Here is a 72,089-nt window from a genome sequence, read left to right as displayed (position 1 = left end):
CTACCCTAAGATTTTTTGACTCTACTCTCCATTCCTCTCTCCTATCTGATAGCCTTTTCATTGTGACGTTTTTCTTGTATTTTACATCCTTTATTACCCGTTCAAGGCTAGTCATTCGGAGCCGTCCTTTGCCTTTTATCCCTTCCACTTGTCCTTCAACGATTTTTTTCGTCAGACCAGTGGTAGAGGTTACGTTTGGGGAGGTGTTGGGGCAGCTGTTAAACTATCTTAGCCGATCATCAGGGTAACGTTTGGCCTGTTTTAAACACCATTGAGTACCTAAGTCTAAAAGACAGGTCTCATGCGTTATTCTTCCTAGGAATGCTTTGTGCATCATTCGCTCTTCGAATTATTATCAGGGATTACAAAGATGTGCCTTGATTAGTAAAATTGATAGCGCCACTCGCTTGAATGATTCGTTGCCTGTTTAACTTTTTGCGTTGCAATAACATTTCAAAATTAATTATTAACCTTTGACCTGTTTTTTTCTCTATGCATAATTGAACGATGTATTACAAACTACAAAATCCAAAAGATATGGATAAATTATCATCATTAGTAAAGTACCCTAAGATTTTTCTGACTCTGCTCTTAAGTCAGCATAAACCTAGCCCATAGCCAACTTTGTTTTTACTACCTATTTATGCCTAATCAGGTGGTATCAAGTAACCTATTGTTTTCACTGTCTTTTTGGTAAATGGATGGAAATAATTATCTACTGTTATGCTCACGGTGAATATGCATCACTCTTTATTTTAGTTAGGATTATTTGTGGATATTAAAACGAGACCCTGTGCCATTCTACAGAATTCAACCATCGAACCTCATTTCCTCCCCAAGAATAAAATCTTTGTGTTTTTGGTATGTTGGTTATGAGTCTTTGGGTTTCACACCACCTCGGTCATTTATTCCAAGTGTACCCTATAAATTTCGGAAATTCACGAAATACCCTAATCACCATTAGCTTGATTGACTTTCGTGGAGTTTGCTAAATGAAAACGGGAATAAAAATCTCACGGGGAGCTTGCTATTCAGCTCCAAAGAGTCTGCATGAAAGACGGTCGCAGTATGAAATACCCTTTTCATACCCTGGGACCCTTTCCCGCGTGAAAAGTTGCGAGCTTTCCGGCCCGTACATTTTACCCTCAAGGTAATTAAGAAATCCATTCAACCCTTTTATGCCACCTCCCCCGAAGAAAAAATTATTCAAAAGAGGTACAGTTTTTAAAGCAGCGTTGCTGAATGAGGTCCCCCTTCTCTTTCCCATCAACATTAGAGCCCGTGATTTAATTCGGAAATCGTACATAAAGGCAAGATTTTTTCAGATCTGGATATGGAGGAAATTCATAATATTTTTTCATATTTCATCCCATGTTGGTATAATTATCATCAAGATGTTACGTAATAACCTGCTTTCATTTATTTGGATCCAATATTACGGTAATTTCATAAATGTTCTATTGCCACTATTTCGCTTCGAATTTCTTAGTATTTCCAGAGCTCTATTGCTTAAGTAAAATTGGAATAAAAGTGAGTGAAATTGCATGTAAAGTGATTGAGATCACATACAACTTGTTGTTTCTTTATTTTTACCTGACTTATGGTGCAAAAATCACTAACACTAAGAAATCTCCATAACTTTACGTACAAGTAACTATTTATAGGCCTTACCCTTTTTTTCCAGAAAATATTAAGTTATCCCTCAATATTTAAACCACTATTCCTGTAGAAAAATATACCTATGTGCAAATATAATCTAATGAATTTAGCATTCCCATTCTAATTTAAAGCAATAAAACTCGGGAAATACTAAGAAATTCAAAGCGAAATAGTGGCAATAAAACATTTATTTAGTGACCGCGATATTGGATCCAAATAAATGAAATCAGGTTATTACGTAACATTTTGATGATGAAAAATATACCTCTATGTAAATTGTTCCAGGAAGATAATCTTTCCTAAGTAAATAAAGCCTAAATTTCCAAATTAAAGTGTCATTGGAAAGCAACTCTGGAAGGAAGTGTTTATGTTATAATAAATGCGGTTAGGAATTTCATAAAGAAGATAAGTTAAATTTTAAATATTTAATCGTGTTGACGAAATTTGGAAAATGAACTTTAATGACTGAAGAAGAATATTTGCATCACGTGCGTCAAAATACCGAGCCAAGGGATTTCATTTTGATATGGATAAAATGAAAACCAAACAGTTAATGGAATTTGATAAATCTTATAAGCTAGCTTGCTTAGTAGAGGATGACCGGGAAGAGTGCCTGAAGGTGGCTGAGGACTTCTTCTCGAATAAGCTGAGGGTTAAAGTCAACCCACTCCTTCTTGGGCGAGCACACAGGATTGGCCCACACCGTGCCTCGAACGATTCCTCGAGGCCCATTATAGTGAGATTCCTTTCATACCAGGAGAGAGATAAAGTGTGGAGAGTGAAGAGGAATCTCAAGGCGACGGGCTTCCTAATTACGGATTCTCTCGCTGCTACCCGCAAGAAGATTCTTCATGAAGCGAAGAACTGGGTGGGGACCCGTATTGTTTGGATCAAATATGGAAAAGTAGTCATCTTGCGAGAAAACGGGTCGAGGGCTTTCATATCTTCAACGAGGGACCTTCAATGGGAAAAGGGGAGGTTAAACTGAATCATCAACCGATGACGGATCTTTTCGCTATGTTGTGAGAGTTGAGCAAACAGGCAAGAGAAAGGGAAGCTTCTTGATTCTCGTTTCTGGTAGCCCATCTTAGACAAAACGAGGCTCTGCCTTCCGCTTTTTTAAGAAAACTATGCCTCTCAATGCATTTCAAAGGTATAAAAACTTGAGAAACAGGACGAAACAGCTTATAAGAAATGCGAAGATCAAATTCTTTCACTCAGTTACTAAATCTAATCACTCTTTAGGTAAATTATGGAACAAACTTTAATCACTTGGTATAGGTAAAAATAAAGTCTTCAAACGCCCTCCTGACTTGTGTCTGAACTCCTTAAATGATAAGTTTTCCCAGCCCCCGAACCGTATTCATGCCGAGATCAAAGATAAAACTCTAAAACTGTACGCCGCAAAAGACACATGCATATTAAACAGTGACCAAAAATGTGTGTTTATCCCTATTACCCTAATACAAGTTGAATCGTGTTTCAAGAAAATAAAGTCTGAAGCACAAGGCTCCAATGGTATACCACTGGTTTTCATGAAAAGCTATTTCCTGTTATTATCCCATACATCACCAATATTTTCAACCCCTTCCTATTTCTAAAGCACTTCTCAAGTCAATGGAAGCGAGAATTAATCAGATCTATTCCAAAAAAGAATAATTCCCAATGGGAAAAAGAATTCCGTCCAGTATCCTTTCTTCCCATTTTGTCCAAAGTTCTTGAAAAACTTGTATATGATCAGGTAACACATTTCTAAAGTTCAACAATATTCTCGATAAATTTCAGTCCGGCTTCCGACGCGTTCACAGCACATCTACCGCATTAGCTAAAATCACCGATGACTTGAGACGCTCCATGGATCAAAAAATAGTTTCAGTACAGGTTTTGATTGATTTTTCGAAAGCTTTTGATTCCTTAGACAAAGATATCCTAACAGCAAAAATGTGATATCATAATTATCAGGGCGGCATCAGCGAGTAATTACAAATGATTTCTGTTCACGGTGCATCGAAACAGCAAGAGGTGCGCCCCAAGGCTCTATTCTAGGACCTCTGCTATTTTCCCTGTACATTAATGATTGCCCTTCAGTGATAATTCATTCTAAATATCATCTTTATGCTGAAGATCTCCAAGTATACCTCAACTCAAATTTTAAAAGTCTGTTCAATGGAATATTTAATTTAAATAATGACCTAGAAAATATCAACAATTGTAGCAAATCCAACTTCCTAAGCATAAACACTAGTAAGTCGCAAGCTGTTATAATAGGAGGGAACACTCAACATTAAAAATTGGTTTTCGTTATTAAAAAACAAAAAGATATAAATGAAAAACACACACGCCAAATTTTAGAGCTCATATTCGATTTTTAACCGAGTTAAGTAGCTTTGAAAGTCCGCTTGGAGCTTCGGCCACGCCCACGGCGCGAAACGTAATTCTATTGGCTGACGCCGCGTGACGCATGAACCTCATGAATGTCGCGAGAGTAATGCTTGAAGAAGCCGTAAACACATTGCGTTCGTGGAAATAGTGGCCAAAAGTTTATCATCCTGGTGAAACACAATGTTAATTTTGTTCTGTCAGATACCAGAAATGTTCTGACATTATTAACAGGGACTCTGGACAATTTTTTGTCTCAAAAAGAATCATTTCATTGAAATGAAACTTCTTAAGATGAAATGTTTACACTTTTGAAAGAGACAGTAATCACAGCAATTATCGTGGATGTTTTAATTCGTGGAATAACCATCATAAAATCCTTTACTTATTACTGGTTTTTGAGTTTCCGGATGTAAATTGTGAAATAAATGAACAAATGTGCTATATCTACAGCTGTTTTTTGCCCTCTGAAGGGAGGAAATTCGGGGTTCTCTCCGTTTCTTTTAGGATCAGCATTCAAATTTCGTTGAAACAGCATTTTATAAAGCAGAGGTTTCGCTTTGGTCCACTTATGTTCGTGATAAATGTTTAAGTCAGTTTCGTACCATGAAAAATGGTAAATAATTGTCATCAAAATGAAAGAGTAACTCAGAGATGGGGATTTTTACATGAAAATATCCGTAAGTTCACTTATATTTACATCAGAGTTACACGTAAAGTCCTTTTCAAAAGTTTTTGGACAAAGTTTGTGGCACCACTTCTGCTTCTCAAGGACATTTAGTATCCTATACTCCTTTCGCAGTTATCTGGTGCGCTACGCTGACATTCCGCTTGCGATTATATACATGCACACAAAGGGATAAATTATTTTATACGGCAAATTTATCATTCCGTTTCTATTTATGAAGGGTGTAATAATTATTTCGTGAACATTTACTGCATACTTGCACCGGTTTTTACCCTTAGTGGTTAAAGTAATTGTTATTGTGATTTTTGTCATGTGATGGGTCGCCGTGGCGGAGGCCTAGTGAGCAACGCTTTGAGCTCGGGTAGTGAAGATTGAGGGGTTGGGACTGTCTCTCATAATTTTTTCAGCTCCTTTTCCTACTTATTAACAGGTTTTCTTTATAATCTTAATTTCACTGTATTTGATATTAAGATTTTATTGTTGCCGATGCGAATTTTTAAAATTAAGAGAATAATTGTGGATAAAATCCTGGCGTTAGCATTAACGTACAGTTTGAAGTCTGGCGAAAGGAGTCACACATTATAATTTATCTTATTATTATATTATATACAATTATTCTTTTTCGATTAATGATAGTTCAAACTATTAGCTAGTATTTATTCAGTAAGTATTTGCCTCCGGTTTCTCTGTTTTGTTGTAAGATTCGAAAAGTCATCCGTGCTTATCATTTACTATTTGTTCTTCTACTTATAGACCTGGCATCACCGGGATTCAAATGTGCTTATTTCTGTTTATTGTGAGTAATTCGATATCGTTGTGCTCCTGGAGTAAAAATTTGAGATTATCATATATTAGTTTGTACAATTTGACACATCACCAGGGGTTAGCGTCGAAGACCCTTTCCGTTGCAGTGGTTGGCTTTTAATGCGCAAGATAGAAACAAAGAGTGAACGCCAGGGCAAATATGCAGTAGATGCACACGAAATAATCATTATACACATCATTAATTGAAGTAGAATGATATATATTTGCAATTAAAAAGTAAAATTTCCCGTTGAGTGCGGAGATATTTAAGCACATACGAAATGTTTGCAATGTGTGGTCAAAGATAGCAAAAGGAGTAATGGAAACTAAATATCTTTGAGAAGCAGAAGATTTTTACATTAAAATGGCCCTCACACATTCTATAACAGCCTATTTCTGAAGGAATATGCAGTCTCCATGCAGCGTTGCACCACCGCCTTCCCCGGTCTGGGTCGTTTGGCACCACAAAAAATCTTTTCTGGCGTTTAACGAGAGGCAAATTCACATCTCGGCACACAACAATATACATAAGGTTTCCTCCCACTCATTTAAAATTCTCCGTTTTATCTAGTATTTACTTATACTCGAAATAACGTATACGACAATGCACTCCTTATGCAAGCAATGCAGATATCATGAGGTTCACACGTCATCAACATGGCGTCGCCCGAGAAATACGTTTTTGGCTAACATTGTGAACTCTTGTCTAGACAAGAACAAGCATGTAATTGTTTCTTTCATAGATTACAAAAAAGCATTCGATACTGTAAATCATGAGATCCTATCACAAGATCTTAAAGAATTTGGCATAAGAGGACATGTCTTAGATTGGTTTAAAAGGTATTTGTCAAATATAAAAATAGCAGTCAAGATTAATAATGTTCAGAGTAATTTCATGATTACTCAATATGGAGTACCTCAGGGATCAATACTGGGACCTATATTGTTTAACATTTATGAGAATGGAATATTTAAAGCCATTAAGTACGGTAAAATTTTACTTTATGCAGATGATGTGGTTCTAATAACAAACCATAAAGATTACACTCAGGCAGTAAAGTACATGCAAGAAGATCTGCAAAACATAGCTGTATGGTCTCACGATAATGACCTAACAATAAACCCTAATAAAACAAAAGTAATGCAAATTATTAATAAAGGATTTAAGATTACTCCCATTAAACTCTACATGCATGACCATAAATGTCTACATAAAAAGGGCTTTTCTAGCACTTGTAACTGCACTCCTCTGGAACAAGTTACACATTACAAATACTTGGGTATAACCATTGATCAGTATTTGAAATTTGATCGACACATATTTAAAATGAACAGTAAACTAAGGAAAATTAATTATCAGATGTATCAAATTTATACCCAAGTCCCAACAAAAACAAAGATTATGATATATAACGCACTGGTTGAATCAATATTACGCTACGGAATTACCATTTGGGGAAGTACTGCACAATACTATCAGGACACTGTTAAAAACTCAAAAAAAAAATTCTCAAATTAATTCACGCAGGGATTGAATCAACAACAAATCATAAGAATGCAGGAATATCCCTCAAGGGTTCTCCTGAACATAATAAATCTTTGTAGGAAGAACTCGGTATACTAAAGGTTACTGACCTGTACATTTATGTGTTAGTAATTAATAATTATTTCAACAATACATTAAAGATTCACAAAGATTACAACCACTCCATGGAAATGAGAAATCTTACTCATTACTATGTACCGAGATATAATAACAACTATGGTAAAGGTGTAATGAATATTAAAATCCCAATGGCAATAAACGAGTTACCAGATAACTTGAAGAGAATTAGGCAATTAAAAAGTAAACTAAAAAAGCACCTACTGGAGATATTGTAAAACTGATGTCTTATAATTTCTTAGATATGTTTTGAGTGTTTTGAGTAATACTCCTATGTGGCTAGGGAATTTAGGAATACTTTAATGCTCATATGTAAGTTGGGGTATATGTATATTGCCTGTGTGTAAAAACTTAATAAATGTTTTGTAAGAGTAAAGATAATAATGGAACCTGCTGATAAGCTTAATGCTTAGCAGGACCATTAAAATGCAAAAATAATGTAGTCTTTATTCAATTGTAAATATTTAGCGAACTTAAATGTTTCATTGGAAGATATACTTAACTGAATGAATTATATAATGACAATATCATATTTTCCAGATAATATTTTATATATTGTAACATTTTAAAAATTTTGTAATATGCTATGCAATGTGACTACTTATTTGAATGGATGTTAACGAATGGTTAATATTTTATAGATATGGAACTATTGTTTGAAAAAAAATTTAACTATCAAATGTATTATTTAAACAATTTATCTTTGTAATAAATATATTATTATTAAAAAAATTATTATTATTATTATTTTCCTTTTTCCCCCTTGCTATCTTACAAGGATTGTTCACAGTGGACGGACCAAGTCAAGTTCAACTGTGTTTTGTTATTACTTCCGTTATTATTCTATTGAAAGGAACCGTCGGGCAATATTACAGGTGTCCAGGATGACTGATTTTTGTATTTTTGGTAGAGTTTTCTCCAAGTTTAGCTTTTTTAGCTGGTGTAGAACTTCGCACGGTGTGATTCCTGTTGTTGTTATCACTATTGGGCATATATCTACTGACTGCATCTTCCACAAGGCTTTGATCTCTGCTGCAAGTTCTGCATATTTGTTTATTTTGGTGGATTGTGCTTTCTGTACATTATGGTTTAAGGGAATTGTCACGTCTATGAGGGTAGTGTGCCGTTTTATTTTGTCTATTATAACTATGACCGGTCTATTGTCTTTAATTGCTCGGTCAGTTTTTATTTCTGCATTCCAGTATGATTTGCACTCATCATTTTCCATAACATCAGGTGGATGGTATTTGTAGTATGGTTCATCGGTGTCCAGGATTCTATTTTTTCTTGTCAGTTCTTGATGCATGATTTATTATTATTATCTTAATTATTATATTAATATCTTATTATTATTATACTTAAATGAGAGATATTTGGCTAGTTGTAAAGGAAAATATTATTTTGCTTATTAACTGGGTGTTAATTCCACATAAATGGTTGTGTTTCTTTTTGTTTATTTTTTTTGCCTGTTGACGCACTCAATATGTATTCTTATGGATAATTTTATGTTTACTGTCTAAAGCCACCTTAATTACTCTAATACGGCACCTGCTGACAAGCCTTTATTGGCTTAGCAGGACCGTGTGGATGTATTGCTGCTGATAATGTTAGTTTTTTTTGTTATATTGTTTAAAGCTATTGTTTTAAACTATTGTTATTATCAACATTATATATTCATTTTTTTATTATGTAAACTCCCTGGCAATAAAGCTATTATTATTTTAAAAAATCATTATTATTATTCTCATTATTATTATTATTAAAAAAATAAGACATTTCCTGCAAAAGTAAGTTTTTTTTGCGTCTCGAACTATTGAACTAAAATAATGCTTGGAATGAGTTTGGTGCTCGAAGAAGGTAAATGAAAAATGCAACCCAAGGCAATATTTTTGGTGAGCCGTTTTATTCTAATCTAAACTGACCGAATATTCTTAGTATTCTGTCCTATAAAAACTTTGAGGATGTAGGATTATAGAGACAGCATATAAGGGGGATATTGAAATTCCATGAAAAAGAATGAATTTTTGCTCTCGTGATTTCAGCTGCTATGGTGACTCTTATTACTGGTCGTAAGACTTCACTGAATAAGCATTTCCTGCACGTGTATGCTCCGGTCCGATATTCAGAGTCCACCGAGACAAGTCCAATTACTCGGAAAAAAAACTCTTCAGGAGGGTGTATTGAAAATGGTACTCCGGCTGAGATTAGAAGCGAGTTATGAAGCCAGTTTTTCTCCTTGCAAAAGGATTTGAATTTTTTTGTAAAAATAATGTCAATCCTTTTTAATTTCGCTGGCCTAAAAATAACCGTATTCTAAGAAATTGCTTCTCGTACTGGCAATGCGTTCTTCGATAAACTTGACCAATTTCTTCTTTCTTCTTAATTTTAATCCATTAATTGTTTGTATATTCTCTCCATATGAACAGCAATTTTGCCTTTTCCATCAGATATTCGTAAAACATAAAACGATGGAGGTCATGGATTACAATTTGATTGGACATGGATTGAAATGTCATTCATTATGTGTTCTGTGACAGATTCTTCTAGGTCCGGATAATATTAAAAATTATGTGTAAATACATTTAATGGAATTTGAAATTTACTTTTGCCTTGTGTTAAACTCTGATTCCAGAATAAATTATCAAATGTTCGATGTATTATGAAACATTTTTGGCTGCAATGGCCAATATATACATATCCACTGTTAGGAAGATGAATTCTAAAGCAACCGTAGGTACTCATATAGAATTGAAATTGGAGATCACCTGGGTATCCCGGCTTTACCGAAAAATTATCCGAAAATGCATTGTTTCACTCAACTTGTGCTTGCTTTATTGTTCGGCTATCATCCAGAGTGTAATTGAAAATTAGCATTGCGTATTCAATATCATCCAAAATTCGACGAAGCAAGAATTTATTGACGGTATTTATATGATTCTTTATAAAATATGTTCTTCAATATTTTAATTCTATTTGGGTAGTGCTCTTACACTGATACATTTAACTATCAGTTTATTAAAAGAAAAGTGAAAGATTGGTTAATAAGTGGTATTGTAAACTTGTAATTTCTTTATTTTAATGTGAAATGTACAAAATATATAAAATTATCATAGTTTTGTTTAAAAGCCCATAAAGTTGAAGATGAAACTTGTAATATAAATGCTATGCTCTCAATGTGCCACATGCTGTATTGAATAACTGGAACCTTCTGACAAGCCATATGACTTAGAAGGACCAAGTTTGTGTATGCAAATAAAGGCAATTAAATGTCAAAAAAGAGAAAAAACATGTACTTATCATGCATGCGACTGTTACGTATGATATAAATCAATAGTAATATTTATATAGGCAGCTGGCCATTGAACTCAATAGTGATCTAGAGATGATACCCCCTTCCGGATTTGGGAAAAGAAGTTGCTCATCTGTCCATTTTAATAGATACCTTGACCCCTGCGCTTCAGTTTGAGAAAACTCTAAGCATTTATTAATTTATAATGTGTGTTCTAGGTAAAATAATCATAAATAATGAGCACTATCCCACAATTCAATATGTTAGGTAAGGCTAGCATTGAAATATAAGTGTTACATGACTGGTGCGGAGTCACCCAGTGTCCATTCTTTCTAGTGTAAATTCGTTACCCAAGGAAGGTAGCCCCCCTAGCCCTTCCATTGATATGCGACTGGATAGTAACATGCCAAAAGCGCGTAAAATAGGCCGTACGTTTAAAGCTTATTTGTATTTCATTCATTAAAGTAGGTAAATATATAGGAAATATAAATAAATACTTTTGTACAAAGAAGCAAACCCCAAAAATTTCTATTTTTTCTAGTGAGTGTTTCGACCCCAAATACGCCATTTACCACACGTACTACCTGCATGAATATTTACACTCCATTCTTATAATTTTATGCATTTTTACTTAAACGTGAGTGCTAATGATTGGTCACTCTAGCATAACTCCCTAGTGGTTGTTTGCAGGGTATCATGTAGATATAAATGACGTAGCGAAGGAGACGTTCATGGGTTGTGCTTCACAAAAATTGGCTGAAAAACCAACTCTTTAACACTAGAAATACCGGACTTGACACCCCTCCTAGAACTACCAAATGGAGTCATTTTGACTCCTACCTTATAATTGTTTATTTTTCCAGTTTATCTCTGTTTTTATTCATACATTGCTTTAGTTTATCGATTTTGTTTATTATTGCAATATTTCAGACGTGGTTTTAACAAAAAATTATATATTTTTTTTTAAATTCGAGATTCGACAGTATTGCTTTGAAATTCTTTTTCCTACATGCTATGTTGTTTTAATAGGATTTTCTCAGAGGAATTGGATTAAACAGCAAACATAGACATTTCAACACATTATAATCATGTTTGAATGATTAAAAATATTACCTAGGCTTAATGGAAGTTGGGAAGATAATTAAATACAGTAAAAATTGCATTTGATAAGCCACGCATTTGGCTAAGATGTTTTACAGTTCAAGAACTGTCGTTCATTTTAATTGCTCACACAAAGATTTTTGGCAGGTCATACAATTCACAACAGATCGATTCTTTTTGCTCCTTGGTTTTGCCTGGAAATATTTTTTTTGCAGAATCCCGTTAGAAGAATATGCAGCATTGGACATGCCACGCTTTTGTCGAGATCTAATATGAGTATTAGCCAACTCTGTATCGAGCTTTTTCAAAAGCGTCTTGCGCGAAATGTTTTTGGAACCTAGTCTCCTTGTACACTATCCATGAATACCTACTAAGTCGGAAGTATTTTCCAACGAGTGGATAGGCCATCGTTGAGTATATGCTCTTGTGGTATATTTGTGATTTCATTTCTTTTGGTACTTCTCTTCTATTTATTTACCTCTCCCACAACACTAGTACCCTAGCTTTTTTGCTGTTCAGCGAGTTTGACTAAGGTAATGTAATTATCTACAGTAAAATTTTCCATTTTTTCAGAAACGGTTGCATTATTTTCAGTATTACTAAACGGCAATCTGCATGAAGTGAATTATCTTTTCCATCATAAGGGAATGCATTTCCAAGAAATTTGCTATCCTTGTCAACAGCTAGCCAATATTCATGGCCGTATATGTCCGGCATAGGAGGAATGTAATGAGTGAAATACACCTGATTTTACTGGGGAAAATTTGTTCAACAACCGTGATGTACGTATCAGGTTTGTAACAATCAATGTAATTATCTGTGAATCTATCCTACACTATTGAAAAGACGGCAAACTTGACAGCTTTGAGCTGCTGGAATCGATTTGATTTCTCATCAAATCTTAGATAGTGCAAAATTTTTACAAACCGGTTCCCAGTCGTTCATTTTAGAAAATGGTATTCCCCAGTCATTTGACCAAATACTTGCAATAGAGAGATATATAAAATATGGCTATTCAATGAATAGTATTCATACATCTAGCTCCCCATCGGAAAGAGTAAAGTCTTCATAATTTTGCTTGCGTACTTCCACAATTTTACATCGCATAAATAATAATAAATAATCGTATATAATATCTTTGTTTTGTAACTCCTTATGAAAGGGAAAGTAAATGTAAATTACTGCATATCCTTCGCACGTGTTTTGTCTGAATCTTCAGACTAGCTAGAAACGTTTTGAGGGATAAAATCTTCGACTTCGTCAGAGACGAAATGTTCTTCCTTTTCGCATTCCGATTCACCTTCCGGTATAGAATGCAGCATAGAAAGGACTTATTCACGCTTTAGCCTACTTCTTCTGGTCATACTGCCAGTCAGAAAAAATGGAAGCCTTACTTCACAACAGTTCTACAGTCCACTCGAGAGTTCACTGGATTCACTAATGCAAAGGACAGCGCACGGATTTCCTGTACGACGCGCGACAGCCAGCGCTGTCAGAGCCGACAATGCTAGGACAGTAACTTTATTTCATTCTACTGATTTATTTCCCTGGTTCATCATAATGTCAATGGAAGGATACAAAGGTACTTTTTCAGGTTTGAAAATCAACTTCCACGTAGTCAAGGCTGAAATAAAAGCACTGCAGCACAATACGGTGTATACAGTATTGTGCTGTGCGAGTCTTACAGGTGGGGAGAAGGGAGGGGTAAGGGAGGATGGGCAGACACGACGGCTTCTTAACCCATGAATTTGAAAATACTCAATATGAATGGCATATTCACCACTTTATCGCAAGATAAAATGATATGAGGACATTCATATGGTTTGTAGTTCCAAAGACGGACCCGTAAAATTAGAAATGCCTTCAAAGTCTCGCAAATATTGGCCTAAAAGCGAAATAATTATATATTTAAGCCATCGATAGATTTGAATTAATTATTTACATAAGAAGAAATAAACTCTTGAACAAATATTACTATTTGGCGAAAAGACAAGCAAAATACATTAGGGAGTCAAAATGACTCCGTTTGGTAGTTAAAGGTAAATTTTGAAAAATGTGTACTATTTTACTTTCTAGAACTATTTTGATCGCAAAGCCTTATTTTGTGTCAAAAATGAATAAAAGTCACGGAATCGCAGGCCGGAATTCGGAAAATTATAGTCAGGGGAGAGAAATAAAAATCGCGAGGAGTCAAAATGACTCCATCGGTAGTTCTAGTGTTAACTTGTGCATACCCAGTCACTCAGTCGTCATTACTTTTGAGAAAGAAGAGCTACAGCTCTTTTGCCTTTTCATTCTCCGCTTGTAAGGACATTCTTTTTTTTTCTTCCGGACCGCCGACTGTCAGTAAAAGGCATTCAATCGTCGGGGTCTTGTACCTATGACTTCGAATGGAGATGCGCAAAGAGAGCAAGCAGTTCTGCCCTTTGTTTCTTTGCCTCAAAACCATTTCGGCTCCTATTCGTCCGAGAGACCCACATATTAATGAGTCGTTCGTTGAAGTTTTTTTCCGTTCCTAACCCGCCCACCGCTGAGACCTTTTCTTGCTTGCGACCCGTGCAATTTTGTTTCAAACAGACCACCCTGTTGCCTTCTGGGACCTCTACTAACGATGAAGAAATGTACTATTCACCAGTAATGTATGTTATGGAAAAAGAAAGGCGAATAAAGGGATTGGATATAGTGATGGAAAATTTGATTTCAAGTTGATGGAAAATCAACTTTTAGTAATCAAAGATTGAGAAAATTGAGATCTATCCATGATTTTCGAATTTCAATCCAAACTCGGTTTTTCAACTTTAATCTAGACCATCTTCATCTCAGCAGCATCACTACCGGCCTATGATGAAGTCATTAGTTCCGCGTGAAATACTTCTCTGTTAAGTAGGTAAAATTGAAAAGGCATGCCTTCGGTCATCAAGAAAGCATCTTCGCCAGCTGATTTTTGTTAAACATTTCAGTGAAGCCGAATAGTTCCAAGCGTTAATGTGCTTGCATTTTCAAATTTTTACAACTTATAATTCAAGCATGTATTCTAAATAGATTTTTGGGGATTTACGGAAGGTGTACATTGAGTGTTTTTCGAATTTATAATACACACGTTTCTGTATAAACCATATCTAAGGAATATAATCGTCGATTCTTTTCGATTAATCGATGTTTTCGGTTAAAATTTCTAGTTTTGTTGAAAAGTCAAACATTTCTTTTCAATTTTAAATCAATTTTGTCCGACATCTTTCCAGGATATTAGAAAAACCTGAAAATGTGTGGAGGCTATGGAATCAGTTGCAGGAAGTCAATGAGAAAGGGGAAAAATGGAATAGGAATAATATGAAGTTGTGTTTATTTGTAGAATATATTGAAAAAAGCCTGAATAATATCCAGTCCCTAAATCATAATTCATTCATAGTATTAAGAAGTAGGATTGGTATTCAGCAGCCTTTTTTCTCCGTTTATCTAGGTAATTTATTCATTTCAGTGGTGTTTTTCTGTGTTGTTTCTTTCTCCTCTCCTTCTCAGGGGCATTTTATTCCTATGTTTCTCTCTATCATAGCCCTCTAATAATTACTGTTACTTAGCTAACTAACAAGGTCATTTCTCTTTTTATGTGTTTCATAAAAGGTTTTTATTAATTCACAAAGATAGGACACCGGATTCTTTTTTTCGTTCTATTACTATTTTATGGCTCAGATATGAATAGGGATGATTGCATCCATGCTGAAAAGTTACTCGAGCAAATCAAGCATAGACTTGCATTTTAACCATCTTGTCAGTGTTATGTGAACTTGTTTAGCTAAATATAATTCATGCCCACTATGTGTAAGTATGTACGTAAGTTGGGTGGCTTGCAAAGTAAGTACGTTCATGCATATTATGCTCTCAAATCCCGTGGTACTACTTTCGTTTACGTCCAACGAGTCCTTTGCGTCGTTTTCCCAATAATGTATGTTACGTCACTTCATACTTCTTATCCATTACAACATCCTGCCCGGTAGGCACATATCTTGTCACTTTTAAAGAGAAAGCGTAAAAATACATCATGAAATTCAAGGTCCAAGTTCCTACTTTTCTGGTACTATCCTTCCCGAGCAACGTTGGGTGGCTTGCTAGTTTCTAATAAATCTAATCAGCGCTCACGCTTAATTCTCCGAGTGAAGAAAACCTTATGTTTTACTTTCTAGCGAATATTGTTCTGTTTTTGGAAAAAAGTGTTTTCTAAACATGATGTAGTACTCACTGTAGATTCAGCGGTAGATTACATTAAAATCATGAGCTTTCCTCGGTAGCTCCCAATTCCCGTGTTTTCGCGAGTTTTTGGACTCTTGAGTGAAAAGGCAAGAATGGAGGGAAGGAAAGGGAGGAGGAGGAAAGAAGGAAAGGAAGTCTGTGGTGGTAGGTATGGGTTCCCTCCTGCCGCTGAAGTAGGGGCAGAGGGGCTCCACGCGAAGTTGCCCCGAAATCTGCATAATCTCCTTTGCCTTGGCCATTAAGGCCTTGTCCCCACCCCCCTCTACTTTGCCTCCCCTTTCCCGCCCTCCATTCTCCCCGCTAGAGAGCTTGGGATGGTTCGGTTCTGCTTATGTAAATGGTGGTGACGTAGGTACGGTTTGTGTTGGGTTTTCAACCCCACCTATCGGGAGATGATGGAAGTGGGATGGGAGCAGTTTTCTTTTCTGTCCCGTCTCCTGCGGATGGGAAAGGGATAGGTGAATGGTGGAAGAATTGAGGGTCCGGAGTTTTGCCAAAGAGATGGAAAGAGCTAGGTTTTTTTTCAGCAAAGTAGAAGGAAGGGGTACTGGAAGGGTCTTCGAGTAGGGTGGGGGAGATGAAATGAGTTTGTTGGATAGGAATAGGAGGATAGTTGATAGGAAGGAAAGGGTCTTCCTCGTTGATGCAAAAATACGCGACTGGAAATACTGGAATGGACGGCTAGGAAGCGTGGAATGAAAGACTGTGTTGACAATAGTTGAGTTATTCCACGCTCATATTAAAGAATTCCTTATGGGTTCGTTGACACTCTTTTAATATATGATAACCATAGCTGTAACAATTTGTGTCACTGGTAATAATAGTATACATTTATTATCGTGGACTCATAGATCCTTTAGACATTGATAAATGAACAGCCTAAATAATACATTTGCATGAAATTTAAATAATAAAATTAAGGACAGATTATAGCTCGCGTTAAATTTATTTTTTCTATACCTTTTTTTTAGATTGCGTAGAATTGCATGTGAGAGAGATGTATAAGAATGAAACGCAGAACAGTACTTGATTTTGAAGAAATTAATTTAGCAAAACAATTGAAACTTCAAGTGAAACAATTACTTGATTACTATGTAGACAATCACAATGAATTGGTGTAATAATGTATGCCAATTATTTACCAATATCATTTTGGAATGGGGAAGATATATTATGATGGCACCATTAACTAGATATTGCCAATGGTGATTTTGGCTGAGGGAAAACTTCATTTGGTGTATTACTGATTATCACCAGGAGAAGCGAGGGACTCCATTTTAAATTATTTGTGCTGCATGCATTTTGGTTCAACAGGCTGGTTGGAGGTATCTAATCATGCAATTGAACAAAAAACGTGGAGTCATTTTGTGCTACAATTACCAATGCCGGTTTTACGAAGTACGTGTGACTGTTTTTTTTTGTATTCTCTATTCTAAGAGGGAATGAAAAAAATACAAAATAAGAAATTATGTTCTTTCATCAATCAAATGGCTATATTTAAAATCCATTATCTAAGTATTCGATTTAACATTCCAGTCATGTCCTCACGAAATTGAAAATATATTTTATCTTTAGGCATACATTAAGCGTAATAAGTGAACCTCTCCGCTTCTTGTGCCAGAGAAAATTATTTCTCATTTTATGTCTTTGCTCTGTGACTTCTTTTCCAATGGTCAAAGAAACAGGTGTCTTCACAAAAGCTGTCATAAAAATTACCGCATGGTAATGTGAATAAAATTTTCATGGTGCTGATGATATTTTTCATACTACGCCATCTCAATCTCGTAAATAGCTTCTTAATGCCATCTATACTTCTATCTATCTATATATTTATCCTCGGGTAAATTATAGCCTAATTACCTCAGGGTATTCAATTGCCTTCCATTTTAGCCTGAACTTTTGACTCATTTCGCTTTAACTGCCCTGTTTTTTCATGATTTTTTGTTGTTTCTTGTAACTTTTCGTGATTTTAAAGTTGATTTGAGAGCCTCAAAGGACGTGAAAACTTTAGTGAAGATTGTGAAGTGTTATTCTACATTGATAAGTTTAGGCCGCATGGAAAGACAGCCCCTGAACTACGTCTAGGTGAGCACAAAAAGAGAAAAAAACTACGTGTGTGGGAATGGCTACTTGTCCTTTATAAAGGCCTTTAAGCTGGTGAATATTTTCTTTTCTTCTGTAGAAGTACAATAACTTATACAGGTATTCACTAATTCCCAATTTAATGGACGGCACTTTCAATATAGGTTTCTAATGCATTTTAACCTTTGTCCCGTCAGTTTGTTTTCATCGGTTTGCTATCGGATTGCTACATATTCTATTGAATAATTTATTACCAAACCGCATGATTAGATGGAACCAAGGTGTATAAATTCATCCTGGGTGTTTGATTAATAAGTAATTTTTAACTACACGAATTATGACGTTTGTGCTGTCTTAGGCAGTCACTGTCAATTTTTGCCGAAACTATCGATTCTAAGTTTTCAGACGCAACCATAAGACTGAAAGGTAGACATTCCGGAGTGAATGGTGTTGGGCCAGGTTGGCCTCGAGAGCAAGTGAGATGGAAAGGGAGAAGAGAAAGAACAAGCTATTCAGAGCAAAGGAATATGAAGGAGATGAAATAAACAGGGTTGGAAGGTAGGAAAGCAAGGGTCTGATGAGAAGGAACAGAAAGCGAATGAGGGGTGGATAGGGCAGAGATAGGGGGAAGATAAGTCCATACAAAGCATTCTGACCCTTTCACCTTGGGATATCTGGGTGACTCTTGATTTTGAAGATACTGCGGCCCTCTTCCGAGAATTTTTCAAGGCAATTAGTCGGATCGCACAGGGTTGCGACGTTCATGGAAATAATTTCCTCGGATCTACGATCCCTGTGCAATGCGGGGAATGTTTGGCGGACTTAATCACAAAGTTCCATAATTCCGCTCAGTCTGAAGTACCGACTAACGGTATTTAATGGTGCTCTTCATTGAAAATGCAATTATTTTCATTTATACGAGGTGATGTCATATTTTAAAGCATCTTCTTGAAATTATCAGAGTATAATCTATGTAAACTATAATGCAGAATGCCCAGGTGAGAATGTTTGGATGTTCAAAACGTTCAGTGACAAGTAGGCGTTGTTCTTGTCTTTTATTGTGTCTGAATGTGATTAATACAATCTATAGAAATGCATATGAAGTCATTTACTTGATATGGAATTTACCGCAAGAAAATCATTTGTATTAGCTGGTTTTCAAATACAGGGTTCAAAATTCCTGGTCAGGTATGCTCAGTAAAAATATTTTCACTATTCCTCTCTCATATGCACTATACCAAGAAAGCAAATTATGGATCCCGGTCAAGTTAGATGATTTTATGATTGGAAGGTTTCATTCCTAATATAAATAACTTGGCAATGGTGTGCGTGACTATAAAAAAGTTTGGTGCTTTTATTTCAGAATCGGTGTGTTTTTCATGAGTTATGACGACTGTAGAATATTTTTAAGCTGCAGAGACTTTACTTAGGAGTGAAAGTTTATTGAGCGTTTATGTTTGAAATAATGCATATTCCTCATCTTACACTAGTCCCAAAATGTGCTTTCAGCAGTGATTCAGTCCTCAGTGTAGCTCAATGCAATATTTAAAATGCGTGATAATGTTAATAATCGGTAAAAAGACGTCATGACTTTCGCTGTACAGGAAAAAGGATTTGAAAATTTTGGTTTATCCTGAAAATATTTCGTCTCATATTCAGTCGTGTTCATGGAAGAATTAGAATTAAACTTTAAGTCTTCTGTGTACTTTTAAAAAGAATGCGTAAGGAATTGGAGTGGAAAGGGAGACGAAGTAAATCTCGAGATAGTTGCGTGAGAAATTCATTAACCATCAAGCCACGCTTAAGGAGACCGCAGAATACTCGACGTTGGAGGCAAGCTAAAGCCCTCATGCCTTCTCCTCCTATTAATCAACCCACCCACGTGTCTCCTTTTGCAGAAGAGAAATGGCGGGAGAGGTGACGCAATGGGCTGGCGCGAGTGTCGCGCTCTCTCGCGGGCAGACTCGGAAGTAGGAGTGAGGGTCGCGGAAAACCCTCAGGAGACAGAGGTGGGCTTGAAGGTGATTTCTCAATGGGATTTGAGAAGGCAGGAGACATTCATTTATTTCGTAGGCGTACACGCAACTTTGATGATAATACAGTACTGACATAAACGGTACAATCATCCCTTGGAATGGGTTGATATAAATTATAATTAACTTTGCATATGCAATTGGATAACTACGTGCTGCATTCTTTTGCTATTTTGTTTATATTATTTGGCTAACCTTGATGGCAATTCTTAAATGCTTACTAGCACTTTTTATATTTGATAAGTGCTTTAAACATTCTCATTTCACGAATTAAAAAACACTATGTGCTCAAAATCATTTTAGGAATTCCCGTTATGTGGCGAAGGCTTTTGAAGTAATTAGCATACTTTTGAGGTATGACTCCCCAATTATCGTCAGAGTTCTGCCTAATAGGTCCTTCCTCGTTATATCATACTCAGGGTTATTTTCGCCATTTTTCTTTGGCAATTTCCGCAATGTGTAATCAAATACTTCTTTTGTGATCTGGCATTAGTTGCCTTCTTTATGACCCTATGCCGCATGATTTTGGCTCGTTGGAAAGATAGGACTTTGTTGAACTAAGTTCAGGTTCAAACTAAAATTCGCCTGCATAAAACATGAATGATTTACACAAAGTGGCAGCTTATATAATGCCTAGTTCATCTGACAGGAGGTACAAATTTGGGATTACTTTCGTTGAGCTCGTTCATCTTCAAATTATGGACCAAATGTTTATCACATCGTTTCCTGTTCCCAATTTCAAATTTTCAACCAGGCTATCATTAGTTCATATGGTTAGTTAAAGAAATGATTTTGTTGGTGAAGTTTGGATCTATTTTTTTACCTTTTAATAATATCCTTTAATAGGCTAGTACTAAGTTGCTCAATCCTTATTAAATGACCTGTATTCAAGCCACTACAACATGGAAATCACTGATGGTGTAGTAGATATTCGAATTTTGCCTATCAGCAATATTTTTTCACCATTATTGCAAGAGAGATCCTTCGAGATCCAGAGCTGTGAGATACGTACATCTAGAATATATGAAATCATTGCCTCTCGTTTGTGACGTCAGCTATTTCCATCTTCCTGCTGCCTGCATCAAGCGGTCCTCCCTGATTCCAACCTGGGGGACACGATGGTCTAATGCGCCAACTTGGTGATTGGTAGGGAGATAATTCCAGTAAAATGGGACCCCAGCAGAACGGAAATAAGGTTTCGCGGACTGGGCATGGCTTCAAAACCATTTCAGTCCTTCTCTCTCCTCTCGCAGTTAAACCTCTCCCTTATCCTTTCACTCCACTTCCTCCTCTTCTCTATATTGCCTCATCCGGTCCCCTTCATTGGAGAAAGCCCCGAGAATAAAAACCCCCGCGCCATCATGACCGCGCGGCAACATTCGCTATTAAAATCTACCCCTCTGCTCCAATTCCCTCAACGGTGGCTCCTCCCCGTGGCTTTTCTTAAAGTCCCCTTCTTACTCCATCTAGGTGTCAAGAGTACTGCATGAAGGATGCCCTATTCCATTACATAGAAGGCAGATTTCTGTTGCCATCTTGGTTTTCAAAATTGTCCACGGTTTGGTGATGAGAAGATTGTGATCCACTTTTTTTCCAATATTTTGCAGCATAATGTTTTTAATTGCGAAGAATAGCATCGAAAAGTTATGCATTTGATAGATCACGCCTTCATGCATATTAATTTCTGTTAAAATCCCCAATTCTACCCCATTTTGTCGGTGAAACCCGGAGCATTCTGTCCGTCAGCGACGTTATTGTGGACTTTGGATAACACATTTAAATGCGCAGTGACACATTTAGAGGCAGACTTCAGGACCCTCTTTTGTAATATTCTTGCTGCATGTTCTAAAAAGCATTGTGGCCCCCCAGACCTCCGCTACACTTTTCTGGTGGTACCATCCCCAATTAATATCATTGCTGGCCACTATCAGCAACTCGTCGCTAGGGCTAAGGTTACTGGCTTTGGGATCAGAACGTAGATTATTTAGCAAGGCAGTAAGCCTCTTGGAGGGTGGAAGGCTGGGGTTGGAGAAATTGTAAAGGGCGATTAGTCTAGTTTTTATTTGGTTACACGAATTTTCTATGTATGATCCATTTAGCACTTAATTTTTTGTCATAGTTAGGAAGTAAAAAACTAGATTCCCTGTTATCCGAAGAATTAAAATTAGCTTATCCGTTCTCTCAGGTATACAGATGCCAGAGATTGCTATGCATAGAACACATCTATGGAATCATAGCCTCTTGTTTGTGACGTCAACTCTTTCCATCAGAGTGTGACACATGGAATATATGGAATCATAGACTCTTGTTTGTGACGTCAACTATTTCCTCCTGTTGGCTTCATCAAGCCCAATAATGGAAAGCCCGCGCCGTCATGATCGCGTGGATACGAACAAAACTAGTACCTGTCTCTATCTGATTTCAACTCTCTCTCCTAGTTTGCATGTGTTTTTACAATTCTTCTACTCATGAACCTTTCAGTGCTTATATTTCTTGTAATAAGTTAGGGATTAGAAAGTAAAATTCCCTTATTAGCCGAAGAATTACAATTAGCTGGTATTGCTCTCTCCGAAACGCGGAATTCAGAAATTGCGATTTATAGAACACATAATATATGGAATCATAGCCTCTTGCTTGTGACGTCAACTATTTACATCATAGTGGGATACATGGAATATATAAGATCATAGCCTTTTGTTTGTGACATCACCTATTTTCATCTTCCTGTTGGCTTTGCAAAACCCGAAAATAGAAAGCCTGCGCTATCATGATCGCGCGGCCACGTTCGCCACTAAAATCTCCCTCTCTCTCTTTCTCTCTGATTCAAAACCCCTCGACAGTGTCTCCTCCACGCGGCCACTCTTCAACTCTCCCCCTCATCCTACCTAGATGTCCTCAAAAGCAACTCGGCCACCCAAAACCTCTGCCACACTTCTCTGGCGGTCATATCCCCAATTAATATCATTGCCGGCCACTATTAGCAACTCGTCGCTAGGGCTACGGTAATGGCTTGGGGATGGGGACGTAGATTATTAAGAGGTTGGGGGGATTGGTCCTTTTGTGAAGTGATATGAACGGGTGACGTTGGGAGGAAATGGTAAGGGAGTGGGGGTGCATGGAAACCCTAGGGTGTCTGTGTGTGTAGGGTGGACCAATGAGGGTTTCACAAGTGGGGAGGAATATGTGGTGGGGACGCAGAGTTGAGATTTTGGATGTTGAATGTTGAAGTGGGCGGGAGAGGGGATTATATAGGGATGGATCGGTTGGGAGGGTGGAAGGTTTTGGAGCATGGAAGGAAATAATGGGGTTTCAGATGTTATAAGGCCTCACTCTCGAAATTCTCTATGGAGCCACTTTTGTCGTGGCGTTGTGAGGGGGGAGGTTGGCCAAGCCAGAACGAGGGTGGTGAGGTTGCGTGTGGGAAGGTAAAAGCATTGCTCACAACGACTTAACTTAACTTAGCTAGGTTTCACAAAGGAATTATAACCCAATAAGTTTATCTTAGGGATCACAACAAGTTAAAGAGGCTTTATCGACAGAGTACCATTTGTTCGAGAGAAGCTCTAATTTTTCTATATGTTAAACAGTAGGAATATAAATTATGTATTTCCGTTAATTTTTATCTGAAGCTTGTAATGTATTTTACCCTTTCCTTAATTATTCATAATTAATCCACACCTTACGATTTTAGCATTAGTATTTAAGCTGAATAGATGAATACGTGGGGGACATAAATGTTTTTTCTTGATCAAATCCAATCGTAATATGTTCATCTTTTCGTTCACAACAACTTAAAACTGGCGCAGTCGACTAGCAGTATACTTTGTTCGAACTCTAATATCTCCTGTTTTTAAATTGTAAGAATTTAAATAGTGCATTTTTGATATTTTTATCTGGCGTTTGTCATGTATTTTACCTTTTGCCCAGTTATTCTTAATTAATCCGGCCGCTTATCATTCTTTACATTAGTATAAAAGGTGAATAGATTAAAATACGAGGGACATTAATTGTTTTCTGGAGTACAATGACTTAACTTAGGCAAGCTTACTTTTACAAAGGTATTTAAAATCAAGATGTCAATATTCTGGTTCATAGCAGCTTCAAAGTGTCCTAATCGACTAATAGTCTCTTTTGCTCGAGAGAAGCTCTAATTTCTCATGGTTTTAACCTGTGGAAATATGGATAGAGTTTTTTAAACTTTTATTTAGCCTTGGTCATTAATTTTAATCTTAGATTGATTAGACGAAGCTCTTCACTCAATTATACCATTAGCTAATCTTTTCACACCTACATAATTCTTCTATTTTATATCCTTTACGTTTATAAATATGCTTACGTTAATATTGGCGTTCGTATTATGGTGGCAAATCCATTATTTTAGATAAAATTTAATTAATTAAAAAAATATGTATCAGGTAAAATCATTCTAAGGAATTTAAGAGGCGTTTATGCCATGGTTTCACACAATATAATTATTATTTTGTATTATATTGCGTAAAGTCACTCTAAGTTAAGTTGTTGTAATCGAGGCTTACGTGCAAAGGTTTGGGGATGCTAAAGAGGAATAGGATGGGGGCAAGTTCGTCGCGCTGGCTTTGGGGAGAATAACCTCATTTGAGGGTCCCATGCGAGGAAAGAGGAGTGGGGGGTGGGAGTGATGCTTGGGGGTTGGTTGCTCTATCTTTTGCGTCCAACTCCGCCTCTCCCGCCCCCAGCCTCTCTTCCCGCCCCACCCACTCCATCTACCGCCTCTCAGGAGAACTCCTCCTAACCCATCCATACCAGTTTATCTCCTCAATAATGACACTTTGACTCTCTGATCTTGCGCTAAGGAGTCTTCTCCGGCCCCTTCAAGGCAGTAATTTCTCAACGGAGGAAAATAGGGATAAAGAGATTGGTAGTGATGTAGTATACAGTTGATTCGATGACTTAAAACGCAACAAAATGTGTAAAAACCGCTAAAGCTACCATAGGACGCTTGGTTACTATATAAGTATATCGATTAAGTGTACCTTTTGAATTATTACTGAGTATATTGGAGCATAATTAAGGTGAGAGAAATTGGTGTTTGTTGATGGATAACATTCAGTTGGAAAAATGGTTGGTTGAAATGTCGACATTTTCACTGTCGAAAACGAAAGAAACTACGTGCTTATGTCTCATATTTCTTTACCGTTATTTTCCTCGATTAAAAAAATCCGTAAGTAAAAATTCCAACATTATCATTGCCAAAAATGAATTGAATTGCGTGCTTAAGTCGAAATTACCTGAATGAGCTCAATTAGACAAAATACTATTAGTATTTTTACTAGCAGCGGAGTGAGTTGATGACATTATAGATTATTTATTTCATTGAATAATTTCAATTTATTTAGATATTTCCCTACTTCCGATACTGCAGTGTTATTTTTGTTTTGCTTGGATGGTATTTCCCATCACGCAGGTTTATACTACTTAAATTCAAAAATAATTGGTGGCGATGGCTAGCATATTGGTGCTCATCAGTGCTATATGTTTGAATACCTATTCAGATTATCAAATATTTCCAATGAAAATATTCTCTTTTTATTTATTTACCACTTTGTAAGTAATTACTTTCTGATGGTAAAATACTATAACTCTTGTTCAGTTATTTCATCCAGTTTCAAACATTACTATTTTGAAATAGTTATTATCACTACCTTATTTAGCTGACTGATGCTTTTCGGTCACAGTTACGCATTCGCTAAAGCGGTAATTCGGTAAAAATAAGCTTCCCTGAATATCATTACATCCGCTGAATCACTTAAATTAATTTATAGTTGCAAGTCGTTTGACGCAATGGTTTTATCAAAATCTTATTTTTACAAAATCAATGGACATAAGGATTCGTTTTGTTGCAAATTTTCGTTGGCATAACTTTACCCCTGAAATTACTTGATGATAATTAAATCAGTGTACTGTAACCTGCAGGTTTCTTTGACACCACTTCCAAATGTTCGCTCATCCATGGTTACAAACGCCCCCTGAAATATATATTTCCAGCATTGTTACAATTGTTGCGTGCTCGCAGGATACCATGTTCGACGCTAGGAGGAGGTTCAGGATGATTGAGTGCATCGATCTTAAGTGTACTTTTTGATACATTGAAATCCTGTTTGAAAGTATCCAATGATATTTACGATATAGAAAATGAAATAAATAAACGACGCCCTCTTGAGTTTTCGAGCTCTAGCTTACTATTCGCAGTACAATGTATAAGGGCGGTTTTTTTTCGACCTCCGATCGCTCAGCAAAAATACCATACTGAGATGATACTGGTTGGATAGGATAACTGCACATCCTCCTCATCACACGCTCAATTTATTTCTCATCGTAAGTTATTAGCTTAAGTTTAGTAGTAATCTCATTAACTACTCTGTCTCAATTGATTCTCTCGCCAAGTGTGCACTTCGGAGCGACAGCTAGAAAACTCGCGCATTGGCTACAACATTGGCATGTCTTGGCTTCAACCTTTATGACCTTTATGCCGATAAAAGAGAATATTTTTAATGAACCGTGGATAGAGCGTGAAACAGTTCAAAATATTACGCCCATTCCCATTCAATTCAAAAGAGGAGACGTGCTGACTTTTGGAAGTATTCTGATCAGTGATAACGCCCGTCATCTCAGCACCAACCGTTCCTTCCGCAATTTCAATGGGGCATTTTTGATCTCCCACCGTTCAATTGCAGCCTAGTGCTATGTGACTTTAATCTTTACGCTGAAAAGAAGATGTAGCATGGAGGAAAGCGTATTCAAACGAACGATGATCTTCAGGACTAAAACTAAATTCATTGGAAATCATTGGCGACAACAGTCTATGAAAGAGGTACATGTTCAAAGGCACGACCAATTCATTCAACGAGGTCGTGATGTCGAAAGGGTACCACAAATGTGCTCAATATGTGGCAATAAAATAATGTTTGATCAATCACTTCGTCTTCTTTTGTTGACCTATCGCAGGTTGAAAAGACAAAAAACCACCCTCGTGTGATAGCTATGAAATTTCATCAAATCCCGCAAGGTATTGAAAAAATCTCACCCAAACAACGTGCTTATTATTGTTGATATTAAAAGTAATTCAAAGACAGAATTTAAGACAGAAAGTTGCCTAAGAGTGAGAAAGTGTTTAAATTTTATTTAACCCTTTTTTTACTTGATGAATACTTTGGGGAACGGTTTTTAACACATTTTCTGTTGAATTCAATTTTTGAGCTGTTTAGGGTAAAATAAGCACGCTGATTTCAAAACTGTAGCTATTGTAACTGTAGTTTTCTTCTTCCACGTCAAGTTTTTTTTCCCTACACCTTGTGTTATTGTGACCACACTATGCCTGATTGAGAGTTGATCACAAGAGGCATCATTGCTCTCCAATTGGCAGACTTAATAGCACATAAAAACGCAGAAGTAATAACTTTACTTCGTGCGGAGATTCAATGTTGAGCGGGACGGATTCACCTATATTTCTTTGTAAATTCAGGCGCATCGGTAAACCATTAATGCATCGGTAATCATTCTTTATTATCAGTATTTAAGGTAAAGTATCCCTTTAAATTCATTCAAATGCAAAGTTTGCATTAAATATGAACAAATGGAGGATATCATGTAATTTAAACAGTCAGCGTGATGGATAAAAATAGGTTGTTTTCTTATCTAGATTTCAAAGAAGTCAAAAACAGTCTTACATCTAAGTAAATAAAATGGCTGCTACCCAGTGTTATCAATTGCTAATATTTGGTTTTCTTTATACTGGGGAATGACGGGCAACATGATGATTGGCATGCTTTATTACTAATTTAACCATATCATTCTCTAGTTTAGTAATAACCTCATTAAAATATTTCTTTTCCTTTTCAGGAGGAATGGTTTTTTATTCCGTAGCTGAAGCTGGTACAAAACAGCCTGTGGTGAAGTAAAGTGCAGTTTTTCTTAGTGCATGGTGTTTTTCGGGATTTTTACCGCCAAGTTGACTGTGCGGCGGTTGACAGAGTTAATAACAAAAATTCGACTGTGCTCGACTGAGTTGAAGTGCTGTGGTTTAGCGCTTACATTGACAAATTTAGCTATCAGTAGGATAGAAAAGTCTCTTTGCCGCTGCGTTCCTAGATGTTCAAGACCTGTCATGATGATAATTCTTCACGCATGGATTTGGTAAGTAAAATTAAAATTTTTATTTTTGATATTTGAATTTAGATTTTTTACTGCTATTTTAATTTTTTATGGTCTTGAATAGCTACATTATCTATATTATTTGTCCCACGATTTTCCGTTCAAAAATTGATGAGTTACTGGGAAAAATTGGCAAATTACTAGGCAAACTACCCATGTTATTCTCCATAGTTTTTTTCCTATACAATTTTTCTCCAATCGGCAAGGTGTCATTTTAACGGCATTGCATTCTGTCAGAGCGCTTGTAATTCCCTATTTATTCCATATAATTGAAATTCTTTGATGATTTCTGGAGTAAATAGCATGTTTACGTTGGAAATACCAAACAGCGACTCTTAGTAGCGTCGTAAGCATCACATGTCCTGGTGTGCTATCCTTGATGCACGAAAAATAAACGTTTAACGCAGTTTAGGAAGGTTAAAACGGCTACTTGCGCTATTGCGGTAATTACCGTGCCATTGGCGTAACAACGTCATCTCCTTTCCTTTTGTCAACACTCGTCTTAATTACCACTTTTTGACTTTCCTGCAGGCTTGATTGCATTTTTTCATCGCTCCCGCATTCATTTATTTTATCCAGATTCTAAAACCGTTTTATTCCTTTTTCCTTGGAACCATTTAATCGCTCTTCCTGTATTCCCCGCACTTTTACCCAATTTACCACCCCAACCACCATTTCTTTTCCCCTTGCCATGCGATCGTCATCCTTCCGTAGATTCTTAGCCATCGTAACGACTTGGAGCATAAACCCTAACCCTACCAAACACCCTCCGTTCCACTTGCCACCCACTCGCTTTGTTTGCGAGAGTCCTCTATTTTCTTATCCCCACTTCAGTGACGTAGCCAACGGGGGTTTCTAGGGGTTACAATCCCCACCTTGAGACTTTATGACTTTAATTTTTTTATATTAAATATTTATTTCAATAGAAACTTGTACAAAATAACAGTTTTTGAGTCCTTAAATTCACGTTTTCAACATTAAAAATCCCAAAATTTTCCCCGGAACCCCATATGCCCTCTGGCATTTCTTAAGAATGAACAACATGTGAAATTAAGCATTTTATACCCAATACATAAACAGACCCTTTGAAATAACTTTTCAATGTTTTCAAAAGTTACTATTTATTTTTTTATCCTTAAGCATTTACCCTAACAAATACTTTCTTTAATTGCATTCGATGTATATCGAACAATTTTGGTCCCTTATACAAGAAAGTAATTTTATATAATGATATATTAATTTTAAATCTCCTTTCCTTTGTCCACACTCGCATTAATTACCACTTTTTGACTTACATGCTACCCCCCAACTGCTACAATTGGCCCCACTTTATATCTTTTTTCCGTCTAAACTTTGATAAGTTACAGGGAAAAATTGGGAATTAACTACGCAAACTACCCACTCTACACTCTGTAATATCTTTTGCTGTACAATTTGTCTCCTATACGACGTGGTGTTCTCTAGAGGGATACGTACGTCGGTAAAACGAAATTGGGGCTCTTAGTAGCGTAGTAAGCATCACATATCCTTGCATTCTATCCTCAAGGCGTGAAAAAGAATTGTAACGTAATGATAGAGGGAGTGAGGAAAAAATGCAATCAATAAAAAATTTAATTTAATCGTGATAGTCAAAATGTGGTAATTCAGGCGAGTGTTGGCAGTTTAAAGGTGATTTAGCATTCATGTAACATCAAATAAAATGAGTGTCTTATATACAGGACCAACATTGTTTAACATTTTACCCAATGCAATAAAAGAAACTATTTGTTAGAATAAATACTTATGGTCAATAAAGAAATGGAAAATAACTTTTGAAAATATTGAAAAGTTACTGTAGAGCTTCTGTTTATTAATTTTGCATAGTAAGCTTAATTTTATGTGTTGCTTACTCCGCATATTTCATCATTTTACTGTACCACAAACATTGAATTTAGAAACATTGAATACCAATTGTTTTCTTCAGGTAATGTGTATTTTTTTATTATATTTTTTTCATTTTAGCATTTAAGAATTATTGAAGTTATTCTAAATACTGGACATATGATGCCTTACTTCCATAAATTAAAATTATTTAATTTATGTACATGAGTATGGAAGAAAATATATATATTTGATTTTTGGATAGCGCCGTTTCGCTGAGGAATTGGTAATTATCGCAATGGTGCAAGCGGCCTTTTTATCCTTCCTAAGTGTCCACTCCGTTACTTTATTCTTTTTCGTGCATAGAGGATAGTCTTTCCTCTCGGAGAAGAAGAGTTAAAGAAATATCCCAACCGCCCCTCTCCCTTTCAAAAACCCTATACACATCCCTAGATTCACAAGAATCTGTCTTGTTCCTTTTTTTTCGCATTTTCACCTCTCATTTCTTTCCTTCGCGTTCTTATTTTTTTTCGGACGAGTGTCTTCCTCTTCCCAGACGCCATCTAAAACTTCTCACGCGTCACATTGCTGGCAGGGTGCTATCCGTTTTTGGAGGTTTTATTTTGTTTTTTTTTATCATCTTTTTCTTTTAAACCTGCCTCACTCTCTTGCTTCCTGTTGCCCCATCATCATCATTTCTTACCTCCTCCCTTCTCCTCTTTGTATCATCCTCTCTATCCATCTCCTCCGTCCAGAGAGTCGCCGGGATTTCTTTATCAGTCTCGCCAGCCTTGGTGGCTCACTTGCGGAAGGAGACACTAAGATGGCCGACGTTAATGGAGATAATTTTTCTCGGCTCCCGAGGACGGAACATTGGATGGAGAAGAAAAAAAAAGTTTCTCCTTGCCCTTCTTACTCTATGCTCTTGTTCTTTTTTATTAGTCTTGAGTTTTTAACTGCGCGTCCTTTTTAAGCGATGGCAAATCCCTCTTTATGAATGTTTTTCTCTTTTAAGTTTCACGTTAAATCCTTGTTCCGTATTTTTTCCCATCAGGAGATATTCGTAATTTCTACAAAAAAAGCCCAGGGACAAGCTTTCTCCTGCAGAAGCCTTCGTCAATGATTCATTTTTGAGATGGATGCTGGAAATTTTTTATCGTGCATAACACGAATGACTTGGTGGGAAAGTATTTGTGTAAGAATGGAACGCTATGTTTCGTAGTGAATTTTCAAAGATTTTGAGGGGACACAGATATTTCCGATTCAGTAGCCTTGTATTCTCACATCACAGAATCCTGAAGATATCAACGGAGGTGATAAAAGTAAAACATAGGTTTACTACTTTACACATTAACGTAATAGTATTGCTTAACTTAATATAACTTGTTGTAAGTTAATATAACCCGCTTGTCTGATTGGACATCCTTCTCTGAGAACAATCGTAACTAAATTGCTTTTCTAGTTGATAAAATATTGAGTGACATCTCAAGCAGAGTGTTTAGTGTTCAGTACTGTCCGACAAAACTTTTATTCGCTCTACAGGTAGAGAAGGAGTGGAATTTTTATTCTAAAAACACATGGTTTATTTGGGATGTCAATTCTTTAAAGTTGCAGATACTTCGAAAAGCCATCTAAAGCTCGTCATGTTCACAGTGAGCGACTCCTAATTTACAGGTCACAGAAAGGGAAAAATTGCTATGAAAGAACCACGTTGCTTATTTTTTTAAATCCCTACGTGGCAATACTCTCACCCTTTTATTTTATAAAAATGTGAAGAATCGTGAATATTATTTTAAGTAAATGGTATATTGTCTCAAGTTTAACCATCTAATCTCATTTCTGAAACATTGACAGTGTATCTCACCCACCTAAGAACCTGTTCTCGCTATCACAAACTATGAGGGGAATAGTTCGGTTGCTCCATATATCCTAATTTAAAAGGTTTGCCAGGCACAATTATAAACAAAGTGAAAGCTTTGCCGATAGGTTAGTGGCCCAATTTTGTGAAAGATAATAATAATAATAATAAATTAATAAATTTATTGTTCTAGGACCTTGTCCTATAGAGCACATCATATTTTACAAATAAGTCTCAGCACTGAACAACAAAGCAAAAGTAAAAATACAATTTTACAGTATTAATGATACATAGTATCACAGTATTTTAATTTAAATTATGTTTTCCAAGTAAATATGCAAAGATTTTCATTTTGAATTGATTTACAGTGTTGCAGTTAACAATGTCGTCCGGTATTTCATTCCATATTCTTATGGCAGAGTTTAAGGTTGACAATTAGTACACAAAGTACTAAGGTTGACAATAAGTTCGGCAATTTGGAATTTTAAACCGTGTTCTAGCTCTTACTATTCTACAAGTTTCACTCTGGTGGCATATAATCAATTTATAAAGATAATCAGGTGTTTTGGATGACAAGCTTTTATATACTAACTCAGATAGCAGGAATTTAGTTTTCTGTTGGGGTTTCAACCACTGCAACATTGTGTAATAAGGAGTGACATGCTCCCGGATACATAGTACGTGGGCAGTAGTTAAATATAGTATTTTGCCCATGGAGTCAATTTATTTTAAATGGACTGACTACTGGGGCCCTTTTGGTCATGAGGGAGAGGTACAAAAATTAATGGTACAAAAACCTTCTCCTGGAAAAATACATGCACTATGATTGGTGCAGCGGTGTGGGGGTCTATCGATCTCGGACGAACAGAATGAAAGTTATACGGGCTTTAAAAACACAAATAATGAAATAATAATGGAATATTTCTCTCCTTGGACATTTGCAAGTATAATTTCAACAAATTACTTCTTCCTTTACAACGTAACCACCATGAAAGACATTTCTTTCCTCATCAAGTTTCCTAGAAAAAAATTATCATCTCGATTGTATATATTTTTGAACTATTACCAATCGTAGTTTGCTGTAATCAACAGCATGCACAAATATTGTGATATTCTTTGAAATTATGTTGTTTCAGTTTTTGTCCGCAAACTGCATCTTGACCTTTTAATGATATGTGCCATTTTCTTTTATGCTGGTGTTTGACTTTTTAAAATAGTTTGTAGTGTATAATAATTGCCACACTATATAGTTATCCTAGGATAATCTTTGAATTTGTATTCTAATAGGCTTGTTCACCAATTTATTGAATTGTCGATTGTGATATAGTTTGAAATACATTATCTGGTAATTTTCCCGACCCGTTGCTTAATTCTCTAGGTATTTGTGATGAAAAATCGACGGACCCTTTCAAAAACAAGTTGATGACATCACGGACTAATTTTAAAATGGTAACGCATTCTCCTCTGCTCCTCAAACTTGTGCAGTGGTCGTGTGTTTCCATATATGAACAAGAATTTGATTATATCAAAGCGTATTGAAAAATTCAAGAGGGGGAGTTTTCCCCCATAAACGCCGCCATTGACGTATGAATACTCGAGTCTCTACCTATGGATATGACCTTTGCGCACGAGAAATCTAATGTTTAATATCCTTGGTGAGAATTATGGTTTTGGGGGGGTTGAAAATCTCTCGACTGGATAGGCCATTGTATAGGAGGTGGGATAAATCCTAGTAGAACCCCATTCCTTCTATTCCCATCTCTTCCCGTTTCTCTTCTCCCGCGATTCTAAGGGCAGCATCCTCCTCAAACTCCTCCTACTCCTTCATTCTTCCCCTCACGCCAACGTAGCGTTTCCCTCCCCTCCATTCTAAAAGCATTTCATTTCCTGAGAGAGTCCGCGGAGGAGGTTGAGAAACGGAAGGGGGGATACGGAGGGGAGGCAGTCTGTTATGGACGACGCTTTGAGGACTTCATTTTTTTCTACTTGCCCAACGCCCTTTCCCCACTCCAACCCTTGAGCTCTCGTATGTGATATCTAAGGTGGAGGAACATGGTACACGAAGCAGTAAGGAATTTATATGCATAATTTTGTGATTGTCCCTTTTCTGTGTGTGCCTATGTTTTAAAATCTAGTTTTTTCTTCTATTTTCATGGCTAGAAGCGTAAGACTGTTGTATTTTATGAACAATAAAACCCCTTCGTTCATTAATACATCGCCATAAGCGCCAACACGCAAGAATATAAATTCATACATTGGGAAAGAAAGAGATAGGAACTCATAATGGAAAAAGGATTCACAAAGATCATTATACAAGTACCTGTTGAATTATTCCACGTCTACTGAAAGAAAATAAGTAGGATTAGTCTGCTTGAGCTGTGAATAATAAGCAGTACACTGAAATCTCAAATAAAAAGCGCTCGTTGAGCATATTTTTTGCTTAACTATTGGAATTTATATTAAGCGGTGAGCGAGTGCTTGTTATGAATATCAATTACTTGATGGGTACTTCGTAAAATTTTCATCAAGCATTCATACAATAAATCTGAGAAAATGCGCCTTGCAGTGGTACCAGAAATATTTTTTTGTTTTAAGGATCCGGGAGTCTCCTGGGCTTGGAAATGATGACACATCGGATGAAAGCTAAAGGTTGATCTGCTCGCTATTCTTTATACTAATGTGTTAACTCTTTCAGAGCGACACTAAGAGCATCATTTTAGAACAAACGGATATGTGTTCCCTGGCCCAACAGAAACGGTAAAATGATAGGGAGATATTATACTGAATGGACAGGTATTCGATTTTCCTCGGAACAATACAAAACTTATACACATACTAGGTGAGACCTATCTAGTGGACCCGATGGGAATAGATTATCACCTCAATGCCTCGTATTGAACCTGCTTTTCTTTTCATCTTATTTTTTTGATCATCGGCTAGAGTTTAAACACCCACAGCCATACGCCTCTCGAGGAGGCTTGCGGGGCTGTATGTAATGCTGGTGAAGAAACATGTCCATCACTGAAACTTGTTTAAATGTTCCAATACTCCGAAATCAGATTGAAACTTTTTGCGATTGCCAACCCACCTGGCCACCAGAATTTTTCAGATGCTTAAACATCAATCTACAGCGTGGGTGATATCTCTTGCACGCTTTATCTCGTCCTGTTCTCCCTAGAGTCTCCCAGACTAAACCCTCGCGGATGGAATTTTTACCATGATTCTATGAATAATTTGGACGGATATGTTCGTACATTAGTTTTTACTCCCATTTCTCGAGTTACCTGGCATTGAAGTTGTTTTTTGAGGATTAGGTTAGTACAAACTTTAGTGATTGGATACACGGAGATAATTATGCAATGTGAATGCGCCTTTCTATAACTATTGTACTGCTATAATTTTTGGCTTTTAGTTCCTATTTAGTAAGATAACAAGCAGATTAATTGCCGCTCGCAATTGTTAATGTTTCCGAATGATGTTCGAATAACACCTTGAGGAAATACTGACGATAGCCATTTGAACTCATTTTTTTTTCACTTATGCAAGTTCTTCTTAATTTACATCCTTTCCCGCTGCATTATCTTTAATCATGCAGCATACCATATTCCTCAGGGTACATTTGATATAATTTTTCTATGATTGATTTAGTTACGTTTGTATTCACTGAGAGGTTCATTGCGATGTTCTTAGTGGCATATTTAAAATACCTATGAGTACAGAGTTTACTCTACGAAATAGGACATTCACGTGTTGCTACCATAAATTTTCTATATCGGTACATTTTCCGAGCGATATATAACATAAAATCATTATATTTTTAAAGGGTTAAATTACTTCTAGGTGTACTGCTTCAAAACCTCTCGTAATTAGAATATGAGCCAAGGATAAGTGTGACATTGCTTAGGCATACCTATATTTTGCACCGCTCTTGGTTGGTGTCTAAGATACCAGGTGATGCAAGGTAAATCACCCAAAACACCCAATGTATGGCACCCAAAACTCTTTCAGAGAAAGAACTTACACTTTCATTAGTGTCATAATGCATGAAACCAGCAATCTGCTGCCACTTTGGTACATGAGAAAAAGATGGGGAAATATTTTAGATGTTTCTCCAGGAGTGCTTTTGAAGTTGCAGTGTGAAGCAAAATATCCCAGGAATGAGTTTAATTGCCATGTTAAGTTCGGGGATAAAGTAGCAACTAGTTTCCTCTTGAGGAGTAGCCTGTCAATCAACCCTGCGTCATAACATAGTATGTCCCTTTTCATATGAAAATTGGCCTTTCGTTACCCTTCTTCTCTATGCGAGGATCTTAAATTGTCGATTATTCTCCAAGTGGAGAGAGAATTAAGAGATTTCTTTCAAGACCTTTCTCGGCTTCCATTCCTTTTATATTCTCCAACATAAGCAGTGATGAAATAGCCTCTTTAACGACCGTGGCAAACATGTCGAGAATTTTGAAGAGAGAAATGAAGCTGAGGATGCTGAAATCGTTTGTTTCCAACAGGTGAACGCAAAAATGAGCGTCAATCAGTTTTCTTTTCACCATTACTTTTTTTCCTCATTGCAGCACTCCCAGTTCTGTGTGAAGATTTGTCTATTTTTATAACTTTCTAGGACTTACTAAGCTTTAGATACACATGAACCTTAAACGAATAAGTTATTCCAAAATGAATATGGTAGCTTAAATGTTTTTTTTGCATATATATCAACACCAACTTTGTGCTTTCACATTAATCGCTATTAATGTGAAAGCACAATGTTCTTCTTTTTAATGTTTATTATGAATCGCTTTCACCAAGTTACGCCTGAAACAATCAATTCTACAATCATCGGTTATTAACGATAGGAAAGAGCAAATTTTATATCTTTCTTGCACTTTTACGCATGCATAAGCAGTTTTTCCTCTATTTTCCTTTGGAGAGTATTAATAACATACTGAGCAGAGAATGATTTTCCCATCCAGCGTCTAATTTCCCGAAAAATCTTTTTCGAAGTTCTAAAAAACTTTTTTGTGTTGCTCAATGCTTATTAATGTGATTGAATGCTTATGGATCCATGTAAAATCCTATTCATACCAAAAATTCTAAAATTTCCGAAAGATATCATGAAAGGCTATGAGATTTGCAAAAACTGTCTTTCGTATTATAATTTTCAATTAGTAAAGGCAAAGTTAATTTCCCTCTTTGGCTGCAGTGTTGATTTAGGAAGTGAAAGGTAAATTAGTGTCCCATCAAGTTCTTCTAGCGCTTGAAATAAAATAGTTATCAATACATTTTTTCACACCTGCAAATGTCCCTATATCATGTAACTGCAAGTTGACTTGCTACTTATTCAGTTATCGACATACTTTACAACGTTATGTGGTAAAAGTAATGATTGTATTTGTAACTCTAAGTTTATTGGACTAATTCATATCATCAAAAAGTCTGATGTTTTTCTGTGGTAGATACATATCATTGCTCTTGACCAAAAAATAATATTTTGGGAATTTGAAAAATAAGTTTTAATTTTTTGTGGAAGTGTTCACGGTGGCGCAAAGACGGTAGAACGCTGAACTTAACCCACGGCACAAATTCCTGCCGAAGGTCCATAGGGTCGTGCCAAATACCTTTTAACTCACTGTTTATTCGACTATAACAGAAAATCATTAAATATTTTTTAAAAGGCTACGTTAACTTCTACGGCTAAAAGAGTGAATCAGAACATGCGAAAAACTAAGATAATGGCGATTTTTTACATCTCGTCACGGGCAAAATATTTGATTGATGCATTTCATTTAAAGAGGGATAGGCATTCTTCGCATTACAAACAGCTTTTTAAAATTAAATTCTACCAATTCTTTGACTTTTCAAATGGCTGAAAGATAGATTTCAATTTCCGAGGTATAGAAAGAAAAATGAATATTGCAGATACGCATGCCTTATGTGAAAAATATTTCTAAACTTTTCATGCGAGGAAACGATTATATTTTTACTCTTGCTTAAAATAAACAAAAAAGATGAAAATTTCCCCGTGGCAATGCACTCTACCAAAACAACGATTTTCATTTCGCTGTTCTCATAGTTTTCCGCGTGTTCTTTTTTACCATTTCGACCATAGAAGCTAAACCTTTGCTTGTAAATGATTTGTAATGATTAATAATAAAAAATGAGTAAAATGATATTTAACAGGACCCTATGGAGCTCCGGTAGGATTTTATACAAATGCGTTCTCCTTTTCTTGCGCCGACAGTACTCGTAGTTTACGTTTTTGATGCACTTCTGTTTACTTACATCTCAACGTTTATAACTTCGAGGAAACACGAAGCTGTTACTTTGAAAAACAAATTAAGATGAATACGTAGAAAAAGTAATTTGTCAAATGCATGTAGCCTTATTAACCTTTGTATGCACGTGCAATCTCAGCAGTGGTGCTTTGCTATCCACCCTGCCTTTTAATTTTGAGTTCCGACGTGGTATTTCAAGGAGTATACACTTATTCCTTGAGGAAACGGGGGCGGAACGTTTGTCACTGCCTCTGATTCCGAGAATGGCTGAGCCATCATCGAAATAAAAAAATAACCCTTGTATTAAATAAAAGTCCATGTCATTCCGTAATGCCCTTTCAAGTCCCTAACAAGAAAGCCTCCCCGAAAAAGCTCTTGCGTTTCTCAAACTCTCCGGCGACACTTCAACGCGGCAATCCCAACTTCTCCAAAAACCTACCGCCTCTCCAGTGACTCCCACTACCTCCAGTCTTTTTATCTCTTCCTTAGGCCCTCATCCCACCAATGGTAAGCTTACCGTGGAATCCCCCTCCTCCCTTTCTTTGCCGCTTCTTCTACATTCTTTCACCTCGATCTTCTCTTCAAGCAACCCTTCTTCTTTTCAGCAAAGTTTTTCACTCCTCGGCTCAACCTTTTCTTTTTTCCTCTAATTCTCGCTTCCTCGTAAACTCGCTTCACGGACTCTTTTTAATGAGTTTTTTTTTTCTTCTCAGCAGTAGTCACCTCCCTTTCCTTCTTTTACTGTCTCCTCATACTTTTGTGCATGTTTGAGACAAAATCGTCGAATGTGTACATGTGCGCATAAATATTTTTTTCACCGCCCTTTCCTTTCACCCATATTTGGGTGCTGTTGAATACCCAGTGTTATACTCCTCCAGAGAGCCGGGTTCGACTTTTAATTTAAATCCAGGCGTTTAAGTGATGCGTGAATCCTTTAAGGGAAGAGAGGTTCAGCGTGAAATATCAAAGTACTTTATGCATTTCATGCGACGGATGACTTCAATTTAACAGTCACAGGATTGCCTTGAATGAGAAAAATATTATCATGCAACATCTCTGTACTTGTCATTTTATATCGGTGTTTTCAATTTTTGGGACAAGATCAGACGTTCGACGTGAGTTTTCAATGGAATATTGCTATATATAGTTTTACTGATGCGAAAGCTATCATTAATATGCTCTAAAAATAACCAGGGCTGGTTATCTAAATCTAGGTTATCTAAATTGCCATCTGTTTTCTTAAATGACGCCTTTTGGCAGACATTTTACGGTATTGACTACTCTTCATTCGATTGCCTTTTTTCTTCTGCAATATTCTCCTTTTTAAGAAGTGAAGAATAAATTGATATAGGGTTAAAATGAGTTTTTAGCATATGGTCTGTTTTTTACTCTTGACAACTTTCGACAGTAATGAATCTTTGCCACTCTATGGGTGTATGTTTTATTTTCTCGTGTTAAGTGCAATGGGACACTCAAAAGTATTAAACGATCCCTATTCTATAAATAATCTTCACGGTGGAAATTCAATTTACCCTGGCTGACTCTGTTAATAGTTTTCGGGATTTATCGATGCCCAGTTTCGTAATTTTTATTTTAATTAGCCGATATTTATGATTTTATTTATGAGAAGGTGCCAGTTTATCTAATTATCCATTTACCTTTGGAAGCTATTTCTGTGGTTACCAACAGCACTAGGTTGGAAATTAAGTACAAGTTGAGGTAAATGATTTTTGCCGTGTGGAATTTTAGCTATTTGTGTTCACTAGCTTGTGATTATGTACCGTCTTACTCATATCCCGTTTGCAGTTATCTCTGTGGTCAGATAGGACAGATAAAGAAGTGAAAAATGCAGAAAAACGTATTGAAGTTGAAGATCTGAGCTTATGTAGAGGAGAAGTGTAAGGATTGAATATTCCAATCTCGTGATTGTAATACTAAATATGAATAAATGTGTAGCATAATTTTGTCTACATCAATGAATATCACCTATCTCATGAAAATTTTCTTAAACAAGATATTTGAAATATAGTTATTTAAATTAAATTTAAAAACTTACTTTGAACGTGGAGAAAGAGCTTCATATTACCAATGTAAAACACTTCTTTACTTCCACATTGTAATTAAATTACTGCCATTTTCAGCTGTCACGCCATTATGAAGAACATAAATATCCGGGTAATGAATTTATGCACTTGGTAATGGCACAAGAGCCGAAACCGATAGTACTTTTTAAATAAATTGTGGAAGCAAGGAAGTATTTTTCATTGATATTTATCTGAAGTTTTTCTGCCAGAGCGGAACCTCCTTAAAGAGAAGAATCAAGGCAAATGGAGACGAAGACGAAGCTAAGTCTGAGAGTCTCCAAACTTTTGGGGAGGACAAACGCCAAGGGAGTCAAACGTCTGTTGGCGTAGGGCCTTGGGGAACGGGTTGGCCCAGACGGCAGGCTTCGTTCACCGGCCCTCTCTCCTTCTCTCCCCGGCAACCGAAGACATCAATCACCAATGAAATTTCCGCTTCCTCCTCCGATGCCTCGCCATTTATTTCCTCGACTTGAGCAATGGCACTGGAGCGACCTGGCAAATGCTACCTCTCCTCAATCCCAACGCCTTCATAGCACCCGACTCCAAAGAATTCCTTGCTCCCTCGTCTCATCAATGAAAGGCAAAAGAGTTTATTTTCCGTCTCATCCCGCGATAATCCTTATATCCTTCGGTGCTTAGCGCATTTCTCATGATCATTCCTGAGGTTATTTTCATGAAGTTTTCCAGGCCTCTTTTGCAACCATATGTCTTGTAACATCGAAAGTAATTTTATAAGCAGAATTTGAAAAATAGATAGTAGTGGAAGGAATTAGTCACAGAAAAGTCAGTGGTATATCTTTACTGGGTCAGCCCAAATCTCACGAGTAAGTTCGAAAATTCTGCCGAAGAAAAGTCACTCACGTTAGCCTGGATTTGAAACCAGTTATCCCGAAAATATCGCAGATCAAGGAGCTTTCTTGATACTTTTACGTTGCTGACACGGAAAATATGGATCCGATTCGCGGTCAAGTTTCTGTAAAGGATGTTACCAGGGACCTAATTTGTCTCCTTCTTTGTATTTGTTTCAGGGATGCATAATAATTGTATTGACATCGATTAGATTCTATTTTATGTAAGGATATCGCATTCAAATTCATGCAGACTTAAATGAAATACGCAGATTCTATGTCGTGAATATTTCTCAAAAAATATATATATTGTAGACACATAGGAATGATTTCAAATTCCTAACTTTTAAATTAATTTAAATTAAAGCTGATTTTTAAAGTGAATTTACAGCCAATGAAAACGCCAAAAATGGGTGTAAATAGCAGAAAAAAACATTTCAGGTCACAGTTTTAATTATTACAGTGGGAAAAAAAGATAGTATAGAGATCGCAAAAAGATACTAATTAGGATTTTATCCGATGCTGTCTCCTACAAACGATCTAGTTCTTCCTTTCTCATAAATTATTCTACCACCAATCCTTCTCTCGGACCGGCCGTTACCCCGTAGTAAATTACCCCTAGTCCAATTCATTGCCTCATTTAGCTTAGCTGCAACCAAGAAACTGTCTTTCACTGCATCGTATAGCCTTGTACATCTTTTACCATCTCACTTACAGTAGAGCCTAAATATGTTTCCACCGAAAATACTCAGTCAATATATTTAAATTATCAGAAAACCTAAAGTATTTAGGCTACAAGGAAAATCGAGTTCACAAGTGACTACATACTAATACAATCATTTCCCATACTCTCTTTAAAAGGATTTTGATTTATACAATTCATGGAAGTTCAAAGTAGTGACTCTTAAATAAATAATACGCAATTAAAATTTACTCGTCTTTGCGCCAACTACCTTCCCTTTTAAATTTTACTGCAGCCAATTGGCTTTGATTTTAAATCATAATCCAGAAATAGGCATGTTTAAATAAATACCCAAACGTGAGGTCAAATTTGAAATTCTTGACACCGTTCGTCTGCTACGATGTTTATATTTATGATTGACAAAATAATAATGATTTTATCTTTCTTTTATCCAGGCATTGCTTTTGATAATTACTTATTTATTTTATGTTTTACTGAAAATTTGATATTGGGTGAAGCTGAAACCCTTATTCATGTATTCGAATGTTGATAATTATATCTCTTTTGCATTATTTTCTCTGATCCGGCTACCTTCGCCACTAAACGTTCATTGAAATTACGTTAACATCGCGATGAATTTAAGGGACGTTGTACGATCCTCCCCCATCCAACTCGGAGCCCCAAAAAAACGAGGATTAAAACGTTTCGCGGGCACGCCGAAATTAAAAATTAAGCCCACACTAGCTCAAAACACAAGCCGAGTCGGAGACCCACCTCTTCCCATGGTGTTGAATAAGGCCTCCCACGAAACACGGCGGAAAAATTGAGCCAAAAGAGAGAAAGAGAAGAGGGTCCATCTCTTTCAGGACGGTTTGCGTCAGATGAGAACGCGGCATAACGTCCCAACGAGTGGGGTAGGAATGGAAAAAGCCACTCCGCATTTAAATTCGCAAGCCCTACAGTGCTATTCAGGGAACATCCTCGTCGCGGAGAACCGAGTTGGAATTTATAAAAGGGGTTGGGTAGGTAGGCACCTAAGGATTTATTTTATTCCATTCGTGCAAGGGGGAGAGAGAAAAAATTATTTAATACCCCGTCGTTAATCTCTTCACAAAGACGATTCCTTCTCTCTATTCCATTTCGTACCGGTTAGTTGAAGAGGGACGGTCAAAAATGAAAAAAAAAGGATATCACAAGTTTGCAAAGGCTATTCGGGAAGAGTGGACTAAAGGATTGGTCTCCAAAGTTAATTTTTCCCTCCGTGGAAAATCCCCATTTCTCTCGCTTCTCCAGTGTATGGTTGAGAAATTGCAAGATAATGCTCGCAAAACGTGCTGGAAATTAAGCACCATTATGCTCTGGTCCCCGAGACGGCGTCTTTCCTCAGGAGTGGACGCGAGGGGTTTTTCGAAGTCTCCTTTCAAGCAAACAACCTCTCGCATCCACTCGGCCAGCTCTCGGTTATGGGAACTGAGCAGGGTGGGAGCTTGGACTAAAGGAGGTTTTGGCCAGGATACTCCCGCTAATTAGATTCGGGAAGGACCAAGACTCTCTTCCTTACTCCCAACCTCTCCGTGAGACATCATCTTCGAAGAAAATGGTCTTTAGACGGCCAGAAAGAGAGCTGGACATTGGCCCGGAGAGAGAGAGGGTTGGTTTGATGGTAAAACCGTGGGATGGGTGGTTGCACGTGGCTTTACTTCCATTGAAAATTAAAGGGAGGCTCTTGCATCCCCTCTAAGCTTCTTTCCTTTTCCTTCACTCTCATTGAATCGCCTCTCTTTCCTGGAATTAATGAAACGGGGACGAGGTTTGCAGGATATCCGTACCTCAGGATAACAGTAGTCTACGTGGTAGGTGCATTAATAATGGAACCGTTATTTTTAGTTTCGAGTCTAGTTTTAGCCTCTCGAGTATTAAAAGAAACTCTAAGATCTATGTTACAATTAATATCTATTTTGCTTGAGTTAATGATTAAATATTGCACTTAGCAAGGCCGAAGTTTTCTAATTTTGACTACGTCAAGGGCGGTCAACATCTAATTCCCGTAAACTTTTTGGGAGAGGGTAGGTAATGGCATTGCTGGTAAATATGCTACTCCAAAGCATTCACCGTCTCACGGTGCAAAAAAAAAAAAATTGACGCCGGTAATGTGCTACCTACTGTCAATTTATTTTGCTGATATTAATTATACTCATGTTTTAATGCATATTGCGCTCGTTTTGATACTTTTAGGAACATAAATTCTTTTTGAAGATTTTATGAAACTTTTAGTTTATAAAACAAAATAATTTGATTTCATCCTAAAATACATTAAAAGCTCAACATGTGAGTGAGTCATGCAACATTGTGAGTCATGCAACGTGTGTTACATCGGCCAAACAGGCAGAAGTTTCATTACCAGAATGAAAGAACATAGACGGTGCTGGAAAAATGGAGATGAAACGTCACTTCTCGCTAAACACCTTCTTCAGACCTTACATTATTGTAATTTTAAACCTGAAATTCTACATTTAGAAAGTAAGGGTACAAGACTGGATGTTTTTGAGCAATTTGAAATTGTACAAAGTGATTTGAATACGCTTATGAATGAGCAAGTGTTTTTCACCCACTCCCCTCTCCTAAAGATACCCTTCACCAAAACAAATGGTGAAATTCTTTCCTCACCCACGCCTTAAGTGCCCCAACATCCACGGGGTGTTTCCCGTCCGCCCATCCTCTCTACGCATTTGACCATTTTCTATTGCTGGCAATTTCCTCCCTTGAACCCCCGCTAACTTTCACTCCTTCTCAGCTAACCCAAAGGGACTCCTCACCCCGCCTTTTTTCCTGCGTCGCTACTTACTCCTCTCACTTTCAAAAGACACGCGGCCTCTTTTTACCCTAAGCCCCCCTTTTTTCACTCTTCTCAACACCCCCTCCTCCTGTTTTGCTATGGTCTTCCGCACGTGTCGTCATTTTACAGTTATGACCAGAACCCTCCCACCAACGTGGGTTCTCCACATCCCGTAGTTGTATCTTTCCCCATTGTCTATACTCTGTACTCCCGCTCCCACCCCCCCCCCCCCCCATCCTCAAAGATGTCAAATCCTCTCCTTCTCCAATACTCTCCTCTCTCAAGGGTATAAAAGGGATCTTCACATGTGTTCAAGCGTCTTGTACCAGATGATGGCTCAGTGAGCTGAAACGCGTTGTACGAATTAAAAATTCTTGTGGAAAAGTGCTACGACCTTTCATTTACTTAAATACATTAAAAGCCATAAATATTTCTCATAACTATGCATTATTTACAAGCATAATGGATTTATTTATTAAAATTGCTTGTAAATAAGAAATTACAAATTAAGTCATTAAGTAGACAGAGGCAGCAGAGCAATTGAAATATGAATTTCACTATGACCGTTACTCGGTCGTTTTTGCCGTAGAGGCTCGTAAAAAAGGGAAATATGCATTGATGCAATATATGTTTACGACTCTATGCTCTAAAGCAATGAGAGAAATTATGTGTTGTGTAGGTTCGCTGTAATACTGCTTACCATTTAGACCAAGTTTGCGTCTTTGAGTACATGTCAAATTTGAGCCTGGGATAGATATTATCATAGTCTTTTCCATCCTTTTTATGATTATTAGGCATTAGTAATCAGAACGGTTATGACTCCAAAGTGATAGTATTCTTAAGTATTAATTATATTTATATTTGGGCAAGCGTTGATGAAGGAAATGATGGATTTATTTTACACCAGCTTAGCTAAAGAAAGCATTTTTTTTCTTGAAAGGGAAACGGAAGAAAGCAAAACACTAAACATGGGGTGAATCGGCTGATGAATATTATTTAATAAATTCCATTCAAGGAAGATACTAAAAGGGAAAAATACTATGGGCTTTGGCTCCGGTAATTCTTACAGTCAGCAAATTTTCACGATGGCAAATGGCAATTTGCGATCCGTTACCTTAGTTATATAAAGATTTCTCTTGAAAAAATCTTTTTGTCACTCAAAATCACTGTGTCTACGTTACGAGTGGCTAATTATCAATATACCATGAAATACCCTGCACATGTATTATACGCTGAAATATTTTTCGTTCAAATATTTAACCCTATCTAACCCAGACCTGCTTCTAGTAGAAATTAAATTTCGAAACCTCCATCATAAAAATGTGAAAGTTTTCCATTCAATCATCATTGCTGTGGTAGCTACATATTTCTCCATTTAACTGAACAGAACATAAGAACACGTAGTTTATATCTTTCCTGAATAGAGCTTAAAATATTAACATTTTTGATACTAATTAGAAGCAATATTGGGTTAAAATGGCTTAATTAACTATCCCACAAATGTATTGTATTCCGTTTGAGTTCAAAAAGTTATTTCCTCCGAAACATTTTGCATGTTGTTTACCAATTTTTGCATCTGTCGGTTTCGCAATACGCCTTCGATCAGACAGTTTTTTCGTCAGCTCTACAGTTAAAAATTCTAGTAATAACTAGCGCCATTGATGCCCTCTAGGAGCGTTATCGTATCTAAATTGAATTTTTATGGAAGGAAATAAGTTGAATATTCTGTTTTCGAGGAAGCTTTCCTCAGCCGCTCCTACAAAAAATATATAATTTTCTTTACTTCCATTATAAAGATTCAGAGGGAATATAACTATGCTCGTGTGTTCGTGAATGCGCGGGGCATACTGATTCTTTTCCCTAACGTTGCAGAGTTTTCCTACATTTTTCTTTGTTTTTCGCAAGCTCCTTCAGCGTTTCCCCTTACGGTAATTCGTTTTTGAATGCGGTGTGCGTTAGTTTTTTTTGCATTCATTTCTCATGCCTTTGAAACTCGCTGCAGAGCTGCAAAAAACAAAAGAGACGTCTTCCTGTTTGAGCTGCCTCGGGTTTTCTGACTCGGAAACGTTATGAATTTGCCGAGGCGTCTTAATTGACGCTCTTCAGAATGGGTATATTATGAAATGTGACGCGGCGCGTTAAGCCTGTTTCATTCATATTATTTTTTTTGGTAGCAAACAGAGCTAGATTACGGCTTAGCTTTTCAAAATGAAAAGTGACTTCATATTCCGCTCACTATCTTGTTTTTATGACCTACTTGGGGTCCATTATATTACCCGTAATTTATCTCAAGCCAGTTTATTCAAATGGTGCAAGTAGTGCTAAGGTGTATCTTTTCACGTTTATTCACAGTGGTGCTAACAATGATGGTGTAATAAACAAAATTTGCTGTAAAAATACGTGAAAGTGATCATCGAGAAGTATCGTTGAAAATGTTTAAACTTTAGTACGAATAATTTACATAACTAGTCTTTTATCTCAAGCCGGTACATTCTAATGGTGTAAGTAGTACCATGGTGTATCTTTTCACGTTAATTCACCATGGTGCTAACAAAGATGTTTCAGTAAACAGAAATTGTTGTATAAATACTTGAAGGTGATCATCGTGAAGTATCGTTGAAAATAATTTAAATTAAATGAGATATATTTTTTGATTTATTACCGAAACGTTGCTATTAATCTGTTAGGCTTCTAAGAGTAAGAAAAGAATATGAAAAGAGCTTGAATGGTACAAGTTTTATAAATACCACAGCATGTATTTTCTCTTTCTGTACCTTAACTTTTCAGTCCGTTACCGCGTATAGATTTAGAAACATACTCAAGAAATGCCATGTTTAAAATATATTGCCGACTTAATCAGTATCGATACAATGTAATTAGATGCGGACTCTTTGATACGTACTCCGTACTTATTGAAGCACTTATTGCAAGCGTTATTCTAACATGTTTATTTAGTTTTATACTCATTACGAATGCAATAGAATCATCGTAATATTTAAAAAATGTATTCTGTGTTTCCGTAGTGAAATATCTTCTCAGTTATAAGAAAAATTAAAATACATTCAAACATAAAGTTTTATGGAAGACGCAATCGTGGCTTAGCATGGGGCGTAACTGTAATTCAATTTTTTAAAGTTTTTTCCCCATTGGAATTGCAATTAAATATTTTAAATATTATTTGTTACATATTTTTGCTGTTTTCCAGTGATAAATATCTTCTCAGTAATAAGAACATGTAAAAAAAAATATTCTCAAACATGATTTTCTATGGGAGGCATAATCATGGCTCAGGGCTTGAGTGTAACTATAGTTAATTTTTAAAAACTTTTTTGCACATTGTAATTGAAATAAAATATTTTAAATCTTATTTGTTGCATATTTGGTGTATGGTGTTTTTCACTGAGAAATATCTTCTTAGTATCAGGAACAAGAAAAGAGTATTTATATTTAAAAATAACATTTTATGGGAGACGTAACCGTGGCGAAGATTTCTTATTTAGCAGTGGGATTTCACAGTTTTCTTTAATTCTCAAAAAACTTGTATGCGTCATTCAAGAGATTTCCGTGGAATTTAATGGTCTCAGCATTAGATCACTTTTGACTTTTTCCGCATGCCTCAGCGTCAATCGGCCGAAGGGCAGGGATCTGTTCACTGGAGTGAGGAGTTGAAAAAGTCGACTTTGACGACTTTGAGAAAAGTCTCCGAGATAAGTAAACTCTCCACCCTTGACGGACCCACTCCAGAAATTGATATCAAGTCCCGTTATATGAACTGTGCATTAGGGATCTATCTAGTCCGTCGGAAAGTAACCGCCTTTCCAAAGGATACCCACCCATCAACTCCTTCCTGTGGCCTGCTTCCTCGGTCCAAGATGAGGAAAGATGAAGAAGATGTCTTTTCCTTTCCACTGATCTGGGTGAGCTTAGTAGGAAATGATGGAGAAGGGAGATATGACTGAGGAAAAAGATGATGAATGGCAGTTGGTGTATGTAAAACCCTTCATATCCGTCAAGTTTGTGAGTGGGTAACGGCAATCGCAGAAGTTGATTTTAGGGTGATGAGGAAATTTTTCAGAAGACGGAGAGGGAAAAGTAGGAATGAGGAGAAGATTTTTCATGTTCTTTAGTGCACAAAAATTTACTCAGCGATAAACTCTTTTCAATTCTCTTTCAGTAAATTGAGTATTCTTAGATATCTCACTAAATAATTGAAATCAAAACGAAAAAATATACGTACAATGGACAGCGCTTGCCAATTGGATCACAATAAGGGTAAAAACAACGTCGATTCATATAAATTTAATATTTGCAAATGTAATAACTTTTTGGCTGTTTGTTCTCGAGTCAGCGCTATTTTTCTATTCATTTTTTGACCTATTGCGGGCAAAGCAGCAAGCAACTCTAGCTTAATTTCGGAGTTTTACTGAAATTGTAACCATTTATGTAATATCCCCTAATTTATTATTTTTGTGCTCTTTAGCCAATGCAATAATTTTTCACAAATATCTTTTTCTTCATTTGAAGCTCTAGTTTTGGAATTCCGATTTTCTTCCAAGAACTGCAGCCCCTCGATACTTGTTTAGTACAATCCCTAAATTACAGCCTTCTTTTTAAGGCGTGATATTCATAAAATTATTTTTTACAAAAGGCACTGAAGAATCTGTTCACCATGCTATCATTTGAGTCAATTTTCATGCAGCAGCAACTAATTTTAGGTAAATATATACATTTTTTCCTTTTTCACTTTAGTCGCATTAAACTGTTGTAATTTAAGTGGAGACTTCATTCATGTATTCTTTCATGCACGAATTCCTTGGCCCATCGAGTTTCGAATCCTTTTTTTTAATTTGTTTTTGGTAATCTTCCTATCTTTGAATGCATCATTAGTCATGAAATTAGTTCTTTTCCTTTCAGATTTATTCTTTACGTGGCAATAATTTTCGCTTCAAAAGTTAGTTAACTTTTTATATGATCAAGACTTTCTTGAGAATATTGATCTTAAATTGAATTTCTTCTTTTTAAACGCACTAAGTTACATTTCTTTACAATTGATTTTTGTTGTATGGATAACTTTCTATCACTAATTAGACTTTATTCTGTGAAATATTTGAGTTCTAAACCAATAATGGGAAATCGCCAGAGGGACTGGTATTTTTGGATGCCATTTATTTGATCGACGGAGGTACATCCGTTTGAAGTCGTTCTACTAGGGGGGGTGAATTTTGGTATGACATTATGGAGGCTTTGGCTTGCTGTGGAGGGATATGCGTTTATGAATTCTGGTTTTGGGACTGGTGAAGAAAAGGGAAGTTCGAAGACGAGGACCCTATATTGCTCGGCTTGTGAAATACATCGTCCCGGCAGTCTCTTACACTCCTATAGCAAGTTCATTTGAAGATAGCACCCGTGTTCTCACTTTTCTATCCTGGATACCCTTTACCCGCGAATCCCTTTTCCGTAAAAACCTTTCTCCCACAAACTCCTTTCCTGAAATACTAACTCCGTCGGGATTTGCCCGCCCGGACATCCGAATGAAGTACAACTTTAATTGAATGTATTTTATTCGAAATAAATGCATCATGTCTGATTCGGTATTATGTATTTGCTGTAACTTTTCGGGATAACAATGTGGTAGTCTCCCCTTTTTCTAACACATTGCATTGCTAAAGCTGTTTATGTAGCTCTTACCACGCTTAAAGTTGCTTTACCTATCTTAGCGATCACCACCTCAACTTTTATTTAATAAAGCTGCTAATCTCTCATTCCGTTGGTGGGTAGGATATTACGTGAAAACCAAGGAGTGGAAACGTGAAGATTCAAACACGAAGTAATAGCAATCGGAAAAATATAAGTATCCTAAATACGGATAATTTTGGACTGTAACCTCCTGTTTACGCAATCAGGATCTTTGAAAGGCAATTCTGGAGTTAGGATGACAGAAATTTTTTAATTACTCTATGTAATTTCAACTCTAGTATTAATCCATATCTAGGCTGATTCTTTTCGCTGATTTTTCACTAGAGGTTTAAATAGTTAACTTCAAAGCAAGTTTAAGTATCAAAAACCAAGTAAAACTCTTTCTTATGGTTAGAACACTAGCAGATTTTCTAAAATGATATTTATTTTATAACTGGCCTACTTTGACTCCATTCTTATCGTTTCTAATTCAAATTTAATATCAAATCACTTATTGAATTGAATTGAATTTAATACTCCAAGCTTGAATGTACACTTTTTTTAACAGGACAACACAAACGGAGCTTTAGGTAGCTCCATTGGTTAAAAAACCAGCATGGGAGCTACCATCTTAGAAAATTAATTTCACGGCAGACCAGAAACAAAAAGAAAGTATACGTAATTTTTTTGAAACATTATCACTATGAAACATATAGCTATGTGATACAATAATTTACAATAAGCAAGAATGAAGTATAATATGTGGACAGAACAAAATTAATTTCTTTTTTTTTCCTCCTTTCACAAAAATATAAAAATAATATATAATAATATTTATATTATTCACAAACATCAAAAAGATCATCCATATTACCATGCGACAACAACCAATCTTTGGCCTTTTTACAAAACTTATTTATACTCTTTAGCTCTTTGATCAAACAAGGTAATTTATTAAAAATCTTCGGCCCCAAATAAAGAAATGATCTTTTAAATAAAGAAAGAATAGGCTTAGGAACTAGAAAATTTACATTCCTACGTAAGTTATATTATTATTACTTATTATATATACAAGCCCTCTTCCTTCAATTTCATCACCCTATTGCATCCTACCTTGCCTTGACCACAAAGTTTTCTATTTTACATGCCTCCGATACCAACAACCCCATGTTTAGTTTATTGTTTCCACTCCCCTTAAAGGCAGCTAACAAAGGGTTGATGGAAAGCGGGTAAGTTGCTCCCTTAGTGAGGTGCGACAGAGGGATGACGGGGGCTTTATCGTGTTCCTAGTCAAAGCAGAGAAGGGCTAAGAGACGTCGAGGAGCCTCATTGTTCGGGAGTAGAGCATTGACAAGGGCATTTCGGAAATTGAATACCCCGTACTCTAAATACCCTCAAATATCTCATACAAAATATGTTATTACATACTCTTTTGGGGTGCAGGTTTTCATTACCTTTTATTTTTATTTTGTTCGGTGATTTTGGCAGTATAAATTATTGTGAGACAAAACTAGAACCTTTTAAATGTTTATACAAACTTTATTATGGAATGATGAAGTCACAAAAAATTCAAATTACATGTTTTTAATTCAATAAAATTTAAATACCTACACAGCAATAAATGGTACACTTGTATATTAACAAGTTGAAAAAGATGACTCATTCTGTTGCTATTAACGGACTATATTACCTCCGGCTCCCCTCCCTCCACCTCCTGCCACAGACACCTATATAAAAGATCTTAAATTCCCATCTCTCCATAATCCCTTGAAAAAGCGACCAGCATCGGTCGGGAAACGTTGGGGCCACCCAAAGCATTGACGCGGCGACATAGCCCAAATAATAATGACGAGCACCCGCGAAAGTTTTGACGAAGTATATCGGCAAAGTTTGGTTAACAATGAGTATTGTGCGAATCATAATACCGATCTGGCTCTTTTGATGCTAAAATTTGAAATTTGATTTGGTCTCTTAACGTTGAATGATATCAGGCTCAACTACGTGGAAGTTGAAGTACAAGTAATACAGTAACATGGTATTCTTTCTATGATATTACTGCGGTTAACCGTGTTCCGATACATGCGTGTCATCATCATATACTACCATGGAAAAAAGTCTATGGAAGGATACATGTGGATTGGCGGAAACCACTTCATTTTATTTTCAAGCCCTTCTTTTCCTCTCTCGCCCCTATGTATTATGCCTTTTTTCCTGTAACACTATTTTTAGGACATTCTTTGCGTTTTATATTCACTGCAACCCAACCCTCCATTTCCTCCATTCATAATATACCGGGGATAGGTTTGCGAGGCGTATATTTTCAGAAAAGAATGAGTTTGTGCGGTCTACTTCGTCCAACCAATCAGTTTTTTTTACGGGACACCATCTCATAAACTACCCTTCGTCTGGCTCCTATCCTTCGACCTACCTGGCAGGGGTGGTCAGACCACAGGTTAGGTTACCAGTAGATTTCAGTATCTCCATACAATTTTTATTATATAAATTAGTTATTTTGTAACCGCGAAATTCATAAACTCCTGTAAATGCTACTAATCACAAGATGTGCAACCAATTTTGGTTCCAAAGCCGAGTCTTAAATTCATAATGTTTATTTTAATCCAGTTTTTATGGTCGTTGACCCAATGAATATTAGGGCCATTTTCATTTTTTTAGTAGCATGTACCGGAAAAAGTTTAGGTCTTAAACTTCACTGGAGAATTTTAAAGCTACTATCAAGCTAAGTAATTCAAAATAGCGTTCAATTTTACTAGCAGCCATACATAGCAGGAATAAATAGCTGCGGTTTTCACACTCCACACAACTTTAACTAGCTCTTATACCTTCATCATGTCCTGAGCCTTGTTCTAATCTTGACTTAGTCAGCACCAGCGTTGAATTTTATTTCTTCTCATCATTCCTTCCTTCATTCCACTGCTCATTCGTCTTCCTCATATCCTTCCGTGTCTCTTTTCCTCTCTTTCCTCTTGGTTCATTCATCCCGTGCTTCCTTGCTCCATGGTTCTATTACAGGACAGCCCTGCTCTTCGACGGATGCAAAATGAGCTAAGGATATGCGCAACCAGAGCCGCAGGTGGGTGTCGGAAAGGGTTGAGGGTGGCATGATGTGCCGGATGCAAGTGTTTCGACCGTTACCATGGTGACCTTCCTCCAAAACGATCCTTCATTGGCAACTTCCTATCGTAGTTTCGCATAACCGCCGCTCCACCAATAAATACCCTTCTGTTCTGCCCCCCCCCTTGACCGGTGACATTTTTGTTCTTAAAACTTGTTTCTAACTTTTTCTACAACCTAAAATTTTTTAAAAGACCTGGGTTCTACCCTTGTAAACGTTCATTTTTGTTTCAAATATGGAACATTTACATCAGTATCTTGTCCGAGACGAAATTTTGTTATTTCTAACTAGAAGTACTGTTTAGGTATACCTAAGCCATAAGGCTGGAGTGAAGGTTCTATTATCATTATGCATAGTAGCATACTACAAGTAGGTATAACATTTAATATTACGAAGAAAATTTCCTTTATGGTACATTGTAGAGATTAAATTTAAGGTTTTAATTTCATGGGAAATTTCAATAAAAATATTATGTTTTAGAAGTATTCCAACGAAAATAGAAGAATTTTTTTATTATTAAGTACAAATATCAGATTGTTTTGAGGTATTTCATATCCAGAATTTTGCTAATTAATCACAGTTTTCTTTTTTTAAATTTCAGCCAAGTACAAATAATACGTCTGGAAAAACGCATAATATGATCTGTGAAGCGGGAGTAATATGTTCCCCTTCACTATCTTCCGAGGCTAAATTGACGTCATAAATAGAGCCTTTTACTGTAAAGTAGTTGTATTTCCACAAATACCTTTTAATATGCCTACCAGATGCATTTGGTAAGAGGCTCTTTTCGAAGAGCAGTGATCATAATGAAAAATCGGTGTCATTTTCTAATGGTAATCTCATCCTAAGTCGTATAATGTATGCTATGCGACGGTAAATTAATGTTCCTCAACATGATTTTTTCTTTGTCAATTTTTGCCGTAAATATTTTCCTAACGCTTTCCTTTTCTTCCTATTCCTTTTACCAGAATTGTTTCGCTGATTTAAGTAAATTATTTCAGGTACCATTGAAACCATATTGCGTCATGCTGCCGCAGTAATGCTGTCTTTATTTGGTATCACCGGAGCCGGTGTATTTGACTAGGAAGTAAAGTTATCGTTGCATATAAAGTGGAATGTTGATGTCCCAAAGAAAGCATGAATATCGACAGAGAAGAGCCTATGTTTACTAAAGGGAGAGACTTGGTCTCAAATTCGGGTCAGTGTTTAAGACATACTCTGCAAAATTACTTATGGCTCGAGTTAGCTCAAAAGAAATGAATTGACCGCCGAGCATTATTTTGCCTTATATCCTAATAAATTATTTGTTGAATTTTTAGGTTTATCTTCAAATTTTATGAAAAAAAATTATAGCAGCCATCAGTCGGTACTAGCTTGCATCTTAAGTATAACCATTTAAATACTGCTAATTTAAATACTTAGTATGAAAAATAGGAAGTTACTGATGTAAAACTCTAATATATGCGATAGAGATAAATATGGATAGGTGCATATATCCGCACACTGAATATTTCAAGAAAATAGCCTGGTTTTAAAGAGGTAATATGTTACGATATAAGACGAGTTTGGTAGGAGTGATACGTTATTTTAATATACCAAAAAATACTATACTTAATACAAAATTCATCAACAACATCACATCGCCAAGCTAATTGTAATAAACGGTTGAAGATAAGTTGTTGATGATGTTTTTCTGGTGCACCCCGTGAACTTATTGGGTTCGTTGTTAGACGTCTCGTGACCGTTGCTGGTCACGCAAAAAGTGACCAGCAACTGCCTAGAGGAGTCGAGCAGCAAGCCCATTAAGTACGCGGGGTACACCTGAAAAATCATCATCAACAAAGAAAATAACCGACGAAAGCTTCAACAAATAAAAAAGGTAAAAAGGTAGAGAAATTACCTAAGGAAAACAAACGAGATGAACTAGATAATTAGTAGTGCATATAATTTCCCACTCGATGTCAGCACAGAACAGAGACTCACTCATATCAGTTGGACATCAAAGTTTTGTATATTTCTTTTATCAATATCTGGATCAAACTCTGTTAAGAAAGAAAATCGCTTGTGCCCCTTGGATTCTCAACCCGTCATATATTATCTCGCTATGTTCATCAATTGATGTTATGACGTTAAAATACCTAGAAATCTTTGCTGCGTATAATCTGGAGGTCAATACAATCTGCTTCCCGTACTAGCATCATGCATTCATGAGCCTCATGTTTACCGGACCGGTCCAGCTACAGTTTAGCAACCCCTGCGTCAGATGCGAAGTTCTGTGCGGAGTTTGAGTAGAGAGAACGTTAGCGGGTTGGCGGGAGTGCCCTCGGCGGAAGAGACGAGGCATTGTCGGGGAGACGGGCACAAAAGAAGCGATTTGGGATTCACCTGCTTGCGCCCCCGCGATGCTCTCTTGTCCTCCGAAAACGTGAGGCGACTGGCTTCGTGAGCGGGAGGTGTGGCGCCGACTGGTGGCGGGATATGGCCCCGCGGAGCCATCCACGTCCTCCCCGCGCGCGCAGTCGCTCGTCATCCGTTTTATTGCAGCGCTACGTGTCAGGGGAGACAATCAAATGGGCGGACGAAGGTGTGTCGCCCGATGGTGTAATGGGAGGCAGGTGGCAGACTTCGCCCCGTAGGCCGTGATAGATCTTTCTTTTCATCGCGCGAGGCGCACTTTCTACTTTCTTGTGTCCAGACGAAAGAAACCGTGTGGAGCGGGAAGGGGGAGAAAAAAAAGAATAACGGAAAGACCAACTGAGTGAATTCTTTCAGGGTATGGACGTTCTCACATCCCTCTCTCTCGTATACTCAAGATATTTTAACTAATTTTTATAGGAAGATTTTAACAGCTATTTTTATCAATGTTGGTGGTTGCTTTCGGGAAATGCTGCAAATGCTGCTCGGGAAATAGGTAACACTGTCTGCTCGACGTTTCGCTCCTCCTACTGGGAGCGTTTTCAAGAGAATGGGAGGGAAGCCGATCTAGCCCCGATCTTATATAGGTTTCGTGAACCAATTGTTGACCCGATTTGAATCTAATGACCAACGGCTATCGCCTCCCGTGAAAATATATAAAACATTTATAAGATCGGGACGGTTTCCCTCCCATTCTCTTGAAAACGCTCCCAGCACCATTTCCTGAAAGCAACCGCTAACCACCACGTTTACCAGCCGATCTCAGATCGGTCTAGCCGGCTCGGTCCGGGTTAGTAAACGCAGCGGCCCGACCAGGCCGGCCTGTAAGCGGGCTGGCTCAGTCCACTTTCGAAACCAGTTTGAAATCTCAGATCGAGCCGTAGAGCTCGGCCTGAGTGGTAAACGATTCGAGCTGATCAGCTCCGTTGCGCATTTCGTTCCTTCTTTGTCATCCCATAACAGACAAAATGCAATCGTAACTCTTCAAGAGCACGTTTGGTTGTTGTGATTCATTGAGTTGGCGTGGTGAGAAATAAGATTTTACAAATGAGTTTGGAAAGGAAGAGGAACGTATGGAGCGAGCAGGAGACGATGCATTTAATAAATTTACCAAAACCACTTTCCAAACAGAATCGATGGGTGAAGATCGATTCTATGAAACAATCGATACGTCAAATCCATGTTGGTAAACGCAACGCGCCGCGTCAGCTCACTTTCTAATTTCAGCTCGGTCTGAGCTCAGACCGTTCTGAGATCGGTTGGTAAACGTGGTCATTGTTATTTTAACTATTTTGTCGAAGGCTAGCATCTTAGGGATAGTAAAAAATGGAGCCTGATAGCCTTATTAGTTGAGGATTTGACTACTGATCGGAGGGTCATTGGTTCATATCCAAGTGAAGCTCATCAAAAAAGTCACTCTAAGTGCGAGGTGATCAGGGAAAGGAGCTGATTCCCCGTTTAAAATACATACGACCGTTGCTAATTATTTTCTGAGCTCTTCCCTCTCAAATCCCAGCGAACCTATGGTTTGAATCTCTGAGAGAAATGTCAGTGGCAGAGTTCAACATATCGATATAGACACCTGGGTGTCCCGGCACGTATTTTGAGTAAAACCAATTAAACCAAGGATTACCACTTTCAGCCCGAAGATAAAACTTTTAACTTTGCACTGATGCCGAAAAAATTGTTTTCATCAAATAGGTGTAAGAAAAAGGGTTAAACTAAATCAAACATGATCGAAATAAGTCGTTATGCACATAAATGTTTATAAAAGTTAAGATTTTTTCGCCGTCATCTGTAAATGACGCTTGGATCTGGCGGAGGGGAAAGGCTGCGGCGTTCGCAATATTTTTACGTATCAACTTCCGCGGTTACTTTTTGTAGTCATTTTTTGAAACTATTTCACATTTTTTCTAGGGTTTATTTATCAGGTTAAAAGTTATAAATTTAAGCATTGGTTTTTGTTCTTAGTTTGACTTTTTCTCATTTTTCATACTTATCCATAATGACTTTTTATTTTTAATATTTTATGCACACGATAGTTCATTTTACCAATCTATGCGGAGATAATACCTTTAATTTCTCGTTCATTCCTATCCAGGAATATAACTTGTCTCTTAGTAGTGTTTATAGATAAATAGTATATTTTCGTTCCACCTTGAGGGAACTCTCTGTGTACGCGTCAAGTTAAGGTTGACTCAGATGAGCAATTTCTGACATTTGGTGCCACTTATAGTGCCATTGACGCGCAAACGTTAACTTTGAAAAGGATTAACATAGCTAGTTATGAACACGAGTCCCATTTGTACCAACCGCGTGCCTTCCGAAGAGGGGGCCTAATCCACAAGCCTCCCTCCACGCACTTGAGAACTTGGCTATGCATGTAAGCCTTCCAAAATGAATCTCTTTCTTGTGAAAAAGGGTGGTGATATCTTAAAAGACAACGACCCAATGACGAAATCACGGGCTCTTTGGGGGTGAGAGGGAGTGAACATGTTGATCGCAAAGGAAGTGCAAGGCCATCAAACCCCAAAACCAATTCTTCCCAGCAAGAGGCATTTCCTCTTCCATTTAGGGATGCATGGCTGACGAAGTGTACCCAGGTAAACAAAAATATAGAAATACACCATTTCTAAAATAGAACGGAAATGATGTCATTTCTTCACGATATAGTTTCTCAATGTTATTTCGTTAGTCGAAGAAAATTACTCGGTGTGAATGTAGCAAGGGTAAACATTCAGCAAAGCATTTCACAGAATATTCAACCTCTCTTTACTTTTTACACACATTTATTTAACATAAGTGTATGAATTAGATATTTTCTATGCGTATATAACATAATTTACAACATCATGATTTATAAATTCCATTGCATACAGTAATCATTTAAAATATGAATTTGCCAAATTATTAACTACATGAAATGCAAACATGAAAGGATATACAATATTTATCAAAATTGGATTATTCATTTTTTTCCATATTTTAAACAGTTTAAATGTTTACAATGCAAATTACACCATATCTAAAATATACTTTTATATCTAATATAATATAATTTTATATCTACAATTGTTATTGCATATTTAATAATCAATTGGGATAATTAAAAAGTTATTTGTCTCATACAAATTATAATCGCCATGAACTTTGTTATAATAGTACTGAAACCTTCATTTACACTTTCCAAAGCAGATGAGAAACTTTTAAGTTTTGCTGGGATCTAGATAATATATTTTTTTATCGATCGGTACTACAATCGTGTATTTTATTCACTTCTTCTTTGGTATCTTTAGGTTGGCATTCCTTGAAACATTGTCTTTCGAAGGCGGTTCACTTACACTCTTATGGAGATGCATCTAAAGAGATACATAAGTTGATGCGATTTTCTTTCCCCCGTCCTTCACTCGTTTGTGTAAAATAAAGTAAAAAAGATTCACCTCACCACATGTAGTACATGTACTGTCCCGGAACCAACCTTTATCATCTGCTTTAGGGGAAATCTGCCCTCTCAAACCATTCCATAATAATACCTTACCAGAGTACCCGTTTTCTCGAATGGAACCATTTTAAGAGGAGCAACTCCTCCTACGATTCTTCTATAGGATGTTTGACGCAAGTTTGTTTGGTAAAACCAGTAGCCTGGGAATTTATGATATTTCCCTCTTATTTTCTAACAAAAGAAGATATGGAAGTCAAATTAACCCTAAGGCTCATTTAAAATGTTCATTCTCCTTGTTTTCTTATTCTCCCAGCTTATTCTTCTATTGTAAATCGTAATTTACTCAATAAATACTTTGTGATTATTTCAGAAAAATGTTCCGTTGAAGTACGTTGTGATTTATGCAGTAACATTGGAGTTTATTCCTTCCAGAACATTTTTTCTGACTATGGTTACGGCTTTTTTCGTAAATGAAGGCCATTCTTGAGGCTTGTTTGGAGCAATTAATTATTCTAATACTAAGAATATTGAGAATTTGTGAAATATTATGTATAAACCACTCCCGCATACCTCAACTGCAATTCCCATTTTCAGGGGGGTTAACTTTTCAAAGGAGCACGAGCTCCAACGATTCCATTACGGGAAATTCGTCTGCAATTCTCCAAAATCACGAGCTTGGCAATTCATTCCGTTCGGCGCAGCGCACGTAGGTGGTCCCAGGCCTGGGCCCTGTGGGACTCGTGCCTTCGCTGTTACATGGCTCCCCAGACCACCGCGCTGTGCTCCCCACTGATGTTCCGTGCACGTCCTCCGTTCCCCAGCCACAGTCCTCATTCCTCTAACCCATTTGGTGCCAAGTCTTTACTTCACCTCTTAGTAGGTGCACTCAGTGGTCTTTTTATTCCTTGCCTACATTTGTGACACCTTCCCACTGGGGAGGTGCGATATATATACATCGGTATGAATAGTGAACGGACTTTTCGATTCATACTGGTATATTTTTAGATATCGATACAGACGTATATCTAACCTTTGTTTTATTTTTAAAATATTAATTACCGTGATATAAGTAAAGAAATGCCTTATCTTTTAATGTCCTTAGTTAAAAGACTTGCTTTGGCCATTACTATTCACTTGACTTCAATAAAAAAAAACCTGAATTTTATTAAGCGAGGCATGAATGAAACTGCTGCCACCTGAACTTTTTCCTTCTTAAATTTGCAAATTTAAAGCATAGATGTTCCTACTAATAACAGCGTAAGGTCATTTTTCCTCCTCATAATGCTTCATATTCAGGCTAATAATTTCTTATTTCATCTACATTAATTGTGAAAAGGTATTGAGATGGTCATACTCTGATGAAGTAAAGCTTGAAGGTGCATTATTATAGCGAGCATTTTTTGTTTCGTCATCACACTCTTCATCTTCTGATGAGCATTTTCAAAATTGACGCACAGGCTACCATTTGCTGGATGTATTTTCTATTTCATAAGGTTATGTAGCAAGATAAACTATTATTTCAATAGAGAAAGTTATGAGTTTTTTGCTTCAAGTTCATATTTCGGTGTTTGCGTCTGATGTATTCTTGGAGTAAATACAACTTGCAATCATCTCTCAGTTGTATGGAGTAATTCACACAGAATAAAGAGAGTGTTACATCGGTCCTGCATGATATTTTTAGCAATACAGCTTTCAAATAATCTGGTTTTTCAAAATATCGTATTCCAAAGTATTGGTGCATTTTTATATTGCGCACCCTACTTCTCATGAGATACCCAATAGCCTAGAATTGGCTTACGTCTATTATTTGAAACAATTCTTGTATGAAGAAAACATTTTGTAGGGCTAGTTTTGATTCTAATAGTAGTTAGGGTTATTATGGTCAGTAATAACATGAATAAAAATCAAGAAAAAATTGTTTCCTTTAATACGGAAATTTCATTTTCATTAGCGTTTATTCAAAGTTCATACCAATATTACTAAGGTAAACTTGGGTATGTTTCTTGCTAGATTGTTTCCGTTCCGTCAATAAAATACGAAGTATCTTTAAACAGACTAAATATTTTTAGCTTACCATTTAAAAAGAGGAAACTTTTTAAACTAGGGTTCAGATTATTTTTGCGTCTAACTTTGGCTTAATAATTAATTGCTAGTCTTGAAATGACAGATATATCATTAATAATTTATTTCCTTCCGAAATCGCATTACCTTTAATTAAGTAATGATATTAAATCCATCGATTGGTACGCATGTTGTGATTTTACTTGCTACATGCAAATGAGTTATGCGTCAAGATGAGGTTATTTAGCCCCTTAATTTTGAGAATATATTCCCCTTAACTCACCTTTCCGCTTCTTAGTACCCAAGGCATATCTCGATTTTGCTTGGAAGAAAAATTAACCATAAGATGGTTTTTACGTCTTTCCTGATACATGCACTGGGAGTACATAGCCATTTTATCTCATATTTTGTTGATTTTGTCTTAGTCCTTGTTTCTGTTGGCTTTACCATTGCTATTGCCCCTTGTGATATGGAAAAAAATTCAATCTTCCATAATTTTTTCAAAGGTCAAAGCGATGTTTTCTGTTTCAGTTCTTATTTTCAAACAGAATCACTTTAATTTTCCCCCTGCAGTCTAGACTTTCAAGATTTGACTGATCGATTTTTTTCGAGTTCTGAAGCCTGTCAAAGCGTGGAGCATTAAGCCCCTATGTTTGAAGGAATGAGGAAATGTGAAAATGTTTCTTTATTTGACGATTAAGCGATATCATTTTGTCTTAAAATTTGTACTTTAAGAGACCAAGATCCTTCTTTGAATACATAAAAGTCTGCTCTTTCTGTAAAAATCAGGTTCTCCATCCTGTAATTTGCGTTTGATGGAATATAACTCACAATTTTTGAACACAAATTACACTTTGACCGCTATATAACGGAGTTTTATAATTCTGGTTAAGATATGATATGCCTGGTTGATTCTGAAACATAGGTATTCTATAAACGCCTATTTTATAGCTGGCGTTTATGTTGCAAACTGTGCATCTATTTTAAACGATTTAAAAATTTATTTTTCATAATGTTTTAAATCTAATATTACTCCCCGAGTACAATTTAGAGTCACTCATTCGAATTTTCCGCCGATGACAGTTAAGTTTTCCCAGCACCTTTTTTATCGGGCGATGATCTACCCCCTTTTTTCGAAATCTGTGGCATTCCTAATTTTTTGGGAGCGTTGTTTACTGAAACTTTTTATGTAGTAGTTGTGAACTAGAAATTGAACATATGTGTATTTTTTGCAGGTGCTCATGGACGAAAATACAGCTTAGTTTCCAGTGACAAGAAGGAGAACGCTGCACCGCAAATATCAAAGGTATGGAGATATTTATTTTTATATTTTCCTATATAACTGAAGTAAATTACAATATTGGAAAAAAGGTAGTTAAATTTTCCACAATTATTGAGTACCTAAGATGCGTTTCGGCTCACCGAGCCATCACCTGGTACAAGACGGCAAGTACATAGAAAAGTGCAACTATCTTTTATTTCAATATTTCGAACTTACACTATAACTTGCCCATTGCAAATTACTACTACTAGGGGTACCTGGATTTATTCTGTGCTTACCCCAACGAAGCAAATATCGATGAAACTTGCCTTCTAGTCAATGAACTTTTCATTAGATTTTACAAAATTCATATCAGCATATTCTGATATGGTGGTTTCATGTAATCACTGTATAAACTGCTTTCCTGCTTTTTATTCCAAGCTCAAGTCTTAAGATACAATTAATAAAGTTCAACGGACACAACGAACAATGGATTACTGACGCTTGATTTCAGTAACTTTTAGATGAAGAGACTTTTCTCATAATATTGCAAATCCTTTGCAACGGTCCGTTTTACTAAGCACCAACTATGACTGACAGAATGACTGCTCCACTCATTCACCAACTCCCAACGCACCAAACCATTAGAACACACAGCCACGACCTTTTCAGAATACATACCATGATATTGTAATGTATAGGCGCGCAGTAAGAATGAAGTTTTGTCATAGACAAATTTTGTGGTTGTTTTAACCCTATTAGTTATAAATTATTATATTCCGTAGGAAAGTGATTGAAGTCGGCCTTTTTTCTCTTTAATAAGTTAATTATAGTACAATACATATTTTTCGTGGAAATTTTTATCAATGCGAGGAAAAAGGAATAATGCATTTAATTCTAATACTAAAATTGGCTACAACAGTTATCGCTATACGGTTTTCATTATTGCATTTTTAGATCAAATTTTATCCATTTTTATTCCATTTCAACATTAGAAATCAAACGTAGCACCCATGCGTAAACATTCGTCCGAAGCATAAGCAACATTGATACTCCTTTCCCCGAAACTGATAATGTAAAGGATAAATTATTGCTTGAATAGCTGTAATGTTTCATGTTTTAATCCTCACTAACGATGTAATTAATTAAATTTACAAAGAAATGCTTTGTTTACCTATGAGATGCACCAAAAGATGTGTCTACGTGACTGTTCGCTCTTATTCAGAGGGTCTAAAATTAGAGCATGTTTATTTATCTGAGGTTTTTGCTATGTTGAAAAGCCAGCGAACGCTCTGCACCGTTTAGAGTTATTGCCCTTTGGCACCTGAACTTGTGTCTGCGGTCCAAGGCAGTCAACGGCTGAGTGCACCTGGTGGTGGGCCAGGATTCTTCCTGGGAAAGAGGCCGTGCTAATGGTTGAGGTGGAAGCCAGTTGGAGATAATAGAAGACTCTGGAATTCCTGTGAAAGGAGTGTAGGAAATGAATGGATGAAGTGAGGTGAGAAGGAGTTGGAAAACAAGACAAAAGTTATCTCCAAGAGTACGCTACGTGAGATATTCTCGCGGTCTGAATTAGCAAGTGACTCAGATGGGACAGAAATAACGGAAAGGTACCCATTTTAATCCTGTCTGATTGCCGTTTTCTCTAGTTTTCAGCTGAAAGTTTAGATTTATTGAAGTTGTTTGGGTTTCCTGTGTAAATGCACAAATGGCGAGTAATATGCATTTATTAGAATGTAGACAGGAATAGCGCACGCTTCCTCCCTGTTGCTTGTTTTGTCTGAGAAGTATCTGGTGGCCAGCGTATTTAGTCTTGGATGTTGTCCATACCGGCCTCTTCGTGAGTTTTCCCTGAATTATTAGGGTCCTACCCCGAGGTCATTGCACATTTATAAAGTTACTACTCTATTTGAATACTCAATGAATTTTTCAGGTCTGACTTTACTTTTTCAGGAATCAAACCACAGACCTTTGGGGCCACGGTCCTAACGAGCCACCTCTATTTGGACTTTTGAATTTATAAAAACCATGGTCAATAAAAATCGTTCTCACTGTAAAAATAACTTATACAATGGGTTTTGGAGACACTTTTAATATGTACTTAATGCTGCGTTGAATTCCGTATAGTTCGTATTCGCGAAAAATTACGTTAATTGAATACATGCTTACCTGAATGACTTTGGTGATCAATTAAGAATTGAACCGACAATTAGTGCCGCATTTGTAACTCGAATGTGAATATTGCTATGGAAATGATGACCATGAAAGTAGTGACTAAAATAATAATTGCAGCCATTTTTTCTTAGTAAATCTTGATGGCCGAAATTGATTGAAATGTAAGTATTGCCAGGATAAGGAACGTATTACACTTTTCCGCTGCAAATTATTTCTTTCACTATAGGTACTTTCTTTCATGGTGAATATCTATTTTTATCCATCCGAAAATCGCACCGCCAATTTGTCCGGATGGCCCTGAGTTGAAATCGGCGTCTTTCGGCCTATTTGCCGCGTCGTCTTCTAGAACGCCGTCATTTGTCTCCGTCACTCATCCTGATTCAACGTCGGCCAAGCCGTCTTGGTGTCCTCGGCGCCGCTAGACGCCTCTAATCCCCCGACGATCCCCCTAGACACAACGCTCTTCCTGCGACACTCCTCACGACTTCTCGTGCTTTCTGGGTCACCTTGCACTCCCTCTCCAAGTTATTTCAATCCCTTGCATCAGGACAAACAGAGTTATCTTCTCACCCTCGGAGAAAAAATTGTTTTCCTTTTGATGGCAATATTTCCCATTCCTGTCGGATACAAGTTGTCAATTAACTAAGATAGCATGAAGTATTTATTGACTGATAAACAAAGATATCTCTCTGTAAGTTAATTTAATTCAATCGCTATACAATCATCATCATGTACTGAACAATCATGACACGTTTTGTAAGCTATTATAGTAAAACTAGTGGGTAGTGCAATTTCTTTGTTTATCATTCGATAAATTGTTCTACGATATCTTTCCGCAAAAAGTAGACTTCAAGAAGTATTAAAATTACGAAATATTTGCGCCGTAATTTTCGTACAGGATATTTAATGCGAAAATGTCGGTATTTTTTTATTTCCTCATGAGATGTATGGTATGGTATGGAACAAATGATATAGTCTTTGCAGTGAAAGCTTAAAACACAATTTTTTACCTGTTATACTGCCTTAGTCCTGTGTCATCACATATTTTTTTAAATTATATCCCAAATTCGTGCTATACTGTCCTAATTCTCTTACCTGTTCTGAATGACCAATACTCAGTCAAAACTTAAGTCGAAGGCCACCGCTGGCTTCATTAGCTCGTTCCTATGATGTACTTTAAAAATAATATCCCAAATTCATGTCACAGTTTTCCTTATTTTATTACCTGTTCTGAATGACTATGATGTGCTAATAATATTTTTTTCCCTTCTCCCGTTTAATGATATCTCTTGGTTTTCTTGGGGTACACAATTCATGTTATTTTCTGCTGCTGCTTCGAAATTTAGTTCTGTACATGGAATAAAAATTAATGAGAGACTGAATTTCATGTTTGAGTCGCTGCTCCGAGCATATGGTGATTATTTCGAAAGTTTGAAAGAAAAATAAGAAGAAGAGAACACAGATTCGAGAGAAAGAACACGTTATAAGATACAATATTCCAAATCAGCAGGAAAAATTTCCTAAATTCTTATTTCTACTTAATTTACTGTGTACTTGACCGCAGTCATCCATGGTACTGGAAAGTACTTACACCACCCATTCAAGGGTGGGAAAAAGAGGCCATTGCAGTAAGTTCAGATTTCGTTGTCAGTTGGAAACATGGCGTACACATAAGTTTCCATGTTTATCAAGAGCATTGGTCACTTTGGTGAGTTATATGGTTTACATAAGTTGAATTCCGGTTTCTTTACATATCAATGTAAGTGACCGATTTTTCTAGTTATGTTGAACATGCCTAGTGAATAAAAGCATAATTTATTCATCCAATTCAGCATTAGTGGTATGCTAATTTTAATTGTGAGTTGGTGCTCTTATCGTTTCCAATCTTTAATATTACCTAATATTGGGCAATTTTGATAAAATGTCTACTTAGGCGTGCAAATCAATCCAATAGTATAGTTTTTATGCAAGAAAAAGGAAATAAGAAGCGTTTTTTGTGACTTGCGTCTCTTTTTCCATTGAAAAAGAGACAAATGGTGAGCTGAATTCCAATTCTTAAAAGTGGTAGGTTAATATAAAGAAATAAAAGATTTTTTATTAATCAGAGCCCTTCCGTTAATTTTCTATCTTCCTTTATTTAAAATTTTATAAATTCTTCCTTCCTTTATTTAAAAACGGTATATTGTGAAAAGCAGTATTTAAGTGTCGAATTTATCCAAAATTCAGTAAGGTATTAAGTGCTTAGATATTTCCTTCGGAAATCAGATCCAACAAAGTTTTCCGTAACGAAAAACATTCGACAAATAGCAGCAATCTGATACTAGGTTCTCGATTTATACTCCCAGAAATAAGCTATTCGCCCCACTGTGCGTTGGCGGAGCCGAGAAATGTTCTTCATACTGAATTGCAAAGTGATCAAATGCAGGTTATCGCGACGTAGCGTAGAGGGAACCGGATAATTTTACCTAGATTCAACTGATAGAAATTTTCTCCTCAAAATTGTCAGAATTGCGTCATTTCGTAGCAAACTTTTATCGCTCCTTTGTAACAATGTGATTGTTTTCCCTGCACCAAAGAGTAGCATAATTGCAATTACTTCACTCAAGGTCATCATGGTGGTGGTGTATTTCTACTTGCATATGTTTCATAACGAATTTTTTCACTCTCTTTCTAAAGGTGTCGAAATTGCGTCTTTCCATAGCAAAGTTTCTTTGCTCCTTTATAATAATATGATTATTTTTGAAGTTGATGGTTTCAGGCGTTACTTTATGGAAGTTGCTCATGATGAATGAAAACTTTGTTTTTCCACACATATTTCATTTATATACAAATAAATGTGGAAAACAAAGTACAATTTTCATTCTTCATGATTATTTTTCCTGCATCTAAAAATAACATAATTGCAATTACATACTTCACTTTGGGTCGTCATAAGGAAGGTGTATTTCTACTTGCATATCTTTCCTAATGAAATCTTTTGTTCTCTTCTGGAATCAAATTTAATTACTACCTAAAGAATTAGATTAACACTTGGACTCCGTCTCTCTCTTATGAATGTTAAACAAATTCTCCCCTGAAAGTATTTGCTTAACTACTCAATTTTGCAGTTTAATAATTCGGCAAGTAACAATTATGATAGTTTTACTATGATGCGATAGTAAATTTCCACTTCCCTTTCAATCAAATGATGTTTTGCTGCTGATTATTCGGTTGATTGGTGTGGATACAAAAAATTAATATTATTCTGCCTAGATATTGTGTCTTATTATAATTTTTCCGATACTCGGCAAGAACAACAACAAGTATTCATAACCATTCTGCTTAGAAATTTATTCCCTTTTCTCAAGGAAAAAGATGTGCGTTGTCCTGTCTTCTTCACCTTACCATCTTTTAATTCCTTATTTCTCTTCAATGTAACCCTAAATGCTTCTTATGAAATATTATCTCTTATATTTTACTCCTGCATTATTATCTTCACTATCCTAGAACCACATACTGTCTCTGATTTATATTTTTGCGCATACCTCGCTGTTCTATTATCGGGAAAGCTTTTGGCACACATTTGTTCTGGAAGCAATTTTTGTGACCTTGTTAGTGAAGTAAGCGGGCGGGGCATGTTTAACCACGTACAACTCAGGAGTGGTCGCTTAGCAGCGATGCAAATCCTCCTTCCTCAAATTCTATTGTACATTGCATATAGAATATCTATTTTAGTGCACAGTGAATGTGGAAGCATTACTGCTCCTTTCATCAACGCGATATCTTGTGAGCCGCCTTTATCTTGAGTTTAGGGGTCTTCTTTTTTCCTAACAATCACTCAACTACATGTAGGGGACTCGCTTTTGGTCGCCGGGGGGGGGGGGGGGGGGGCAGCACCTTGCTGCTGCTTTAACCCTTAGAGGACCAAGGGAGGGCTAAAAAATGTCCACCTTTTTCTTTTTTCGATATTTTAAGTACTCATTTACCCAATACAGATTCATAACTTCGTTATATTGTCAAATATAGGTTTCAAAAGATAAATAAATCTTGATGTGTATGGAAAATTTTGTTCATACAACGTTATGAGAGCGTAAATACGTGGTGGACACAAAGTAACCCTCCCTTGGTCCAACCTGTGACATATTTTTCGACCGAATGGAATCGTGTAATGTGACATATATTTTTGTTTGGCATTACAATTTATAACTTAATTAGTTTAAATTAAGTATTAACGTTTATTTTAATTCAACAATAGGCTCCATATTGCATTTATGTATTTAAACTATGGGATGTAATTACTTTGATTTTATTTCACAAATTTCTACTTTACTTACTTTCGATTATTATTCTATTCTAAGAAATCAGAATTCGTAAAAAAAGTTTTCAATCTATTTATCTTACATATTGATTAATTTTCTTTAAAAATTTTGAACTGCATGTATAAATAATTACTCTCTGTTTCTATTCACTTTGCTTACTCTTATAGGCTCTGCTTGGCAGAATTATAAACTGATACATTATATCGAAATAAAGCTATTGAGTACCCTTGTTTATTTGTTGAAATGACACATTGCAATATTTCCACTTATAGATTTATTTTACACTACGCGTTTCGTCGTTACAGCGACATTTTCGATACTGAGTACCCTTCTGAAATTTTGAATATTGAAGTCATTCCTTGTATAATACTTTCACAAAAACCTTTTCACTGTATTTATTTTATTCATTCATGAACAGGAAAGGGCGCAAAGAGCTCTATCCAGCCATTCATGAAGCATCTTTTACAAAATGAATTTTTGCATACCCCGGAAACTTTGGTTACCTATCTAATCAGACTCGCAGGAATTCGAAGTATTTTACCTTCATATCAAACTGGAATCATTGATGCGAAAATATGAGTGCAACAAGAACTAGCTCACATTCTTACCGTGATATTAGTGTTTTTAAATTTATGACACACCGGCTAATTTACTCAATACCTTCACCCTCACCCTCAGCTGCCGCGTGATTTGAACTCTGGCCATTCAAGATGCAATCTGTATACAATATAATGCAATTTATACAATCAGGATACAATCCCAAAATTACCTATCATACGGTGAGCATTTACGATGCATGGCATGCTACCTGCAAAGCTCCTGTGAAATTTTGGTCCTCATGTTGACATCTAGAGCTACTATGCGGTTGCTTTTGAATGAAAGGGTTTATATCTTTAAAAATTTTTCCTATCTGCTTATCTACTTGACTGAGAGTGACGTGTAATGAGAATTGGAAATTACAAGTGATACAGAATAAATCAGTAATGAAGAATTGAGTGATACTGTAGTCCACGTTAGTGAAATCAGTTCAAATAATGACAGTAAGGCAGGTGAAGGAAGTGACTTTTGTAGGGAATAAGGCAGCTAGGAAGATATCGAGTACGTTGCAAAAATGGCAAGGAAAAACCTGAGTAATTCTCGTCGCGCGACTAGGCGAACCATTCAAAATATATTGCGGAAAAAGCAATGTTTACTACCTGCTGGTAAGGAAAAGGATATGTGCAAGCCATTTGAAAAAATTTCGTCCCTGAAATTCTTGACATGATTTTACGGCATACGAATGAAGAAGCAGAACGAGCTTAAAGTCTAAAAATGATACGGTAGAACTAAAATCCTTCGTAGGAATTTTGATATTGTTCGGCGCAAACGGTGATAGCAAGTTAGAATTACATGATTGGTGGTTACAAAGATTTGGAATGTCCTCCTATATTGCTGCGAAGAGTTGAAACTGATATCAGGAACTATTGCCTTATTTGATGAAAAGTCTACTTGAGGAAAGGCAAAGATGAAAAGACAAAGTTGCGCTTATTTTTCGGTATTCCAAATGGTCAATGGGATATCACCCAAATATTACATTTGTGAACCCGATATGTACTGATATGATAGTTGATGAAATGTTATCATTGTTTAGGGGAAGGTGTAGGTTTATAGTATTCATGAAACAATAACCAGGGTAGTATGGGATACATATAAGAATGTTCACCAACTGTTATGAGAGGTATGTGATCAACATGGAAATTGTTGCCTGAGAAAATAATGAACCATCAACAAGCATAGGTTCAAACGAAATAGTGAACGCCTGGTGGTCCCAATCATGAATTCCTGGGAAAATGTGTCAATGGGTAGATACTATAATTCTGTGGAGCCAACAGAAGAACTTTATGGATTGACTATGGTTGGAACTATGCAGAGTAACAGAAAACGTATTCCTGAACAATCGAAGGGTACAGCTAGTCAGAAGATTTTTTCAAGTTTGTTTGAATTTACAGACCCGAGATCTGGGAGTCCACCGGTGACTCTTATCATTCATCACCAAAGAGAAGCCTAAGAAAAATATCGTTTCTCTATCCACACAGCATATCGAAATCTGTTCATATCCGATATAAATGTCAATAATTGTTTCAAAAATAAATGTGACGTAAACTTGCTCTACTACAACACCAAAGGAGTTGTTGATGTTATTGATCAGATGCTATGCAAGTATTCCACCAAAAGATCTACAAGAAGTTGGCCAACCTGTCTTCTTTGCACTAATCGACATTGCTGCCCTAAATGGATTCTTTCTTTTTATAATCATTTTCCTCAGTAATATATCAAAAAAATTAAAAGGAGACATCATTTAGGCATATTTGTTATAGGCCTTTGTATAGGCCTTGAACTTATGCGGCCACAATACAGTATTAGTTGAAAAAGACAATAGATTAACAGAAGCACATTTTATTGATGATGGAAGGGGTCGCGGATAGAAAAATACAGCCGTCATATGTTACTGTCAAAGTAATTGGCACAGGAAGTTTCCACGCGTGCAGCAACGCACTCACATCAAAAAGAGAAAAACCAAACAAATTATAAAAAACTATGATTATATGTACTATATGTAACAGTTATAATTGCGGTTAACATGGCATAAAAACTAACGTATACAATACGAAGGCAATAATGCTGCCTTATCAGAAGATTCGAGTTGATTATTCATTAGTGATTGCTAATGTTAATCATTTTATAACTTTATCATAATGATATGGTTAATGATAAATAAATACTACGAACAATGTAGAACATAATTTTTTTAATTAGGAGACGTATTATGATTTATCATGTACTTTTAAATTAGGTAACTGAAAACAGAGTGGAAAATTTTAGGTTTATTTTAAATAATTATAAAATTGTTTTCCTGGAGTACGGTTGCTGAAAATTGACTTAAATTTGAAATACTATGCCTTATTGTTATTTTAGATGCACAGTTGTCGATGATTTAGAAACTTAATTTTCAAATAAGAGCATGAAACCCGGAACCTCTGTGAAGAAGTTTTGTCATAATTTCGTTTATGATTAGTTT

Source organism: Ischnura elegans, chromosome 11 (genome assembly GCF_921293095.1).
Source record: "Ischnura elegans chromosome 11, ioIscEleg1.1, whole genome shotgun sequence".
In the NCBI taxonomy this organism is placed as follows: domain Eukaryota; kingdom Metazoa; phylum Arthropoda; class Insecta; order Odonata; family Coenagrionidae; genus Ischnura; species Ischnura elegans.
The sequence above is the reverse complement of the archived record's forward strand: the minus strand, read 5'-3'. Positions refer to the sequence as shown.